Consider the following 72,089-nt stretch of genomic DNA (forward strand, 5'->3'; position numbering starts at 1 on the left):
CTTTTTTTTTTTTAATTGTATTTTATTTTATTTGAGAACATACAGTACAAAGGGGCTACAATTACATGGGCAGGATAATGCATACATTTCTTACCAAGCATTGCAGCCTCCTCCTTTGTTTACCCTTCACTTCCCTTCCCCGCCTCCCCCCTCCCCCTACCCAATTTTACCCCCCTCCCCCCACCCAATTATACCCCCCTCCCCCCCCACACTGACATTGTAAAGCTGGTTTTGACATGACATTTTGTACTTCTCATTGTTGCAACAGGTCCACCTGAATCCTTAAACGACTTGTTTGTCCCCATCTACTCCACATGTTATACTGACATCAAATATAGTGAAAACGGGGGTTACACTGTGGGGGAGGGACATACAAAGCAACAAAGAAATAATCTTATAAATGCATTAGAAATACATGCATGAAAGAAACGAAAACATTAAAATACATATTTAAGGGTTCATTTTCCTAACATCACATTATCTGACCTTTTCCGCTTGACTCATACCTATACTAGATATTGCAAATAAGGGAAACCATGGGACCTATGCTTCTTTGGGCCTGGCTTACTTCACTTAATATAATTTTTTCCAAACCTTTCCATTTCCTAACAAATGGGGAAATATCATTCTTTCTGATGGAGGCATAGAATTCCATTGTGTATATATACCACATTTTCTTGATCCATTCATCTACTGAGGGGCATCTGGGTTGGTTCCATATCTTAGCTATGGTAAATAATGCTGCAATAAACATAGTTGTGCTGGTAGCTTTAGTGTGGTCTTGTTTGTAAACATTTGGGTAAATGCCCAAAAGTGGGATTGCTGGATCATAGGGGAGATCTATGTGAAGTCTTTTGAGGAACCTCCATACTGCTTTCCAAAGTGGTTGAACAAGTTTACATTCCCACCAACAATGAAGTAAGGTTCCTTTCTGTCCACATCCCCTCCAGCATCTGTTGTTATTAGAGTTCTTGATTTTTGCTGTTCTAACTGGAGTGAGGTGATATCTCAATGTTGTTTTGATTTGCATTTCTTTTATGGCTAGGGATGTTGACATTTCTTCATGTGTCTATTGGCCATCCTTCTTTCTTCTTCAGAGAAGCTTCAATTTAAGTCTTTCGCCCACTTATTTATTGGGCAGTTGTTTCTTTGAGGATTTGTTGTTGGGTGGTTTAATTTTTTGAGTTCCAAGTATATTTTAGATATGAGACCCTTGTCCTTTGTATGGCTAGTAAAGATCTTCTCCCAATCGGTGGGTTTTCTATTGATCTTGCCAGCTATGTCATTTGCCCTGCAGAAGCTCTGCAATCTTATGCAATCCCATTTGTCCAACCTTTCTTTGATTTGTTGTGCTTCCGGGTCTCTATTCAGAAAATTTCGACCTGAGCCAAGGAGACCTAGGGTTTCTCCTATTCCATCCTGTAATGTTTTCAGAGTGTCTGCTTTGAGTTCAAGGTCTTTGATCCATTTGGAGTTGATTCTGGTGCAGGGTGATATATAAGGATCTAGCTTTAGTTTTCTACATGTAGTTAACCAATTTTGCCAGCACCATTTACTGAAGAGGCTGTCTTTCTTCCATTCTATTGTTTTAGCTTCCTTATCGAAGATTAGGTGGCTATAGGTCTGTAGGTTCATTTCTGGGTTTTCAATTCTATTCCATTGGTCCTGAGGTCTGTTCTTATGCCAATACCAAGCTGTTTTGATTACTATGGCTTTATAGTAGAGTTTGAAATTTGGTATTGATATTCCTCCAGCAGTGTTCTTTCCGTTGAGGAGCGTTTTTGCTATTCGGGGTCTTTTATTGTTCCATATGAATTTTTGGATTGCCTCCTCTATTTCCTTGAAGAATGAGGGTGGAATTTTGATAGGTATCGCGTTGAATTTGTAGAGACCCTTGGGAAGTATTGCCATTTTCACGATGTTAATCTTGCCAATCCAGGAGCATGGGAGGTTTTGCCATTTTTTAAGTTCTGTGTTGATTTCCTTTTTCAAGATTTTAAAGTTTTCATCATAGAGGTCCTTCACTTCTTTGGTTAAGTTAATTCCTAGGTATTTTATTTTTTGTGGGGCTATTACAAATGGAGTTGCTTTCCTAATTTCAGCCACACTTTTCTCATTGTTGGCATATAGAAAAGCCATTGATTTTTGGGGGTTAATTTTATAACCTGCTACTTTGCCAAAGTTTTGAATCAGCTTGAGTAATTTGGGAGTGGAGTCTATGGGATTCTTTAAATACAAGATCATGTCATCTGCAAAGAGGGAGAGTTTTATTTCTTCTTTCCCTATTTGGATCCCCTTTATGTCTGCATCTTGTCTTATTGCTGTAGCTAGGCATTCTAATACTAGATTGAAGAGAAGTGGAGAGAGTGGGCATCCTTGTCTTGTTCCTGAGTTAAGAGGAAATGGCTTTAGTTTTTCACCATTGAGTATAATGCTGGCTGTAGGTTTGTCATATACAGCCTTTATTATATTGAGAAATGTTCCATGGATTCCTAATTTTTCCAGAACCTTCATCATAAAGGGGTGTTGGATCTTGTCAAATGCTTTTTCTGCATCTATTGAGATAACCATGTGGTTCTTATTCTTGCTCCTGTTGATGTGATGAATAATATTAATTGATTTGCGTATATTGAACCAGCTTTGCATCCCTGAAATGAATCCTGTTTGATCATGATGTATGATTTTTTGTATAAATTGTTGAAGTCGATTGGCCAAAATTTTGTTGAGAAGTTTTGCATCAATGTTCATCAAAGAAATGGGTCTATAGTTCTCTTTCTTTGATGAGTCCCTGCCTGGTTTTGGGATGAGGGTTATGATGGCTTCATAGAATGTGTTCGGTAGTGAGCTTTCTCTTTCAATTTCATTGAAGAGTTGGAGGAGTATTGGTGTGAGCTCTGCTTTGAAGGCCTTGTAAAATTCCGCTGTAAAACCATCTGGTCCTGGACTTTTCTTAGCTGGGAGGTCTCTTATTGCTGTTTCTATTTCAATGCTTGATATGGGCCTGTTAAGCTGGTTTAACTCATCTTGGTTTAGTTTTGGCATGTCAATATTTGCTAGGAAAAGGTCCATTTCTGTCAAGTTCTCAAACTTATTAGCATAAAGTTTTGAGAAGTATTCCCTTATAATGTTCTGAATCTTGGTTGTTTCCGTGGTGATGTTTCCATTCTCATCTCTGAGTTTATTAATTTGGGTGTGTTCTCTCCTTTTTCTGATAAGGTTTGCTAAGGGTCTGTCAATTTTGTTAAGTTTTTCGAAGAACCAACTGTTTGTTTTGTTGATTCTTTCTATAGTTTTTTTGGATTCTAATTCATTTAATTCTGATTTAATTTTGATTATTTCTTTCCATCTACTGGATTGGGGTTTATCTTGCTGCTCTTTTTCAAGGAGGTTTAGATGTGTCATTAAATTATTAATTTCCGATCTCTCCAATTTGTTGATGTAGGAGCTCAGAGCTATAAACTTGCCTCTGAGTACTGCCTTTGCTGTGTCCCAGAGGAGCTGGTAATTTGTGTGTTCATTTTTGTTGAATAGCATGAACATTTGAATTTCCTTTCTAATCTCTTCCATGACCCACTCATGATTCAGCAGTGTGTTGTTCAGCCTCCATGTGATACCGGACTTTCTTTGGTGGCTTTTGGTGTTGAGTTCTAATTTTATTCCCTTGTGGTCAGAGAGAATGCAAGGTATAACTTCAATGTTTCTGAATTTAGACAAGTTTGCTTTGTGGCCTAAAATGTGGTCTATTTTAGAAAACGTTCCATGTGCTGCTGAGAAGAACGTGTATTCTGATGCTGCTGGGTGAAATGTTCGGTAAATGTCTGTTAAGTCTAGTTGATCTATGCAGCTGTTTAGATCTGCGGTTTCTCTGTTGAGTTTTTGCCGAGTTGATCTATCTAGTGGGGAGAGTGGTGTGTTAAAATCCCCAACGATTAATGTCTTTGGATCTATCTGGGATTTGAGGGAAAGTAGTGTTTCTTTGATAAATTTGGGTGCTCCATTGTTTGGCGAATACATATTTAGAATTGTAATATCCTCCTGAAGGAGAGATCCTTTAATTAGTATGTAGCGACCTTCTTTATCTCTTCTCACGAATTTTAATTTGAAGTCTATTTTATCTGATATTAGGATTGCAACTCCCGCCTGTTTATGAGGGCCGTTTGCTTGGTAGATTTTGTTCCAGCCTTTAACCTTGAAAATATGTTTGTTTTTACGGGCAAGATGTGACTCCTGCAGGCAGCAGATAGAAGGGTCTTGTTTTTTAATCCAACTAGACAGTCTATGTCGCTTAATTGGAGAGTTCAGTCCGTTAACATTAAGAGATAGGACTGAGAGGTATTTGGGAGTTCCTGCCATGTTATCCACCTTCTTGGGGGCTGTGAAAACTGGGTTCTTCCTAAGGTTCTTGGATTCTCAGTTTGGGTGCAGTTTCTTGGCCTTTGTTGCGTTCTTGTTGGTTTTCTATGTGTAGGACATCTTTAAGAATCTTTTGCAGGGCTGGTTTGGTGGAGATGTATTGTTTCAATTTTTCTTTGCTATGGAAGGTTTTTATTTGGCCTTCAGTTATGAAGGAGAGTTTAGCTGGGTACAGTATTCTTGGTTGATAGTTGTTTGTTTTTAGGGCATGGCATACATCATTCCAGGCTCTTCTTGCTTTGATTGTCTCTGGTGAGAAATCTGAGGTAATTCTAATTGGTTTCCCTTTATAGGTGATTAACCTTTTCTCCTTGACAGCTTTAAGGATCTTTTCCTTGGTCTGGGTTGATCCTGTGTGGATTATAATGTGACGGTGGGATGTCCTATTCTGGTCTGGTCTATTTGGGGTTCTAAAAGCTTCTTGTATCTGAATAGGCCTATCTTTTTGTATGTTTGGGAAGTTCTCTGCTAGGATCCTGTTAAACAAATTTCCTAGACCATTAACTTCTGTTTCTAGGTGCTCCTCTACACCCATTATCCTTAGATTGGGCCTTCTGATGGTGTCTTCCAGGTGTTGGATAGACCTATCATATTTCTTGGACTTGTCTTGGATGGTTGTATGTTCTTTCTCTATAATATCTAGGCTGTCTTCAATCCCTGAAATTCGATCTTCTGCATGGTCTAACCTGCTGTCAAGACTCTCTACTTTGTTTTTTATCTCTTTTGCTTCTAATTGGTCAGCTTTGATGGCTTCAAGTTCTTTGTTGAAGCTCTGTTTTAGGTCTTGTATGAATTTCTTTACTTCCTTAATTTGGTGTTCAGTGTTTGTTCTCAAATCACTTAGTTGATTGGTTATGGTTTCTTTGGACTCCCATTCCTTCTGTTGGGTTCCATTCAGCCTTCCCTTTGTGGTCTCCCTGACTTCCTTCAGCTCTTTGTTAATGGATTCCATGAATGTCTTTAGTGATCTTTGTGTATTCTCTACCTGGTCTCTTAATTCGTGAATTACTCTTTGATTAGTTTCCTCCCTTCTGTGGGATTCCTGCAGTTCTCTTTGAGTGTTCTCTGCCTGCTCACGCCATTCCTCCCTTTCTCTTTGAGTATTCTCAAGTTGTTCACGCAAATCCTGTATCAGTTTTTGAGAGGCTTCCTCACGCTTATGATGTTCCTGTATAAACTTCTGGGATGCCTCCTCTCTCTCCCTATCACGCTCATACAGAGTCCTTTGTACATTGTCAAACTTCTCATTTATCATGTTTGCTATTAGTGTTTGTAGAGCTATTTGGGAACTCTCCTCTGGATTATTCTTTATCTGTTCTAATCCCTGATTATCAAGGTTGGGAATTGAGATACCCGAATTTGCCATTTTTCTTGTGTTTTTCCGGCTTACTCGGCCCATTTGAGATACAGATTGCAACAGTTTTGTGCTAGAACACTATCTTAAGGCAACCATCAACCAAAGTTTGCATTTGTACAGTCAATAGTCTACAGATACAATCTAGTTCAACAGATACATCTATTCAACATCAAACGACTATATGTTAAAGGACTTCGAACCGCAGAAAAGAATTTGGAAAACCAGAAATTATTAGGATTAGGGAGAGATGTGGGTAAAAAATAGGAATAGATTGGTGTGGGGAGGCACAGGGAGAGTTAACTATGTCCTAATCACAGTGTAGGAAATGGGTTGGGTAGGATGCAAGTAGAGAGAGAGAGAAAAAGAAGAGACGGAAAGGGGAATAAAGAGAGACCAGAAAAAGAATAGAAACGTAAAAATTAATGTTATTATAGAGGTTAAAAGACCGTCTATTTAGAGAGGAATGTGAATATGTTCAGAGAAGGGGAGGGACATAGAGGAGATGTGGAAAGCTTTAAGGATGGGAAAGGGAGAAGAAAAGATCAGAAGTTCAGTAGAGCTAGATAAAAAACAAAAAGATAATTAAGAATGAAAGAAAAAGAGAAAGAAGACAAGAAAAGAAAGGAAAACTCTCATTCACGTATTCCTAAAATAAAAATTATAAGATGAGAAAAAAAATTACTGGAAAACAATTATTTTTTCAGAAGAGGCAAAAATTAAAGATTAATAAAAGTTTTAGAAGGGAAAAAAATTTATATATATATATATATATATATATATATAAGGTAACAAAAAACAAAAAACAAGCAAAAAAAAGAAAAGAAGAAGAAGAAAAAAAAAAAAAAAAGAAAAAAAGTCTTTTGATTTTTTTTTTTTTGGGGGGGAGGAGTGGGAAGAATCCTGTATCTCCCTTTTGTCTGCAACCAGTCTCTTGTTGTAGTCTCTGGTCAGCTTGAGGTCCTGTGGCTTGATTGGTTTCTTAAGTCGGTTGGTTGGAAGAGGCAGAAAAATGCTCTGCTTTACCCAAGATTTTGAGATCCCCCTCCCAGGTTAGTTTTCTGGGAGGGTGGTCTGCTTTGAGAGTCACAAAAGAGGGGGATGTGGTTATGAGGCTAGGTTCTGGGTAGGGTTGAGGCCTTTCAACAAACAGTAGCTTTTCCCTGGGGCTATTTTGTGATAGAGCTCACAGCGCCCAGCCTGGAGCCATTCTCAGGGTTTCTGTTTTTCAAATGATTGTGGTGGCTGCTAGAGGGAGGGGCAGCCTCTGGCTCTGGTTACCCAGTGACGCTAGGCACTCCGATGGCTGGAGCCTGAGCTGGGTGACTTTTCCCTGGATGGAGCTGAGTCTGGCAGGTCACTTCGCCGTTAAGTTCTTGTGACCTGCTAAATGACTCATTTTATTCCAAGGCCTGAGCTGGAGCTAGCAGCAACTCCGAGCTTTGTCGGTATCCAAGATGGAGATCACCGGTGCTGGGGGGGGAGGGGTGGCCTTCCCTCCTCTGCTCCCTGAGGAGTGAGGATGTCGGGCTTGTACTCACGCCGAGTCTTGGATCCTGGGTCGTCTCTGGTCTGCAAACAGCAGGATGAAGATTTCCGCTCCTTGTCGGTTCTTGTTGGTGTTGAGTAGAATCCGCTCGTCCGCTGCGTCTGGCTCCTTCGTCCCCGACTCTCTGTGTCTCAGATATGACTCCCGCGGCGGTGGTCGCCGCCGCGACCCCGCCGCCGGAGCGGCAGCTGGTGCGTTTCCTTGGCTTCCCCTCTCTTGTCTAACTCTCTGTCCTGTGATGGCACACTTGGTGTGGTTCTCTGGCTTAGGACTGTTCACTGGAACTCTAAACCTACTTTCTATGCGAGAGCTTGTTCAGATTCCAGCTTCTCCTCCGCCATCTTCCCGGAACCTATATAACATTCTTTTAAATATCCAGGAAAAAGTAATCCTATATGAAGTTTTTTTTAATGTAATAGTAATAATATCTTGTTAGACCTGTAATATTGTAAATAACAAAATTTCAAGAACCTTTTGCTATTAAGTCAGTTAATTACTGAATGCCTGTAACAGATACTTCTGAAGATATTTACACAGAGACAGGGATATACAAGATTTAACAAATGCACATTAAATATAGAGCTCAAAAATAAAAATCAGCCTTAAAACATGTTTTCGTATCTTTCCCCACATTCTCCCTAAAAGACAACAATATAAAGAATGTCTGAGGGAGCCTTCTTAGCTCCAATTTTCTTGGGCTTCCTAGGTTTAGAATTCTCAAATCACAGAGACATGCTGAAATGGGAGTAGTTTTTTTTTTTTTTTTTTTTTTTTTTGGTGCACTCTGCACTTCAGACTGCTTTTTTTTTTTATTGTGAAAATACCATACAGAGGGGTTACAATTACATGGGCTAGGTAATGAGTACATTTCTTATCAAGCATTGTTGCCTCCTCCTTTGTTTCTCCTTCCAAATCCCTTCCCATCTCCCTCCCTCCCCCCCCTGCCAAAAAAAGTTGTAAAGTTTGTTTCTTTGACATAACGACTTGTACATCTCATTGTTGCAATGGGTCCACCTGATTTAAATTATTTGTTTTTGCCATTCCCCTCCACAAAGTATATCAACATCAAATACAGTGTAAGCAGGGGTTATACCGTGGGGGAAGAACATACAAAGCAAAGAAATGATCTTATGAATATGTTAGAAACAATTGTTAAGAAAAAACATTTAAATACTTATCTTGGGGTTCATTTCACCTCTTGTTCACCCCTTTTCTTAACTCTGTACTAGAGATTTTCCTCAGAGATGACTCCATCTTCAGCATTTCATTCTTACCCAGCTGGACAAATGAAGTTGCAGATTAAGACTCTTAGTCACAAAGAATTTAAGAGTCTGAATCTGAAGCAATTCTCTCACACACAGACACTGCAAACACACAACTACTAAAGCAGTATTCATAGTTTCATTTTTTTCTACCAAGGCCAATGCATTAGGTTGCTTGCTTCTCAGGGTGCCTGTTTGGACCCCTTCCTGATATTGCGAATTAATTTTACATCTCAGGTCCATTGCCAGCTACAAAGCATGGCAGGTTTAGCCCATGCACGAGACTGCCTCAACAGGATGGCAGGGTGTCTCTCCTCTTGAGGGGCTCCTAGGATCCCTCATGAATGGCATGGAAGATTTGTGTTGGAAATACCTGGGGAAATTAAGGTATCTGAGAACACCAACTCAGAATGCCTTTTGCAGGAGTAAACTTTGCCTTGCTGTCTGCTGCATGTCCAAGTTGAATAAGCACACTGGATGGGCAGCTCACCACTGGCTCCCCGAATTTGAACTTTGGGATCATCTTTCATGATAGCTCTAACTTTTGACCCCTTGCAAACTAGTCAAAAGCTTTAATAATCATCCCCCAGAACACCTGGCCATGTTAAATGAAAAATAACCAACTTTTACCCAGCTGGTGTTCTACCACTAGAGCCATGACTCCAACCCCTAGCACTTCTCTCCAATAGCATCGGTAAGGTTGTGACTACCTTTACAAGGGCAGTGCTTATATCAGTCAAGCACTTCAAGACTTAACTTCTACAATTCTCCCATCTTATTTTACTTTTTCTTCCTACCTAATGTGCTGACTTTCCTATTCAGCAGTATCCAAAAGGTATTTTGATTAAAGAGTGTTTGGTTAAGGCAGTTTTTCAGTCACTGAACAAAACCTCTTATACAAGAGATAAAGAACCCATCCACACATTACTCTGAAAACAATTACTAAAGAGGTAAATATTGACACCATGACTCATTTTTAAAATGCTTGTTCCATCATCAAGCTAGTAAAGGGATCTGCCACCACACACAGACACACAAACCTTTTTTTTTTTAATGGACTCTAGGGTGGTCCTGGGTTTGATCTCATTTCTTTTTTTGCTCAAGGCTACCACTTTAGACACTACTCCAGTAGTTTATCTTTTTGCTGGTTCGGTGGAAAGTTTCATCTTACCTGCCTCGGTTGACTTTAAACACAGATCCTCAAACTCAGCCACTTAAGCATCTAGGATTATTCTCAGCTTCATCTAAGTTTTTGGTAACTTGTTTGCCAGTATTCAATCCTTGTAAGTCTTTCTATAGCATTGACCTTCAACCACCACACAGATTCCCTTTCAAGTATTATACTTAGAGCTAATTTCTCCCATTCAATCCTACCAGTGGCTCCTAGATTTTTCCCCGCTTGGTGGCATTTCCAATTAACAAACCCTGCTGATAAATAAAAGCACATATTGGAATAATCGATTGTGGAGATCAACAGAATAAAACTAATTTGAACTGCTATTTCTGGTTTCTAGCTTTAAGCTCTTTGGGAAAATTTAAGGGGCTCCTAAATAGCATATTTGTAAATACGATTCTTGAATGACTTAGTATGAAGTCTCTCTTTACCTAATTTAAGGTGTTTGAGAATGGTCATGTGTGGGTTGGCCAATTGAACCAAAGAACAGATTCTACTCCAGTTGGCCAGTAATATCTTCAACAGTGGTCTTCTGCAATACCACCAGATATTTTGCCTGGCTATGATTAATGCTCATTGCTCATCTCAAAGGGTTGGCCTTCACTACATCCAGGTAAGTTGCCCTGAAATGTCAAATTTTCCCCAGGTATAGTTGGCCTTGGAAGAATAGAGCTGGTCAGTTTCAGGGGTTTTTGAAATAGACTCTTGCTTTTGAGATGAGCAACAGGGTGTTCCAAGTTGTCTTACTGACCTATCATGCATTTCATGCCCATGGGGTCTGAGATCCAGGACAGCACAAATAGGACCACTTGTGTGGCCTCTCTGCCACACAGTCATAGCAGTACTTAGAATGTGGACAGAATCACCACAGTATTTACCTTGCTTATCCAGTCTCAATTTCAGTCCTGGTAGACTCAAAATTGGAAGTCATACACAGAGTGTCTACTTCAAGACTGAAGTTGCAACCATACCATAGGATTAACTAGAGGGTAGATTGAGGCCCTGGAGCCAAGCATGGTCACCATAAGGTCATTAAGACTGGAGTTCCCCATGCAGGATGTTTTCACAAGTCAATACCTGACAAACATTAGACACTTATTTGGGCATTATGAAACTGAATCAATTTGATCAGAAGCCCCCTCCTTACTAGAAGGCAAGCTCTCTCCCAACTAGATGGGAAACCTGCTTTCCTGCTAAACAGAAACCCCCAAGACTCCCTCCCTCCTGGTAGGAAACCCCTTTAGCTTTTTTTTTTTTTTTTGGTAAGTTTTGGGGCTGAACTATGGGCCTGGTGCTGTCCTTCAGCTCAAGGCTAGTGCTCTACCACTTGAGCCACAGCACCACTTCTGGTTTTCTGAGTGGTTTATTGGCAATAAGAGTCTCATGGACTTTTCCTGCCCAGCTTGGCTTTGAACCGTGATCCTCAGATCTTAGCCTCCTGAGTAGCTAGTATTACAGGTGTGAGCACCAACACCTGGTTTTTAATATTTTCTTTTTTTTTCGGTCATGAGGCATGAACTCTGGACCTGGGCATTGTCACTCAGCTCGTCAGCTCAAGACTAGCGCTCTACCACTTGAGCCACAGCGCCACTTCTGGCTTTTTCTGCTTATATGGTGCTGAGGAATCGAACCCAGGTTCTCATGCATGCAAGGCAAGCACTCTACCACTGGGCCAACTTCCTAGCCCTTTATCTGAGTTTTTAGTTAACTTACTTGCCAATGTTCATTTCTTCTAAGGCCTTTGTGCAGCTTTGGCCTCCAATCAACACAAACTCTTCCCTTTTCAGATAACATTTCTTTTTTTTTTTTTTCCTTTTTTTTAAAATTTATTTTATTTTATTTGAGAACATACTGTACAGAGGGGTTACAATTACATGGGCAGGATAATGCATACATTTCTTACCAAGCATTGCAGCCTCCTTCTTTGTTTACCCTTCACCTCCCTTCCCAGCCTCCCTCCCCCACCCAATCATACCCCCCTCCCCCACACACCGACATTGTAAAGCTTGCTTTGACATGACATTTTGTACTTCTCATTGTTGCAACAGGTCCACCTGAATCCTTAAACGACTTGTTTGTCCCCATCTCCTCCACATGTTGTACTGACATCAAATAAAGTGAAAGCGGGGTTACACTGTGGGGGAGGGACATACAAAGCAACAAAGAAATAATCTTATAAATGCGTTAGAAACACATGCATGAAAGAAACGAAAACATTAAAATACATATTTAAGGGTTCGTTTTCCTAACATCACATTATCTGACCTTTTCCGCTTGACTCATACCTATACTAGATATTGCAAATAAGGGAAACCATGGGACCTATGTTTCTTTGGACAGATAACATTTCTAGAACAAATTTTCCCACGCCATCCTACTAGAGCATTTAGTTTATGGGTTAAAAAAAAATCTTTTTACAAACCTTTTTTTTTTTTTTGCCAGTACTGGGCACTGTCCCTGAGCTTCTTTTGCTGAAGGCTAGCACCCTACCAGTTGAGCCACAGTGCCACTTCCAGCCTCTTCTGTGTATGTGGTGCTGAGGAATAAAACCCAGGGCTTCATGAATGCTAGTTAAACACTTTACCAGCCCCCAAATTACATTTTTATTTATAATAATCATAAGAATAAAACTGATTCATAAGCTGCTATTTGGTTTCTGGCTTTGAACGTTTTGGAAACTCTTGGGGAATCCTGAATAGTACCCATGTAAATATGAGATATGAGTGACCCTCTAGGGAAGGGGTCTCTCATTACCTAGTATAAAATGTCTGAGAATGGACAGGTGGGTGAAATGCTAGGGTGAAAGGGATGGCCAATTGAACCAAAGCATAGGTTCTTCTCTAGTAGGCCAGAAGGTCTCCAACACTGGTCCTCCACAATACCATCAGATATTTCCCCTGGCTATGGTTAGTGCTTACTGCTCATCTTCATAGGATCTGCCTTCACTCATCCTGATAAGTTTCCCAGAAATGCCAATTGTCCCCCCAACCTAGAGAGGCAAGAGGTATAGTTGGTCTTGGGAAGATGGGGTTTTTGTCTTAGATCCTTACTCTTGCGAACAGCAACAGCAGGGTCTTACAAGTTTCCCCAGGCTGTGTTTGACCGATAGATCATGCACTCCATGCCCTTGGGTGTCAGAGGTTCATCACAGTGGGAAGTGGACCACTTGTTTTTTTTGGCCTCTGTGCCACACAATCTTAACAGTAATGGTGGACAGAATATTAAATCCATTTCACCCATGCATTTTGTTGTTGTTGTTGGTTGTGGGACTTAACTCTGGGCCTCTGTGCTGTTCCTGAGTTCTTTAGCTCAAGGCAAATGCTCTACCACTTGATCCACAGCACCACTTCGTTTTCTGGTGGTTAATTGGAGACAAGGGTCTCAAGAGCTTTCCTGCCTGAGCTGGCTTTGAACCCCAACCTTCAGAGCCTGAGCAGCTAGGATTACAGGTGTAAGCCATTGGCACCCGGCTTTTAACCTAAATTTTAAGTCTACCCTGAAAGTCTGCTTCTGAAACATTTTCCAATGCCATACATCTGTGGATCAGCTAGAGGATCGAGCCAGGCCTCAGAGTCAAAATGGGTCAGCTAAAGGAGTTTATTGAGTAGGACTTTTTGAGTTCTCCCTTCTAGATATAGGATTTAACACACACATGCAAGCACAGATACATTAACTTTTTGTTTGGAGAAGTGCACATCATAGAGCTCAAAAATGAAACTCATTTATAGTGTTCTCAGATCTTTTTCAACATTCTCCTAGTGGATTATCAGGAGCAGGTCTATGGATCCATTTTTCTTGGGTTCCTTTAGGTCTACAATTCTTATTCCCCATTTTAGCAGGTCTCTTGTGATTTCAGTTTTTGGTGCACTTAATCCTCCCTATTGTAAGTTTCTTGTGCAACCATTTCATATTCAACACTCCCCTTACTGGGGATTTGTAAAAATGTCTTCCTCCAGCTCCCACATTTTTTTCTTGGGCCAGAGAATGAAAATGCAGGTCAAGACTCAAATTCTCTTTCTGCCTAAGACACACTCAGCCCATGAAAATTCCCAATGAACAAGGTAATATGTTCTAGTCCAATTTTTCTTCTCATGGTCAATGCATGAGGTTACTTTTTATTGGGGTGCTTCCTTGGGCCCCTTCCTGACATTGCTGATAAACTTTCCATCTTGGGTTCATCATTAACCACAAGGGATGGTGTTTAACCCAAGCGTGAGCTACCTCAACAAGGTAGGATGTGTCTCCTCCTGAAGGGTTCCCAGGATCCCCTTGAGTAACAAGGACCCTGGATAAGTCCCCAAATTATTGGGAATACTCCCATAGTGTACCCCAATATCCAAAGAAAGGCCATCGACTTGAAAGAACTTTGCATGGCAAAGTTTAGTTCTGTCAAAGGGCATGTTACTGACAGGAAGCCAATTAAGCAAGCACTCTGAGTAGGAATCTACCCAGGTTTTACCCTTAATGAGTTACTACTTGTCTTGATCAGAAGTTGTGTTCACAGTCTTGCTCAGTTGTCTATTTTGAAAGCTCAGCTGGCTATTTTCAAAGGGGTTAACAGTTTCAGAGCAACCAACTAAACCAGGACAACCAGGCCAGAAATTTTTAGAAAAATCTTACTCAGCTTGTGCTCTATGAGTTAATCCATGCTGCAAGTCTCTAGAACAATTCTAGTAACAGGATATACTTTAATTAAAATAGCTTTTTGTAAGATGATGGCCACTCTTGGTTGCTTTACTTCAAGCAATCACTTTGAGACAAAAAGATTCTAACTCCTACAGGGTCCATTCCCAGACAGAATTTTTTGTCAGCAGCTCCCTCTTTGGAATGGAGGCTTATGAGCTTCGAGGTGAAAACAGCTTATTCACATACTGCCTTGGTTCCCTTAGGCAAATTCACCTCAGCGGGTGGTTATGAAACCAACAGCTGTGTGTGGCTGCTTCATATAAAGAACCTGCCTTGATCTTCTGCTCCTATGACTACTAGAAAGAGGAGCCATGTAGCTGTGGACTTGAGCACACATAGTGAGCACAGAGCAAAGAGCACAGAGTGGGCTGCAGCATTTTCAGAGCTATAGATGAATCAGTCAGATCCTAGCTGCTTGGCTGACCACAGGGCACACTTTTGGTGCCACATTTCTGAGGCAGAGCATTTCCAAGCTGCCAAGACACTATGGTAGGAAGAGGCCTGAAGGAGAATTCCTGGTGAGAAGGAAAAGGTGAAAATTTGGATTTAGGTTTTAGAAAATGCAAGCCACTTTCTGAATTGCTTGGGGCAGCTAGCAGATCAACATATTTTCTAGTCCTCTAAGGAAGAGCATGAGAACACTTCCCACATCTTACAGTCAACCCTGCCTGCCTGGCAGTCTTCTATTCCCTCTTAAGGGAGTTAAGCAGCTTTTAAGAAGTCCTACAGGGTGCTCATTACATTCTTCTGGGTTTAAAAAAATGGTAACACATTCTTATTGAAACAATGTAGCACTAGATTCTTGTTGGAAGGATTTCACTTGTGGCTCTGCTACTTACAAGGCTTAATCTTAGTCAAAATAACTTGTCTGAGCCTAAATTTTTATTCTGTATAATGGAGAGCCTTATAGCAATGATGAACTTTGTGAATAGTTTACTACGTGCTACAGAGGGGCATTTGTTTTCTTTGAACTCTCACCTTTTATCTATCTGTAAGATTGGTCTTCATTATTGTACTTCAAGAAAAATTTAATACCCAGTAGTTTAAAGAGAATTTTTACCCTCATTGAATCTACAAAGGGATCAGTGGAGATTCTGCCTCAGACAAGCCCCATGAATAAGATAGGATAAAGAAAGTAATGAGGGCAAAGCAAGAGATATTGTCATTAATCCTTGCCTGTAGAGCAAAGGAGAGGTAGAGTGTGGTAGCCAACCAGTGAAAGAGAGCAGAGTGGATCTAGGTATTGAAAGCAGTTTTATTTTTAAAGCCAGCTTTAATTTAAATACACAGGTGTTATATAGATTGTCTTTGGTTTAAAAAAATAATAAAAATTATTCAGCAAATTGCTGAGAGATTCTATTAGATTAAGTTCTTAATTCTTGGACTGAGTAATTCACAAAATTAAGATCTTCGAGGTTCCTTGAGTATGAGACCATTTGGAGAAATCAAGAGTCAGCGGATCTGATCTATCTGGTAAGAAAGCATATCCTCTGGCTTTAGACCAACTTCTCTCTCAGAACAAGGGGAAGAAAATAAACAACATTCTACAGAACTTAACACCTTAAAGATACTAGATTGCTGCATTATTTTTTCATTGTTAGATTCATACAGGAAAATAAAAGCTGAGAACTCCTGGGCCCTTTGCTAGCCTAGAACTGGGTGCTTGTTGTTTTTGTTTTTTTCCTAATTCTTTAGAGATTCTAGTGAGAAGAATTGAGAAAATGCAGACATTAGCCTGGTTAGGATTCATCTTCAACCACAGAACCTCATTTAGTGAATTTTACACTGCCCACTTCCAATCACAGACCTGCACACCGCACCTGGAGACCGCGGGCTGAGGTCCGGGGTCGGCCTGAAGCACCCGCGGGGGCCCTGCGCCAGAGCTTGGGACGCCTGGCGGGAGCCATGGCCCTGCCGCCATGAGTCCCATGAGTCCGCATCGTGCCCCAGCGACCGCCATCTGAGCCCCGAGGACCCTGGCTCCGTGCGCTGCACCCGTCCGCTAGCAGCCCATTCATTCAGCGGCGCTTGGTCTCTGCCGCTCTCCTCAGATGTGTCCAAGGTGGAGGGGATTGTTCCGGAACAATGCAATGCTGAAACTTGCATTCCCATGCCTAAGGTTTGTGGGCGCCATGCAAAGGGCATCCGTCAGGAAGGGAGGACGCGGGTCACCGGCCTGGGCGTCGGGGGAGCCCTTTCTGGCCACCCTTCCACAGGTCCGAGCGGTTGGGTGGCTATGGGTGCGGCCAGGACCCCGCCACCGCTGCCCGGCATCCCACCGCGAGAGGTGCCCAGCCTGGCGCTGGGTCGCTGAGGAGGGGCATCTGGCCCGGCGCCTGCGACGCTGCCCCGCCCTCCCTCTGGCCACTGCCCGCAGGCCTGGCCCCTCCAGCGTCACCTGGGCGGCCCATGGACACTGCCGCCATGGCCCAGTCCCCTGCACGCCCTCCCCAAGGCCTGAAGGCCAAGGCTTCCCTCCCCCCAACATCTTCAAAGGGTACTGTTGTCTATGTCTCGGGTATGTTTTCTTTAAGAATTTTTCTGCTCTCGAATTCTTTTTTTAAAAAAAGTTTTTTCTTGTGAAAATACCTTACAGAGGGGTTAAATGACATGAGCATTGTCTCCTCCTTTGTTTTTCCCCTACCATCTCTGCCTTCCCATCTCCAAGACTACACTTCCCCATCCCCACCTCACCTCCCCACACTTCACCCCCCACTTCATCCTCCACCTCCCCATTTCACCCCCCTTCAAAAGTTGTAAAGTTTGTTTTTCGAATTAGCGTCTTGTACATCTCATCTCACTGTATCCCTATTTAAACAATTTCTCTTTTTCCCTTCCTCTCCCCAAATTATATCAACATCAAAAACAGTGAAAACAGGGGTTATACCCTGGGGGAAGGACAAAAGAAAAAAAATCACCTAATAAATATATTAGAAAAAAAGGTTTTAAAGCAGGTTTTTGTTTTCTTGATTTCTTTCACCCCTTCCCATTTCCCCCTTAAAGCATGTTCTTTTGATTTTTTTTTCATTCCTTCCCATCTCCCCCCTAACGCAGCTTTTCTTCACAGCAAAAAGAGCAGTGAAAGAGACCCCTCAGCAAAAGGAGAAGCCAAAAGCTGATCCAAAGAAGCCCACATCCCTGAGGTATATGTACAGCCCTTTGACTCTGCCCTGTAGGGCGTGTTCCTTTATTGATTGGTCAAGGGGCGGGCTTGTGCTGCATGGCATCTCGTGATTGGTTTCCCAGTCTCGGATCATGAGTAGTAAGTTTCCTTATTGGATGCCCCATCTCAGAGCAAAAGTGGGGAAAACACTTTTGATTGGATGGGAGGTAGAAGGACACTCCCCAGACCATAGTCAGAAACAGGCAATGCATTAGCACCTGAAGTCTGATGGGAACAAGGTGTGTATTTTTGCTGAGTCATTCATTCCCGCCATGTTGGACCCAATTCCAACCATCACCCATTATCCATAATTACCCAGCTGAAGTGGTTTAACTCCCTCTGAGTGCCACATCTACACTTGTTACTCACAGTGCGCTGGTCTCCCATGAAATACTAAGCTGACAGAGAGATTGAAAGTCTAAATCTCTGTTTTGAAGCAGCAAAGCCCTCTGACTTAAACTTGCACACTTACCTTGAATGCCACTTGATTTCTACTTACAGAAGGCAGATTCAGTTCTGCTTTGAGCCAGCATGGTAAAATCTAGGGCAGAGAAATAACTGGACTATATTTCTAAAGTCAGGTGGAGTAGGAGCCACAATTCCCAAGTGCTTGTATTGTCTTCATAGTCCTGTATTTTGTTGTGGGAAGTAATTTCTCCTGAAGGTACATTCTGAGCTGAATTCAGGCTGAAGATCGTATTTGTGCATCTGTAAGCATATACTTAGGAATCTAACCTGCAGAAGAAGCAAGTTCTTAGTAGCAGAACAATGTGTTCAATATATAACTGGTAATGTTATTTTGGTGAATAAATGAAAGAAAAATCATAAAAGGACCAATAACTGACTTGTTGAGTGATAACCCTTTGTACAACTACTTAAAGGATAATATGTAAATACATATATATATTAAAAATCAATACTATGTATTTTCTGTGAGTGCATATCCACAGTGTAGATATCTTAAGGAAAGCACAACTCAAATGTATCATAACAATGCAACTAGTAATGGTTTAGTCTCTTATCTGTCCAAACCCCAGAGGAAGACAGTAAAGGTATGAAGATTCCAAGAAGATGGAGGCAGACCCCAACGTGAGGATATAGCCCTCACTGTCTTGGCCCAAGTTGATGGCTAAAATGCCAGTAATCACTTCCAAGTTCCAGGAAGTGAGGTGAAGGAACAGAAAGAAGGAAATAAAGAAATACAAAACATGTGCGGACTGTCCTTTAAGACAATATTCTAGAAGCTATCAGGTAACATTTTTCTCTGTATTGTTATCTAAATATTATCACTATTTGGAAATGGTATCATTATTTTACTTAGCCTGGAGTTCAGTTAAATGCACAGGTGTCTCTTTTGATTCAGAAAGGAAGGGTGGATATTATGGTAGCCACCTGAGATGTTTTGCTATGTATATGAAGGGCTATAGCCCTCACCTGTAATGTTTTACTGTTTTGTAAGGAGAATAGATCCTGCATTTTGTGTGCAACTAGAAACTACTTGGAAGCTTAAGAAAAAGAGGAAACATATCTCAGATGCTACAAATGCTATTATATTTTATAATGTGTATGATAATATCCAAATTACAGCAAATTGACTATGTATTTTGAACAAAAGGGCTGATATCCCTGAACCTTCTCCCATTACATTAAAAAACAGCTGCACACACTTAAGTGAGACATAGTATTGAACCCAGATTTATTGCTTACTGGCAATTTAAATTGTTTTCCAAATCTGTGGTTGTTTTTTTCTCTTTTTTTTTCAGTAATTGTGGTCAAATGCAAACTCAAAATTTATCATCTTTTTTACACTTTGTATTAGCATTATCTAGTTATATAAATGGATTTCATTTTGATATATCCACATAGGCATACAATGTACCTTGATTATATTTACCCCTTCATCATTCTCCTTCTTCTCCTCTCCCAGGTTTTCTTATCTTAGTCATTTTAAGAATACAACATAGTAGTAGTAAGTATATTTACAATATTGTACAAGTTCAATGTCCACACTCTTTTCATCCTCCAAGATTAAAATTCTATAGTCATTAAAATAATTTTCCACTCTCCTCTGCTTCAAGGTCTCCATCAAGAATGTTTTTGCTTCCTGTCACTGTCAATTTGACTGTTCTATGTAACTGATATAAGTAGAATATGCAATATTTGTTCTTTTTATGACTGGCTTTGAGGAGCCTGAGGCCTGAGTGACTCCAACTTGAGGTAGCTGTCATCTTCTGAAGTATGAGTTATGTAGCTGACCATGAGCCTGGCCTAGGAATGAACAGAAGCAATTCTTGGTCACTAGGAACATAAACAATTCTTGACAAAATCCTCAGGCAGGCAGGTGCTGGAGGGCATGGTGACCATCCACCCCCTGCAGTCAGGCCACAGGTGGTGTTTGTTTAAGAAAGGAACCCTGCAGTTTAGCATGCACCTCCTTGAGACTCCCTGTGGTGCAAGCCAACCAGTTTAAAGTACTTCAGCCCTCTGATTTAACCAACAACCTGTTTCTGCTTTGTAGTGTGCCAATCATACTATAAAATTGTATTGTGATTTTCCAGTGACGTGTAATAATTTGTTGTAAGATGCTATGATGTATACAAAGTCCCTGCTTTCCCTAAAAAAGTGTATAAAAAGTACTATAACCCTGGGCTGGGGTCTCTTAGCATCACCAGTTACCTGGTATGCAGAGGACCAAGCTTGAGCTTGCAATAAATACTCCTTTGCTTTTACATTGGTGACAGTCTCTAATGGTCTTTTAGGTAAGAATTTCCAAATTCGATTTTACAGCTTATTTCATTTAGCAGTGTCCCTAAGATTCATCCATAATATAGCATCTGTCACAACATAATTCTTTTTAAGTTGAAGTAATATACCACTGTATGTAAAAACCACATTTATTTTATCTATTCATTTGTTGATGGCCATTTGGATTGCCTCCATGTTTTAGTATTGTACAAAGATTTCCTCAAGACCTTGCTTTTAGATCTTTAGAGTATATGCCCAGAAGTGGAATCATTGTATTATATGACAATTCTCTTTTCTTTCTTTCTTTTTTTTTGTCATGGGCTTGAACTCAGGGCCAGCTCACTGTCTCTGAACTTTTCCTCAAGGCTAGTGTTCAACTACTTTAAACCACAGGTCCACTTCCTGTTTTCTACCCAGGCTAGCTTTGAACTTCTATCCTTGGATTTCAGCTTCCTGTCCTGAGTGATTAGGATTATGGGCATGAATAATCCTGTTTTTAATTGGTTGAAAAGATGCCATACTGTTTCCCCTAGAAAGGTTCCAATTTTACCACACTTTTGTCAGTATTGTTACTTTGTTTTTTGTAGTTATCCTAATTCATATGAAGTGGTCATATTCTTCATTGTTTTGACTTACACTGTCCTGGTGATTAGTAATGTTAAACACCTTCTTCATGTGCTTGTTGACACTTTAATTGTCTTCTCTGGAGAAACATCTGAGTTCTTTGCACATTGTAAAATCAGATTGTTTGTTGTTGTTAGGATGATGTTCTTTGTATATTCTTGATGTGAACCACTCATCAAATATATGCTTGCAATGACTTTATCCCATTCTGTGTTGCTTATTTGGACACTGATGTTTTATAGGAAATGTCCTCATTACCTTGCTCATGTAACTGTAACCCCTACTTACAGTATTCTTACAATTAAAAATGTATTTTAAAAAAAGATGAAAATTGAGAGCTTGGTAATGTAGAAGCACACCAAAACTCTAGGTATATATTTTTCTTCATATGAGTATTTTGAATTGTATGAAGCTAGAAATTTAACCTACTTGCAAGTCAATAACATTTTCATGGATGCTAGATGATTTGTGATACTCTTGGGTCAGAGACAAAAGGGACTTAATTTTTACAGCAATAGTGAAAGTTAGTGGTGTGTGTGTGGTGTGTGGTGTGTGTGTGTGTGTGTGTGTGTGTGTGTGTGTGTGTGTGTTATTTATATATTTGAAGTAAATCTCCCAGCCCTCAGTGCTACTGAGTGAGGTAAAGATAGCCAGGTGAAACCTATACAAACAATAGATTCTGAGTTTGAGCAACTTCGATCTATATAATGAGCAATAGGCATGCCAGAACTTTACTCTGGATGATGACAATAGCTGAGAAATAGCTTGTAAAAATATCTTTGTAAATATACTATAGAATAAAGAGCAGCTAGTGTTCACTTAGATATATGTTAATACTTGAGACTGCTGTGGAATTGTTCTTTTTCTTTTGTTTCTGGAAGGTTCCTAGCTACCTAGACCAATACATATTTCTCTTAATAAATACATAGCTCTCCTTAAAAATGAGGCATGAAAATTTGTTGAGATTATTCTTTTCCTAGCCCTAAGCCTTAAGATGAAATAGGGACTTAAATCCAATCTAGAGTGCAAATTCAACAAAAGAAATAGATGGTGTTCATATTTTACACATCTAGAAACTTTTAGAGCCATTTTGTAATGCAGGTATGGAAGAAATTAAGGAAAAAATAGGTCCACAAATACATTTTATGAAGGTATTCTATGTATTTTAACAGTAATAAAGGATTACATTTCTGTTTTTTAGTGAGTGAATATTTACAGAGTACAGAAAACCAGTTTATTCCAGAGCCTATCATGGAATACAATGTAGCAAATTTTCTATATATTGCTTGTATATTTATAGAATTCATCTGTGTGATTTCTCTACTATTTTGATAAACAGAGCACCTGTTTTATATTTTGAAATACATTTTTCTACCTACAGCATTCTAGACACTTTGCTGTCTACTAAACATAGAAAAGATTCATGCACAACCCTCACCTTCAAGGAGCAGTTCTCAGTATCCCAAGTAGCTTGTGTTTACCCCCACCCCTTTCCTCCCAGCTGTCAATCTAGGTGAGTGATGACTGAATTTTATAAGACAGCAAAACTCAGATAATTCACAGACATGCAGTTATTATACAATGGAACCTTCTTCACTTGGATTATTTATATGTGTGTGTGTGTGTGTGTGTGTGTGTGTGTGTGTGTGTGTGTGTGTGTGTGTGTGTGTGTGTGTGTGTGTGTGTGTGTGTGTATGTGTGTATGATCGTGAGGCTTGAACTCTGGTGTTGGGCACTGTCACTGAACTCTTCAGCTCAAGGCGAGCACTCTACACTTGAGCCACAGGACTACTTCTGGTTTTCTAGTGGTTTATTGGAAATAAGAGTCTCACTGACTTTCCTGCCTGGGCTGGCTTTGAACCATGATCCTCAGATCTCAGCCTCCTGAGTAACTAAGATTACAGGTGTTAGCCACCTGCACCCGGCTTGGATTATATTTTATCACTTTTTTTTGGAGAACTTAAGCTTCCTTATTTGGAAACTGAGCTGTCCAGCGCACAGTGAGTAGATGAATCTCATTATTTAAAATTTCATTTAACTTACTAAAATTGGAAGAATTAATTTCTCAGACACTATTCACATTTGAGATTCAGTAGCCGCATGTAGCCAATGGCTAGTCTGTTAGACAATACATATATAGAATATTTCCATTATCACAGATTTTCCGTTATAACTGTTTTAGAGTGTGTTTCTGCTTGTTAAGGGATGCCTATGTTTATAAACTACATATGCTCAATAGCGGTACTCAGAATAAATATCAGACCAGAAAGGCTAGACACCATAAAGTTAAAATATAGGCCTATTCATTTGTGAAGAGGAAGAGGATCAAACCATCAATGTCAACAGATCAACCCTCTCAATTTTAGGACTGAATAAGTGAAAATTTCAGCAGTTCTTTGCAGATTTGCTTCTGTGATTGAAATTGGCTGTGATATTCTCAATGGTGATTTTTTTGTAAAGTATAATTCTGTAATTATCACATTAGCTCACAGAAGAATTAGGGTTTGTGCTTTGTAAATGTCATTTGGTATTTACATGTGACATTTCAACTTCTCCTGGTATCAATACACCACAAACATCTTTATATTGTTTCTGAGTTGCTTCTTTCATTAATTTTGATTCTTCTTATAGGAGGCATTTAAAAAATAGTGGAGGGGCTGGGAAGGTGGCTCAGTGGTAGAGTGCTTGCCTTGCATGCCTGAGGCCCTGGGTTCGATACCTCTGCACCACATAAGCACAAAAGAAAAAAGCTGAAAGTGGCGCTGTGGCTCAGGTGGTAGAGCGCTAGCCTTGAGCTGAAGTGCTGAGGGACAGCGCCCAGGCCCAAAGTTCAGGCCCCACAACCAGAGCCCTTGCAAAAAAAAAACAAAATTAAAAAATTAGTGGAAAAGTTAAGACTTTCTTCTGTTTTATAATCCCATTAGTACTCAGTACCTTAATGAAGAATGAGAATCCAAGAATTATGTGAAGAAATTTTATTTCCAATCACGTGTTCCCTTTCATTTATTACTGGAGCAAAGAGAACTGGCTCCCCAGAATCTCACCTTCAGAATTGAAGAAGGAGGTGGGAATAAGGCAAGGAAAGAGAGACATAGTAATTTGCACTGAAGTTGCTGTGCTGTCACAATGAACACATGTTCTCATGCAATCTTTTTGAATCCCACAGTTAACATTTTTTGTGTTTTATTAGTATGACAAGGATGACTGACTTTCCCAGACTGAGAGTTGGAAATGTGTGGGACACATTCCTTTATCTGTGGAATCTTCCTCAAAATTGTGTATCATTCACTTTGGTTCTCAGTGCCTTTTCCATCCTTGTCACAGGTATGTATTTTTACAAATGGAGAAGTTGGTTCATCATTTGCCTTTAAATGATCAAATTATGTGGATTTGGGGGATTGTGTGATTTGCTGTAGAAGGAAGATTAGGAGTAGGACCCTTTGGTTCCTGTTGACATTTCTTTGTGGAATTCTTATTTGGCCTCTTACTCATGGACTTGTATAAATAATTCTCCCCAAATTCCAGTCCAGTAGAGTGGGGCAATGCATTAGAACTTTAAAACATGCCTATAATTCTTTTAAAATATAGTTTTAAATAGAATAAGTAAAAGCTTTTGGGTTTCTTTTTTAGTTTTTTAATTTTAATTTTATTGTCAAGGTGATGTACAGAGGGGTTACAGTTACATAAGTAAGGTAGTGATTACTTTCTTTTCTTGTCTAACTTGTTACTCCCTCCCTCATTTTTCTTCCTCTTTCCCTTCCTCTCTCACTGCCCCCCAAGTTAACAGATCATTTCCAACATATTGTCACTTTTGATTTTCTTTAAGTAAATGTTTATGTTGATCCCATTTTGGACTTCCACAAGATGAACATTGGAACACCACGGTTAGACCTTTCTGCCATGCATATATGCATATACATAATTTCCTACAACTTCAGGGTCATATATTTGATTATTCATTTGTTTATTGCCAAAATTGGAGCTTGAATTCAGGGCCCGGGCATTGTTCTCAGCTTTTTTTTTTTCTCAAGGCTAGCCACAGCTCCACTTCTGATATTTTGGTGGTTAAATGGATTTTCCTGTGGGGGCTGGCTTTGAACCATGATCCTCAAATCTCACCCTTATGAGTAGGTAGGATTACAGGTGTGAGCCTACTTTATACCTTGACTTTTCATAGCATTATATCATGCATATATTTTCTATCTAATAACAGCCTAAGAAATTGCACTGTTCTAAGAACATCACTTATAATGATTACATGGGAATCCAGTGCTTATAAATACCATAGTTTATTGAACTGTCTCTACACTGAAAATCTTTGTTGTCTCCAAAATATTAAATGCATCATTAAAGTTGTTTTGAATTTTTCATTCTAGTATTTATTTTTTATAAATAGATAAGTATTTGCTAGTTTTTAGAAAGACAAAATACAAACTTTCTTCTTACATAATAATCCATCTTAACTTGGCTCATCTAAAAAAGTAAGTTACTCCTCCCTGTGAAATTATTCTTTTTCAATATGCAGTTCCAGTTTTGTACAATTTTATACACCTTACCCACTATAATGCCTTTTTCTAAAATCCCTCTTGCTATCATCCAGTTTTTGTAAAAACCTTTTCCAAGTTATTTCATTAATAGGAAGGCATAATTAACTAATACCAACTTAATGTCATTATTTCCATTGGTATTTACATTTTAGCCTGGATCAAAACTTGATTCTAACAAGATTATACTTTAATGGAAGAATCAGAGCATCAATCAGGAGGTTGAGAATACCCTCATGAACAAATTGTATCATGCATTGCTTATTTTTAAGATTTGAAGGCTAAATATAACCCAGCTCATATAACCCTGGTTCCAGTGCCCTGTATCTTGTATATACATTTTTCTAATTTGGGGAGGGGCAGAGAATTAAAAAAATGCTGAAACAAGGATTCAGGTTGACCCATTGTAACAATGGAATGTACAAGACACTATGTTGAAAGGAACTTCACAACTTCGGGAGTAGGGGGAAGGAGGAGTTGGGGAAGTAGGGAGGGAAGGGAATGTAGAGGGAAAACAAAGGAGGGGTAACAATGCTCAATAGGAAATGTACTCATTACCTTACTCATGTACCTGTAACAACTCTATACAGTATCTTTACAATAAATAATATTTTTTAAAAGATTACTATCTCATACTTCCACAATTAACTTTCTATATACCTTAAATACTTCAAATGGCTCAAAATAGGAAACGAAAAAGAAAGCAACTTTCAATATAGATTGTCCATTGTTGTAAAACCGAGATGCCAAATGCAGTGCCCAGCACACAGGAACCCAGAGTACAGTCATTAACCTCTAGAATGCTGAGTTGTCTTCTTTGGCTGGAAATCTCTTAATTTTATTATAGACTTTATACAGAAATGTCCTGAAACAATATTCATGGAGAATAAACAGTTCTACAAAATCACGATACTTTCACCAAGTCAAAAAGAGGAAAACAAGACAAGAAAAATTCTATTCCTGGTTACATAAAAAATAGGATTGAACAATAGTCTACCAATAGTCTGAAGAAGATAACAATCATTTAAGTGAGTTGTTATTATAAATGTAATTATAGAGTGATATGCATGGTAAAATAAAACCTGATAATGAGCCATGAACTCTGCTTGGGATGTCAGGAAAATCCTTCTTGCATAGTGTCTTGATACATGGGAAGGGAGAAAAAAGATGAAAAGCTTATGAAGTTTAGTAGTCTCCAAATATTATGACCAAGGAATGCAAAGTATCAGGAACAGGTAGCAGTGAATCAAATTGGAGAGATGGAAATGGCCATGTAGCTTAGTGTTGTTGCACTTGCTTAATATGCACAAGGCCCTGGGTTCAATCCCCAGCACTAAAAAGGAAGAAAGAAAGAGACAAAGAAAGATTTGCGAAGTGGTCCTAGCACCATCATAGAAGTTTTATTATCTAGCCCAGGATTTCATACTGTTAATTACACATTATTACTGCATGCGAGAGATAAAAGTACAGTTGCCCAAGTCTCAGCCATTTGTATGTAAGTGGGTACAGATATTTCAACTTCAGCTGATATGACTTGGCAGCAGCCAGGATAGAGATATCATGGTAGCGCATATGAATGTAGAATATGGAAAAAAGTTCGTGAGATTTTTATTTCTGCAGGAAAATGAATGCACATGGTATGACAGCCTAAGTATGGATATAGTTTAGTCTGCATTTAAATGTACAAATATACCAATTTTGCAAACTTGGGTAAATTACCTACCTCTCTTTAAGCCTTAATTTCCTATTTTGGACATGGGAGCCAATGAGACTATAGTGAGAGAGTGTTAATAAAGTGTTTTCTGGCTATGCATGTTAAAATATATTATAACTACCTTTAGTTGACTTGTTTATATAGTGTAAATTTGCACCAGGTGCTGAAGAGCAAAGCAAATGAGGATCAACTGTCCTGTCTTAGGTATCTTGGGTAACTTGATGTCATTCCTTACATTTCAAAATTTTTGAAGTCAGAGTTGGACAAGAAGGCAGTTTTAAAACTGTTCTCTATGGAGCCTTAACATTTTTCAACATCACAGGGACTCTGGAAAGATGGAAGAATAAAAGATAGAGAAACCACAACAGTCCTTTTCAGCTGGCTTACTGTCATCCTTTTGACCTATGATGACAACGTACCAGACACTGCATTCGTTATAAACACTAAATTTATTTCTACATTCTGGAGCCTGGAGGTCCAAGATTGCAATGCCAGCATAGTCAAGATTGTTTTTCTGAGTGATGTTCTGTATTAAAGATCAGGAGTGAAATCTATTTGGTTTTGTTTATTGAAATCCCATTCATGAAAGGCTTGCCTCCATGACTTAATTACCATCCACATACTCACAAAGGCCCACTTCTATAACATTACATTTTAGATAGGATTTCAACATGTGAAATTGGATGAAGGGTGTAAATAAATGCATTGTACTTATACATTCATTTCCCTGCCCACCACCTCCCCCCACAAGATTGTGGATCTAAAAACAGTAATATCCAGACATTGAATGATCTTAAAGCTGACCTCTGGGCCACTCTATGATTTTCAAGTATTATATTGATCTGGCTTATTCAATTCTCTGCCTTCACTACAAGATAATATAGAGAATACATAAGATAATTACACTAAGTGAGTAGCTATCTAGAGAATTATTTTATATTATTGACTGTTAATTTTTTTGGTAGGTACTTGGGTTTGAATTCTGAGCCTTGCATTTGCCAGGCAGGCATCTTACCGCTTGAATCATGCCACATCCAGCATACTTTGGTTGTTTTTGAGATAGAGTCATGCATTTGTTTATTCCTAGGCTACCTGGATAGTGAACTTCCTAGTTGGATGTCCAACACAGGTAGGATGACAAGCCACACATTGGCACACCCAGCTTTAATTAATTGAGATGGGGGTCTCTTGTATGTTTTCCAGCTTGACCTTGAACTCCCACTATCCACATGTCCACTTTCAGAGTAGCTAGAATTATACGTATAAACCACCTCATTTGGTTTCTATTATTTATGTTTTTGAAAAGTCTAAAAGCTATGAGAAAATCCCCTAGAGTTTACTAACCATATCCAGATTCTAGGTGATATACTCATGTTTATTCTGTTACAAACTGTATTTTTCATTCTGTTTGATATAGAGATATGGCACATCAAGAATGAAAATATTATTAATGTCAATTCAAACAGCTGTGACTATCTGATTTCTATGTGTGGATTTATGTTTTCTGGAAAAAACATCCTGAGTACATAGGCCAAAAATTTGATAGTCCTAACAAGCAAAAATTTGCTTCCAGCCGGGGGCTGGTGGCTCACGCCTGTAATCCTAGCTACTCAGGAGGCTGAGATCTGAGGATCGCGGTTCAAAGCCAGCCCGGGCAGGAGAGATTGTGAGACTCCTATCTCCAATAAACCACCAGAAAACCGGAAGTGGCGCTGTAGCTCAAGTGGTAGAGCGCTCAACTTGAGCTGAAGAGCTGAGGGACAGCACCCAGGCCCAGAGTTCAAGCCCCACGACCGACAAAAAAAAAAAAAAAAAAAAAAAAAATTTGCTTCCAGTATGATCAGCAGATTGCAAATAGGGGTTCCATGTCTGTAGAGGAGACAGGTCACAGGGGAATTCCCTGCTTGTGACCCTAAAATAATTATGTACTGTTCAAAGTAGCAGAATGGTAAACATTTGTCAAAAATATTCTATGGGAACTTTCTTTTTTTCCCTTTTTTTTTGGGGGGGGGTGCCAATCGTGGGGACTGAACTCTGGGCCAGGGTGCTGTCCCTCAGCTCTTCAGCTCAAGGCTAGCACTCTACCATTTGGGCCACAGCTCCACTTCCGGCTTTTTTCTTTTTGTTTATGTGGTGCTGATGAATCGAACTGAGGGCCTCATGCATGCAAGGCAAGCGCTCTACCACTGAGCCACCTTCCCAGCCCGTGTATAGAATCTTGTATATACATTTTTATAATTTGGGGAAGGGAAAGGGAATAACAAAATGCTGAAACAAGGATACTGGATGACCCATTGCAACGATGATACCCACAAGATTCTATATTGGAAATGAACTATACTACTTTGAGGCGGAGGTGAACCAGGTAGGGAAGGGAAGGAATAGTGGGAGAACAACAAAGGAGGGAGTAACAATGCTTGACAAGAAAGGTACTCATCACCTTACTCATGTACATGTAACCATTTGTACAGCATCTTTGCAATAAAGTAAAATTAAAAATTAACGAAAAATAAAAAAATAGAATCCTCTTTTTAAAACATGTAATGTTAGAATAGTACCACTAGATGGTAGCGAAATCCCACAATATATATGAAAAGACCTATCTGGCTTAGTAAACTATGGAAACCACAGAGTTAGTGTTTTGTCATCAACAAAGAGTCTCCAGGCTTGGGTATTTGACTAGGTCCAGGGACACTCAGAAGGAGCTGTCAGCAGGCTGAATTGTGGGGTAAAGTCTTCTGTTTTTGGAATTTAGAGACTGGAAGCTTGGCTTTGCCTCTATTTCCTGCCTCATTATCAACAAAGACCATCTTTCAAGGATTGATTCATGTCCCCTGAGATATGTATCCTTGGAGAAGTCTGTAACAGTGAGTGAGGTGATGTGAGGTCCCTGAAACTGTAGCAAGTCCTGTAGTGCTAGTGTCTTGAGGAGATGTGGCACTGGATGGCTCTGTCTCTGTCTCTGTCACAGGCATCAAAGTCCTTGTGAGGACATTACAAGAAAGTGAGTAGTCAGGAAGAGATCTAAAACAGATGACACTCTAGACTTCCCTGCTTCCAGAATGTTGATTTTAAAACTATTCCATGAATTTGTCTACCAGCGCAAGATATCTGTATTCTCCATGGCAGTGCAGGGAAACTAAGTCACCAAACCAGCTCTCCCTGAGCAGGATCAGCCTTAGGAATTGACATGTAGTTTGGACATGTAGTTGCAGACTTGCTTCTCTTCTTCCTGCTGCTGCAACCATGGTGAGGAAGCAGGACTCAGGCTCCATTCTCAGTGAGCTTGAATTCAAGAATGTTGCCTAGCAGTTGAAGGTTTAAGGCTGCTTAGTTTTTGGATCAGAATCAGAAAAACATCAACTAAATTGGATGCATTACTGGTATGGTTTGTAGGTATACATGTATTTTTTTCTTATGTAAGGCACTGAGAAGAACTTATTTATCCTAACATTCTTTTCTCTACATGGCCCTCAGCTCAGACTTTATAATGCCTCTCCTGATTTGTAAATGACATACCTACATACTCTGGGGAATCAGGGTTGTGCCATTACTTTGGATTCACAAAGCAAAGAGAAGGCTATCTAGGTAAAACAAAGCACAATATGTATGTATACTTTGTGCATTTCATTGTAGAGATGCTTCATCTCCTTAGTTACACTTATATATACTCTTTTTGAGGAAATACTTTTATAATTTCAGTTTTCCCCATTTAGTATGATGGTGACAATAGTTTTGCCATGTATCTTTATTGGGCTGAGGTAATTTTTTTCTATCCATAGTCACTTGAGAGATTTTTAACAATCACTTTTCTCTAATCCATGGCAATATTTAAGCTTACTATCTTTTTATATTTTCTGCTGCTTCTCTGCGTCCAACTTGCCAAGAACAATGACCACTACTGAGCCTCTACAACTGCACACACCTGAGAAGAACAGACCATCACCTGGTATGCAGTTGAGGGCAAATGGCCAGCAAGACTGATCAGCAACTTCACAATGTTCCAATCCTGAGAATGAAACTCTTCCATGCCCAGTTGTGTGTTATGGGACTGTGGTTCCTGAAGCTATATATTGTCCTGTTTTGAGAGGTATTAATTCATATCCCGGTGTTCTACAAGGCTTATGTATGTACAAGAGGCCATTGCAAATAGCTCATGCCTGAAAACCCACCTACACAGAAGGCTGAGATCTGCTGATCCCAGTTCAAAGGCAGCCGGGGAAAGGAAAGTACAAGAGACTCTTTCCTCCTGTTAATCAACAAAAGGGCAGAAATGGAGATGTGACTCAGGTGGAAGAGTGCTGACCTTGAGTACTATGGCTCAGGACATAGATCAGACCCTGAGTCAAAGTCCAAGGATACACACACACGCACGCACACACACACACACACACACACACACACAAAGTATAAAAATGCACAAAAATTTAGTCATATATGAGTCTTCTTATGGTTGCACATTCTTAGTTGGGGGGGGGTGGTGAAATCAAAGCATAAGATTTCAGTATTTCTTTTGAGCTGTATCATTTGTAATTCATATACAGAATTGAAGTTAGAACCTATTGGGAATTTACCTGTGTTAGTCATCTCCCCTTCCATGTAACTGGCATTTAATTTCAGTTTGGAACTTTCTTCTAGTAATGGTATCTCAAAGTGTATGCTCATTCTCTTTGCATAAGCAAGCACCAAAAGAATAAAAGAAATACTTTACAAATAACGTATTTATAAGATTATTCTTTGGTGCTTTGTATGTCCCTCACTCATGGTATAACCCCTGGTTTCACTGTATTTGATGTTGGTATAATTTGGGAGGGAAAGGGAAAAAAAAACAAATCATTTAAATAGGGATACAAGTGGACCCATTTTAACAATGAGATGTACAAGTCGTTATGTAGAAAACAAACTTTACAACTTTGGAGGAGGCAGAGGGAGGAGGATGGGGTGGTGGAATGTGGGGGAGGATGGGAAGGGATGGGAAGGGGAAACAAAGGAGGAGGCTACAATGCTTGATAAGAAATGTACTCATTATCTTGGCCATGTAATTGTAACCCCTCTGTACAGTATTTTCACAATAAAAAAAGAGAGAGAGAAAGAAACTGCTTAAATAGGGATTTTACAGGTGGACCCATTGCAATAATGAGATGTACAAAACATTATGTTGAAAAAATGAAATTTACAACTTTGGTGTTGGGGTATGGGGGTAAAGGAGGATGGGGAAAGGGGGGGGGGGAGATGGGAAGGGAAAACAAAGGAAGAGGCAACAATGCTTGATAAGAAATGTATGGTTTTTTCCCAATAATAAACTTATTTTAAAAATAATATATACCACATATATGGTCTATATATGCACATCAGAGGGAAACCAGGAGGGGGACAGAGAGACAGAGGCAAACAGGGGACGACATACAACAGTGGGACCTATCAGCTGCATGGGACATTGATCATAATAAACTAAGCAACACAATGGCAGCAATGTGAGGGAGGGAATGAGCAGGAAAGAGGGAACAGCTGACACTAAGCAAAAGGAAAGAAATGTATATATAACCCCATGTGGAAGAAATAACTGTACTGTCAAAGCCCATAGAATTAACAAACTTTATAATCGACAATAAAGACAATTTGCCCCACAAAGGCTGGAATGTGTTTGTGACTATAAGTATCACTTACTTTGTGACTATAACAATCCTGTGAAATTTGTGAAATTTATGTAATCACTTAATCACAATAAAAATTGCTATAATAAATTTTAATAGAAGAAACTTTTTGTGTAACCCATAAGAAAATGTCACAAACAGTGGCCAATAGCAACAGATATGTATGTTCTTCACGCTCTAGATGGGGTAAGTGGAATATGACTCCCTCTGTACAACTCTGAACCAGCATTCAGTTTCTTAGTAGATTCTGATGAAGCCTAAGAGAAGACTTAACCTTGAGAGTTTGTTATACTGAGACATGAACACAGCTCTTGCTGGGTCCTGCTATGAGGTGTGGAGTCCTGGCTGCGGCTGCCCACATGGAATGCAGGCAGGACAAGGAGGGTCTAATACAGAGTTAATAACTTTTCCAGGAGAAGATTCTGTAGGAAGAGTAAAAATAGATGTTGTAATAGTCTGACTACCTAACTGAATGTTACTGGTTTTCTTGTTCATACTGTCTTATAGAAGAGAGAGAGAAATATTCAGAAAGCTGCTGTTAGTCTGAAGAGTTATGCTGAAGGAGTGTCTTCCCATATTTAATGATTGTGAAAATGACTGTGTAAAATTGAGTGTTCTCCGCCTTTTTTCTCTTTCATTTAGAAATGTTATTAATTAAGGAGAATTTTTTTCCTCTGGTTTATTTTGTTTTGACATAAGTGATCATAAGGAACTTAATTTATTAGACCCTCTATGAAGAACCTTATTTGTTTTTTTTTTATCACTTATAGGGATTGAACTCTGGACCTGGGCATTGATCCTGAGCTCTTTTGGCCAAGGAAAACACTCTACCACTTTCAGCCACAGCACCACTTCCAATTTCTGAATGATTAATTGAAGATAAGAGTCACAAGGGGAAATTTCAGCCTGGACTGGCTTTGAACCATGTCCTCAGAACTCAGCCTCAAGTGTAGCTAGGATTACAGACATAAGCCACCAGAGTCTGTCTTATGAAGAACATCTCTAACAGTTGTTGATAACTTGCTAATCAAAAGTTAACTTTGTTTCAGTGATGTCAGATTAACTTGATTAGGTATTTGATTTCCTTACCTAGATGAGACCACTGTAGTATTAGATAGAAGTCCTGAGAAACAATGGCAAATAAAGTCTGTGCACAGTATCTTTCTCTAGAATAACGAGAAGTGGGCCAATCCAACTAACCCTTCACCAAGACTCCCCTGGACACACATTTCAATGGAATTGGGCCTCTAGTGTTTCAGGTTGCAGGGTCAAGTACACCACATCCTCCCTGCAGATCCAGGCATCAGGGGAGAGGAGTCCTTCTACCCACTGCTGGAGCCAGCCTGGTATTTGTGGGTCTTTTCTTCAAACACAGAAGAAATTTAAGTCACTTTCTTCACAAGAGAGATGCCTTTGTCCACCACTTTGTTCTTCTCACACTGCTGCACCCTCCTGCTGATTTGCATAGTGCTCCCCAAGGAGGACTGTCCAGCCCTAGTTTGACATAAAGGCTCATCTTGACCTTAATTTTACTGATCAAATCTCCTGGATTCCCAGCTAAAATGAGACCCAGAACGGGTCTCCTAATGCTCTGGATCACTGGTAAGGGCAGAGGGACATGAGGATGGAAAAGGGGGTTGAGGGTAAGCCCTCAGGGCCACTGGTTCTTGTTTATATTCTGTTCATGGGTTAGATGCACAGAACTTGTCCTCTACAATGAGGCAGGTGAAGTTAATTATATGAGAGTGATGAACATTCTAGATGGAACCAGGTCCTGAGCTTTGGTGACAACTATGACAACTGTGCAGTGGGTACCATACATGAGATCTAGAACCTCATTTATGCTTTTTAATATTTGTATATGTTTTGAAATATTGAATGGTTTTACGATAGAAGGGAAACCAGGAAAAGGATTGGGAATTAATATATAACCACAGAAAAATTATATACCACATATAACCTTGGACTTTTAATTTACTTTAATTTCAGGATCCAATGGTGATATTGTAATGACTCAGACTCCACTCTCCCTGGCTGTCACCCTGGGAGAGATGGTCTCCCTCTCCTGCAGGTCAAGTCAGAGCCTCATAGATAGTGATGGAGATAGCCTTCTGTATTGGTTCCTTCAGAAGCCTGGCCAGTCTCCACAGCGATTGATCTATTGGGCTACCAACCGAGAATCTGGGGTCCCAGACAGATTCAGTGGCAGTGGATCAGGCACAGATTTCACACTGCAAATCAGCAGGGTGGAGGCTGAGGATATTGGGGTTTATTACTGATACAAAGTATACGTTTTCCTCCCACAGTGATACAGTCCTTAACAAAAATATCTCTGTAGGGCTTGGCCCAGCTGTCCTATTTCAAAGCTTGTCTAGAGAGCAGCAGAGCAAATTCTCTGAACTGCAGCAGTAATCTGAGTTTGGAGGACTTGACAGAAGATGTCATACCAGAGAGCTTGTCCAAGTGGGATCTTGGATTACTTCAGCTTCCAGGGACTCCCAGAACCAGAATTTATAATGTTACTGCAAAAGTCAATTTATCTCTTATTACTAAATGTGAAAGTCAAAGACAAAAATCATCTACCAGCAGCATGCCATTTCTATAGTTTGGAGAGAATTACAGAGTCAAATCCCATGCAGAATGACTCAAGAATCAGTAGTAGCTAGGAATTGAAGAATGAGTCACAAAGCTAGGCTTAAAAGTGAGATGGATTTTTGAAATAGGAATGTTACTGAATATCATCAAATAAATAGAATATGTTGGTTAAATACAAATAAAATTAATTATATGTCTCAGATATTAAAAGCTTTTTGCTTAATCAACTCATGATTCTGAAAGTCCCATAATTATCATTTTTTAATTGTGAAAATACCATACATAGGGGTTACAATTACTTGAGCAAGGTAATGAGTACATTTCTTATATAGCATTGTTGCCTCCTCCTTTGTTTCTCCTTACCATCCCTGTCCTCCCATCTCCCCATCCCCACAACTGTTGTAAAGTTTATTTTTCGAAATAACGTCTTGTACATCTCATTGTTGCAATTGGTCCACCCATATCCATATTTAAACAATTTTTTTCCTTCCCCTCCCCAAACCATTCCAACATCAAATACAGTGAAAACAGAGGTCTCCTTGGCACAAGCTCATTTTTTTTTTAACAAAGCTACAAATTGAAGTGTGACACTGCATAAGGCTCCTATGTTCCATGTCTGTTTCCTCTGGTCTTCCTCTTATGGAGGCCTTTTCTCACCTGACTCTTAGAGGTTAGAAGATTATGTTCTTCCCTTCCAAAAATCTACCAGTAACTGGCAAACACACCCCACAAAGAGCAAAGGCTTCCCCTGAGACATGAGTATGTATTGGATTTTCTCTCAGAATATGCATAGACCACTCAGACATCCAAAGTAGACCCCTGCTATTTCCTTCAGCACAAGCATCATCTTAGGAAAGGACTATCCTTACCAGTTTCTCTATTACATTTAAGTTCTCCTAATCCCTCTGTCACTGATAGATCTAAAATATCTCTACTTCCCCTGGTGGTAAAACATGAAATAGCCTGACAGCCACAGCTGTGCTGGGAGAAGTTCTATACTTACTGAGTCCCAAACAGACAGAAAACATTTATAAAATTATCCACTGACTATATCATGAGCTTTACTAGGGAAGCATTTGAATTTCTCAAAGAACCACAAACCACACAGAGAGTTGTTTTTAGTGCCAGGGGCAGACAATACTATTGAACAAATGCTATTTCTGGCAATGCGCCCTCTCTGCTCCTGCCAACACTCCATGAAGCAAGGCGATGTCAGATGAGACAGGGCTTATCCATGTTTGTCCTGATTGACCTGAAACTCTCCATATTCCTTCCTGTGTCTCCCTGAGTGATTAGGATTACACATAGGCAGTGTCTGTGGTAGAAACAGTCCTTTCATCTCAAATAGGTTATATGTGTATTTCACAGAATGTCACTCTCTATCAATGTTACACCTTACATCTGCAATAAGACTACTTTTAAACAGAACTTTGAAGGCATTTTATGAAAACGAATAAACACAAAACATTCTGCCCTTGTTTACATGGCAGCTAGCCTGTGAGACATCAGTGACACAGTGACCCTGAGATCCCTGTGTGCAGACCAGCTTCTTACTCTATGCACACAACAGATCTTTTGTTAAAATAAGTTTTTTATTGTGAAAATACTGTACAGAGGGTTTACAATCATATGAGCAAGGTAATGAGTACATTTCTTATCAAGCATTGTTGCCACCTCCTTTGTTTTTCCCCTACCATCCCTGCCCTTACATCTCCTCAACTACATTTCCCTCTCTCCTCCCTCACCCCACACCTAAATTATAAAGTTCATTTTTTGACATGGTGTCATGTACATCTCATGGGTTAACCTGTATCCCAATTTGAACAATTTGTTTTTATCCTTTTGCTCCCCAAATTATACCAACATCAAATACAGTCAAAACAGGGGTTATACCATGGGGAGGGTCATACAAAGCTACAAGAAAATTACACGATACCTGTTAAATACTTTAGAAACCATTGCAAGGAAGAAAAAAAAACACCTGAGTCCCTGTCGTGGGGTTCATTTCCCTGACCTTTTCTGCTTGTCTCAGATATATACTAGTTATTGCAAATAAGGGAACCCATGGTAATTATGTTTCTTTGGGCCTGGCTTACTTAACTTAATTTATATTTTTCTAAGTCTTTCCATTTACTAAAAAATGGGGCAATAACATTCTTTCTGGTGGAGGCATAAAATTCCATTTTGTATATATACCACATTTTCTTGATCCATTCAACTCCTGAGGGGCATCTGGGTTGGTTCTCTATCTTAGGTAGGGTAATTAATGCTGTATTAAAAACATGTGCTGGTAGATTTAGTATCATCTACACAAGAGATCTTTATGTTTATGATTTCTACCTGAGACCCAGGGCATAACGTTCTTATTAAACAAATTGTTTTTTTTAAATTAAATTAAAATTTTTTATTGTGAAAATACTGTACAGAGGGGTTACAATAACATGGGCAAGATAATGAGTACATTTCTTATCAAGCATTTTAGCCTCCTCCTTTGCTTCCACTTCCCATCCCTCCCCACATCCCCCCACCCTTATTACACAAATTGTGAAGTGGTTGATCTCCACTCTCATATCCACTCTTCTTTCCTCCTGAAACACAGCCATTCCTAAAATGTCTTGGTCTCAAACCCAGGTGTGGGGACGTTGTGTGCACCAGGAGTGGATGTTTATCAAAAGACAGGTCCACCTTCAAAGTTCCTCTAATTAAATGCAGGTAAATAGAAGTTTTTTTTTTTTTTTTTACAGTTTCATCATAGCTTCCTTTGGCTTCAGAAGTATCATATTTCAGGCCTGAGATACATCACAACTGGGGTTGAAGTTTGTGAATCTCTCAAATCCAGATCCACATGCAGTTCATTTAGTGAAGGATGATGAGGAGAACTCTGACTTTGGCAGGGATTTTCCCTGTGTGTGAGCTTCTGACTTTGAGGAGCAGTGTTATTTTGTGTGCCTGAAGCAGCTGCTTGGACTCACAATGATGAGAGGTTGATTCACTGTCATGGCAATGCCCTGCTAGTGGCTCCCCAGATGTGACATCCTGCACTAGGGTGGACAGTGTCTCCACATGCTGGTCCTGATGTGGGAGCCTTCCTCACTGTGCTCTGACTTCACTGTCTGTGGCAGTTTTTCCTTTCTTCCCATTCTAAGGATGTGTTCTCCATTCCTTGTGGCTTCATTGCCTTGCTCACCCTTTACTGTGTTTCCTTTCATCAAATCTGAACCTGCTGTGACCACAAGTTCTAGCCTAGTTACTAAAAAATGTTATTCTGAATTGGAAGAGACGATAGCATAAGAACATGAAGGTTTATGAAGCAGAAAAGACTGAAGTAGATGTGAGTTCTTGGTTTAGGGAATATCTTATCTTTAAGGGGGGTCTTTTTGGGATATTGATAGGAGACAGGAATGTTACCTGAGAGATTTGGAGACTGCTAGCTCAGAAATTCATGAAGATCACCAAGCTACACATTTAGCCATGTCTTGTAAATCTTTCCAACCCTGCTGACTTTCCTGTGCCCTGAGCACAGCCCACTGCCCTGAGAACTTCTTCAGAGGCTGCTCACACCCTATGCAGGAGAAGGTTCCACTCAACAAACAGCCTGGACATGAAGGCCCCTGCTCAGCTCCTGGGGCTCCTGATGCTCTGGCACCCAGGTAAGGAAGAATAATGTGGAGATTACTCTTCTCATATTAACAGAGCAGCTTGAGGCTTCGTGGAAGTATTTGGATAATATCATTAATTCAATGACTAATTGTTTTAATGTTTCCAATGTCAGGTGCTCATTGTGATGTCCCGTTGACCCAGTTGCCATCCCTGTCTACATCTCTGGGAGAGAGAAGCACCATCACTTGCAAAGTCAGTCAGATCATTAGCAATTATTTACATTCTTACCAGCAGAGAGCAAGGAAAGCTCCAAAGCTCCTGATCTATTTTGCACCTACTTGGCAATCTGGGGTCCCATGGAGGTTCAATGGAAGTGGATCTGGCACAGAGTTCACTCTCAGCATCAGCAGCCTGCAGCCTGAAGATTTTGCCACTTACTACTGTTAGCAGGGTAATTAGTTACCTACCCCTGTGACACCAGTCATAACAAAAACCTCCCAGGGAAGCAGAAGTGAGAGCCTGGACTGCCCCAGATGCTTACCCTGGTGCTTCCAACTGCTGACAGAACATCTCAGATGCAGCCCCCATTTTTTAGGTCACTGGAAAGCATTGGGAGATAGGTTCTGGAGTCAATTGCATACCTTAACTGTCTGTCCTCCTGCTCATTCCAAGCAGCACACACCTGACACTGCCTCTTCTGTGACTTACAAAGAGCACTGCTCTGTACTCATGTATGGTCTAGTCTGTCCTAAAATTCTGCAGTCAGTCAATAACGAAGCCATTCTATATATGTCAGGACAGGATTTAAAGGCAAGGAAAAATACATTGTGAAAAGCATTTTGAAAACTACTTTATTTTTAAAGAAAAATAGTCGTTAAAAATTTTTAATTGAATTTTGGATTTCCATGGAATAATTTTATTTGAAGTACAATATGATGTTTGGGGATGCTAAATAATGTAATAAACAAATGAGTTGAGTACCTTCAACATTTATCAACTTCCTGTCAGGGAATTTTATTTCCAGCAAATGTATTTTTTAAAATAATTTCAACTCTCATGTCAAAATATACAACATTTTAATCTAGTTCTCAGAAAAATTGATTTGATACTGAGTATCATATAATTGTTTTAAACTTTCGAAAGTAGAGTGGAAAAATAAGTTTTTAAATAACTTCAGGAAATATCAAGAAAAAATTAACTAATACTTTGTATCAGGTTTTGGAAGTTTTAACATGTTTTTTTTTTCTGGTGCTTGATCTTAGAAGTGTTATTCAGAGAGCAGATAACAAAAGCACCCTTGGCTTCTGGCCTAGTTCACATAAATCCAAACTGAAGCATGGAAATAAATATATGTGAATAAATAAAATACATTTAAGACACTTGTGGAGTCATGCACTAGGTACAGTTACATAGTGACCCATATTATATCTATATTTATCAGAGTAATCAGAAGTGACTTCCATATATCCTACAGACATACTGAGAGTCATAAGTTCACATTTAGTAATTAACATGCATTCTTACACATGGAAATGTATATGGAAGGGAGGAGCTGGATTGGGAGGGATGGTTCAGAATGATGAAAGGCTGATAGGTAAAGAAGAATTGCATTTATAGCCTCATGTTTAATGGAAATCATTTTATACAACTCCTTATAGATATTAAAAATAGAATTTAGGACATGAGAGGCATATGTATCGAGTTCTCACTAGTCCACACTCTCACCTCTGTCCAAGTTCCTTGCATATTGTGGATCGATAGGATTGAGTCCCTTCCACCTTCCAATCTTATATGTGATTAGAAGATGTCCCATCTCATTCAGAATATAAACAGGAAAGCAGAGAGGGAGAGCAGTGCTGGGAAATGTATTTCCTGAAGAGACTGTGGTGATGGGAGCCCACAGCTGATGACCCAGTGAAGTCACCTCCCAACTCTCAGAATATGTCCACTAGGGCATTGCCCAATACCAGATACACACATGACTCTTCCTATTAGCAACTTGTAACTATAGCAAGACTTTCAGGAAGTCTCCGGTCATGGAAAATGAGATATTTTCATGAAATATGTAAGTGACCATTCTCAAATAGAAATATTTCTTGACAAAAAGGAAGCAAACACAACTAAACATGTATGTACTATTATTTTCTTTCCTACTCAGAAGGTGTCCAGAATTCAGGATCATCAATAGCATCGCCCAGAGCATGTTACCAATACAATATTACAAATCCACTTCACATCTACTGAATGTGAATCTGCATTTCAGCAAGTTAACAAGTAATCTCAGTAAGGATTAAGAAGTTGTATTTAGAAGAAGAAAAGTATCACAGGTAGAGAGATGCTTTTTACTCCTCAATTAGAGTATTATGAGCACTTCTATTTAAACCAAATTTCCCTCTTTCTCTATATATCTCTCTCTCTCACACACACACACGTGTGTGTATACACACAAACATTACACACTATTGTCAGTCCTTTTCTTTAACAAAGTAGCTGACCTAAACTCTGAATAAAGACGAGTTTGTTTAAGTCATAGTTTTAGATGCAGAATGTCCCTGATGCTGTGTCTTCATCTGTCTTTACTCTGAAGACTCTCTTGCATGTGGTACAATATGTTGTCTTAATAAAGAGAGAACCAGTTTTAATTTGAGTTGGCCAAGCCTATGGTTTTGTTCAATTGATAACAGGTGACTATTATGAGAACTGCCTCACTGCATGAGAGTATCTTTAACCCTCTGATGAGCAGTGGGTATAATCTCCAATCCCATAATATAATCACTTCCCACAAGTCCCTCTTCCATTGGCCAGGTTCATCCATTGGGGCAGCAGTACAAACATCCTTCCCTCAGGTGAAGTAGAGACTAAAATCTCTGAGACAAATAAACAGAGACTGGTTAAATTAGATTGGGACTGGAGATATTTGTAGATTTTAGGTTAATTTAACATAATCAAAATTATATATATATATATATATATATATATATATATATATATATATATATATATATAATTTCAAGTAGTTACACAAAATGGTCTCACCTCAGTATGTCAATTGATAAGTACACCATATTTTGATCCTTTTACCCTTCCTGTACTCTCCAGAGGAAACTTTAAGAAATCCTTTGATTAATTTGCTGTACAAATACATTGTGGAAGAATGACAAGATATATAGTGAATTTAAAAAACTGTTACACTGAATTCATACTTTCAAGTGTAATCATTTTTCTCATTACGTTAAAAGACCATTAGGGTACTTACAACCTGCAAGAGAAAATTTTATCATCCTTGTCAATTCTATACCCTCTATCTTAATATGAAAATGCTGGCAAACAGAGATGCTAGCATCCCTAAGAGATAAACTGGTAACTATGGTATGCCTCTTCATCTAGCTCAACTCTGTGCTTTTATTGGTGAACTGATGTGAGAACCAGTGCTGCTGATGCTTGACACTGTGTCTTTCTCTAGACTAGATGAGGGAGGAATGGAGGACCCACGCACAATGTCCATTCCTTTCCTAGAGTCTCTCCTGGACATAAAGCTGCATATCATTGGGCCTCTGATGCTGTTTTAGGGTGGTGAGGGGATGTGCATCCTGTTTTTCCCTCAATTCCAGATATTATCAGTGGAGTCCTTCTTTCCATGCTAAAGGCATCATGGATTTTATTGGTTGTCACCAAATATAGAACAGATCTGCTGCTACTTTGCTCAGAAGAGCAGGCCTTACTTCCCTGTGACTCTTCTCACACTGTTGCCCCAACCTGGCTATTTGCATATTGCTCCCTAAGGAGGACCTTCCTTTCTAAGTCTGAGATAAAGGCTCAGATCAGAACTTGCCTTGACCTGTCAAAACTCCTCATTTCAGTCCTAAAAATGAAGTCCTTGTTTCAGCTCCTGTGGCTGTTACTGCTCTGGATCCCTGGTAACAGCAAAGGGGGATGAGAAATGAGAGTGGGGTGGCAGGGTGAGATCTGAGATTCCAGTTGTGCCCTATCCATGTGTTAGATGTGCAGGTCTTGTTAATCATGATGGAGTAAGTGAGATTTAGCTCTGCAGAGGGAGTGAAAACCTGTGTTTGGTGAGAATAATGTATTATGCCTAGAGCCCTATTTATGCTTAAAATTATCTCTATTTTTTTCACTTTAATGAGCATGGAAGTTAGGGAGATGCCTTTTCCTTCTTAATTAAATCATTTAAGAGCATTTCTACTCAAGTACCCCATTTCTCTCTCTCCCCCTCACACACAATCTGTATTAGTTCATTCGTAAAACAAGTTTCTTTTCATAAGCTCTGAATAAAGAGTTTTGTTTAACTCACAATTTTAGATGCAAAATGTTTTTATATTATAAGCCAAACCATGTAATATTAATAATAGGTAATACATCAAAATAAAAATAAAAAGCATGTCTCTGTACATTTGTGTATAACCTTGCACTTCTATCTTTTTCTAATTTCAGGATCAAGTGGAGATGTTGTGCTGACCCAGACTCCACTCCCCCTGCCTGTCACCCTAGGAGAGCCGGCCTCCATCTCTTGCAGGTCTATTCAGAACTTTCTATATAGCAATGGAAACACATATTTGAAATGGTTCCTGCAGAAGCAAGGGCAGTCTCCACAACTCCTGATCTATGAGGTTTCCAACTGAGAATCTGGGATCTCAGAAAGATTCAGTGGCAGTGGGTCAGGCACAGATTGCACATTGAAATGTAGCAGTGTGGAAACTGAGGATGATGGGGTGTATTACTGCTTTCAAGCTACACATAATCCTCCCACAGTGATACATCCCTGAACTAGAACCTCTCCTCTGGCTGGGTGAGCAGCCCTCATGTGTTGCTGGTCTGGGAATCAGCAGAGAAGATTGTCTGAATGAGCTGAGGAGAAAGATATTGTGATCAATATGACTGGGTGGACATGAAGAGCATATGATAATGGGATGACTTGCAAACTACAAAGAGCAGGAGAAAATCATGAAAGGATAAAGACCAGGAGACTTTAGGTAAACAATGAGGTATCTATTGAAAAAAAATATGTGTCTCTTAAGTAGTACTATAGAAAATGAGAGATATAAGCATCAAGTATCTTCTATGATTTTATTCCCTTCATAAGGAAACTTATAAAACTTCCATCATGCACATGGTTTTGGCCCATACATACAGTCTATGTTATATTTTCTGTTCAGAAGCTGGAAGCCCAGTTGTACTTTGTCTAGCATCTTCTCTGTTTGTTCCCAAACTCTGCATAAATATCAAGGCCTTCACAGAGTTCTCTCACTGGTTCCTCATTGAATCAAGCTTGGGCTGATACAGTACTGGACTCTGCACACTGGTCTCTGGCCTTGTGTGTTCTGGGGATCTGGCTTTACTTGAGAGAGTAGAGTACGATGAAGTCATGTAATAGTGTTCAGAGGTCACAGAAATCTGATACGGAGCCCTTGTATCTGTCTTGTATTCTGTCTTGTATCTGTGTCTAGATTCTATTGACAGTTTTATGGGTCTGAAGTGCTGTATATCTTTTAGTGTCTCTAAGACAGAAAATCTCCATCACTTGATGGACAGAAACAATTTTGGAAGTGTCTGAATTTTTCTCACATGCTATGTCAACCTGGATGCAATACATCCTCCAGCTGGGTTCAGAGCTGTGGGATAGACCATTGATTTTCAAGTACCAGCATGGTTGTTCTAGTAATAAGGCTTGTGATCATGATCCCGAACTGGGCTGTCAGCCCATCAATGTAACTGTAAGAGGATCAGACACATGCATCCATGGGACCAGGCAGAAGCAGGCAAGCACAGGAGAAAGAATATTATAAGGTTTATTAGAGAAGCCGTATTTCCCCCAAGTGGTAGCACATGGCCTCCATCAGCATCCAGATAGCAAGAGGGTGTCAGGGATAGGAAGTGAGGTAAATGGGAATTCAGGTGGTGCCACGCCGACTCCAGTGGAGTCTGCTTAGCATGGGAAACCATCTATCAGACCTAAGATAGGGGCTTCAGAGACCTATCTCTGAGTTTTGGGACTTCACCAAAGTCTACCTCAGAGAATGGGGCTTTACAGAAACCTATCCAAGTTTTGGGACTTCACTGAAGTCTACCTCGGAGAATAGGGCTTCTAAGAGGCCTACTCCTGGAAAAAGGCTGGCAAACCCCTGGGAAAGATGTGTTTCTGTCTTTCTTTCCCTCATAAGAGTGTCTGTTAATCCTTTACTGCTTCTACTGCTTTGTGTACTTGCTCATTGTCAACGTTCCTTTATTCAAAGCTCTTTCTTAAGAGTGTTGACGACTCCAATATCTGATGAGTGTCTTAAAAAATATGACGGACTCACCAGAGTTAAGTGCTAACCTGAAACCCCTCTTCTGGAGGCTAGGAGACAAGTTATAAGTAAATATAAAAGTATTGGGGGTTTCACAAAGTCACTTCAGCAGAAGGAATTGTTTGTAAGGGATTTACAAGAAGCTGTAGGCTCAGCTAGAACAGAAAGAATGTATGGCAATTGCTGAGATAATTATTTAGGAGAAAGAATTTCCTGCTATTTACTAAGAGAATTGCTAGGTCTCCTTAAAGTTTACTATTAAAGAAGAGACAGGAAAGATCTTATGGGAAAGTTAAGGCCTCTATAAAAATAGGTAATGGTTAATTGGTGACAAACATCGAAACCCAAACCCATTGTATTCCTTAGAGATAAGCCGAAGACAAATGCCTATCAGGTGCCCAGCTGGTGACCACCCAAGAAAGAAGCCATGCAGCAAGATTGTGTAACCTTTTGCCCTTTCTCATGAAGACTTCTGTTATAAAAGGTTGCTATCCTCTGCATTAAATCGCACTCAGCACTCAGCATCCACTCTTAATGTGTGTGAGTTGTCTGTTTGCCATCTCCCCATCCTATTCCAGGTTCCTCCCCTAGGTATCCTCCGTCGTCCCGACAGAACCTGGTCCGCTGAAAGGTGGGTCTGGGCAGAGAGAGGGAGGAGAGAAAGTATGGAGAGAACTCTAGGATGGGAGGGGGGCCCAGTTCTGGGTGGAGCTAAGGAACAAAGGTGAGCATAACACTAACAGTAACTACACAGAAGTATATTAAAACTTAATTTTTCATCCTTTAGGGACCATAGGTACATTCCCAATTTTGATGAGGGAGGTGCTGAGTAAATTTGATTTCCTTTTCAATTGAGATACATTTCTTTCCTTTGTTAAAAAAAAAAAAAAAAAAAAAAAAGCTCTGCAGTATCTCTGTGAGAAAAAGAAGTGAGATTGCAATATGGTGTCAGAATGCAAATGTAAATTGGGGGAGAAACAGCCCCTGTGTCCACAAAGCAGACAAATCCTCATGTCACCAACATAGGAATATAGTCAACACAAGCATTGCTGCAAGCCACGAGGCCAGGCCTCTGGTTCCTGTAGGCAGGGCTGTGAGCCTCCTGTGGCTAGAGTGACAGGAGTAGCTGTCTTCTTTGTAGTTTATAGCCTGAAAGTTGAGCCACAGATATGAGGGACCCTCCAGAAGCTCTATCAGAGGTGGCATTACTGAGACTGCTAGGAGTTTGTTGCTTGAGGATTCCTAATAGTTTGTAATTCAGTATTCCATCATGTAACATTTTCTGATTCCCAATAGTTTGTAATTCAGTATTCCAGAATGTAACATTTTCTGCTTCTTAGACTTAATATTTGAAACCAAAATAATAACTTGTTCACCAGATAGTATCAATAAAGTTTATTTGTTGTTGCTAATTATCATATTTTCACACTAGATTTGTTAGAGGAGGCCAATATGAACAACCTTCCAGGCCTTCACACTGAAATCAAACAAGAACAGGGGAGACACTAATTCCTCCACTTGCACAGTCACATGGTACAAATGGAGGAAAAAGGATAATTTTCCTTCTGTGAATCAGTTTTTTGTTCTTCAGCGAAATTCATGTTTTCTACTTATTCATGTTGTTCAGTGTTGTGTTGAAAACTAGCTGAGACCTGGTTTGTCTGGGTGTAGTTTTGTCCTCTGTGTTTACTTCACATTATTGGATTTGTGTTTATTCACCCCTTGATGGGTTAACAATAGGGTGGTGGTATGGGAAGTGTTAAGAGCATGGAGTGGGGCTCAGTTGGAGGAAATACATCACTTGTGGGCATGTCCTTGGGGCTAATCTTGCACTTACCACTTCCTATGGTTTGTTTTGTTTTGTTTTTGTTTTTTTTTCCTTTGGATTCTAATGTACCTTGAGTTGAGTAGCCTCTGCTAGATGGTCCCACAACCTGATCTTGGGCCTCACCTCAGGCCAAGGAAGTCAATGATTGTGATTTGAAATCTTTGAAACTATGAGCCCAAGTTAGCACTTCCTTCCCTTACTTTGTTCTTGTCATGTACTTGGTTTTACACATGTTCTGGGGAAAAGAGTCCACCATTCTTGTAAAGACAGACTCATGTAAAAAGATGAAATTTTGGGGGAAGTTAATAGCTGACCAGCAAGGGACTCAGCACAGACTCTGGAGCTGAAACTGCCACCCCGAATGGCCCTCAAGCTAGGGATTTTAAAGACAATACTCATATGGTCAAGCCTGTCAACATGCAGGTGGCCAACAGGATTGTAGTACACACACAAAGATTGCATATTTATGTCAGTGGCCAATGGGGTTACAGTCTGTCTCATTGTTGGGTCTTCGTCCGTCCCACGAAAGACGGACAGTGTCCGAGGAAAGGTAAATGCGGTGCTCGCCCGATCCCCAGCCTCCCTCAGCCCGGGAGACAACCAGACACAGTGGAGAGCCAAATCAAGTAGGAAGAAAACTCGTTTATTAACAGAGAGCAGCCCTTTTTAAAGCCAAAAAGGGCAGGTGGCATGGCAGGAGGGGAAGAGGAAACTACACTGTCAAGGTCACACCCTATCATGCACCTAAGCTTCCACGGGCTGATTATGCACTGAACATAAGGGAAATTGGGCTCTGCCCACTCTACTCTCTCTCAGTGCCATCTTTGCTGCCCATGTGCTCTGCATCTCATAGTATCTGTTTGAACTAACTTATCATTCTGGTTTGAACTGGGATGCAAATTGGGTCGTCTCCACACAAAGCAGGTGGATATTCTCATTCATGGGGACAGAGAGTAGGCTGCTCCTTTCTGGCAGAGCAAAGGTGGCTGGGCTGTTTTACTGTTGATAACCAAACAGGGCTGCAGATCCTGTCTGGGTTATTGATAATCAAACAGGGCTACACATCAAACAACCTGATCACAACAATCCAAAGGTGCTTTCCAAACAATTTCCACATTTCCTGGGGTCTCAACAAACAGCATATTTACTGACCCTGGGGGCTTTTGAGAAACCAGTATTTTGATTCTCAATGGTGGGCAAGAACTCTTGGTATATTAAAAGTGGGGTTAGTTTTGACTCACCCCAACAACACACACAAAATTTATGAAAACAAACATACCTACTGCATAGCAATCTGTACTTTAAGCAGGTAATAAGGATCCATACGAGGTTTGAGAAATTAGGCTTTAGGGTAAATCTATTTTTGCTAAGGAGATCTTTACTTGGCAAAATTATTTAGACACATATCAATATTCATCAATTTTGTAATCTCAGGCCTCAAAATAATAATTATGTTTAGAAATCTGAGGATATGTCAAGATTAAATAGTATTCAAAATATTGCCTAAAATCCACACAAGTGAGAGAAGTAAAGAAGTGGATTTAAGTTGAGGTTATACTGGCCAATTGTTATCAGGAAGCTATCTTAAAAGAAATCTAGGCATTTAGATAATCTATAATCTTGGTTACTAAGGCTGTACAGATAGGTGGAACATGGCCTGTCTGAATCTCCAAAACAAAACTAAAATGAAAAAGTTTAGGATTGCTGGGTCATAGGGGAGCTCTATGTGGAGTATTTTGAGGAACCTCCACGCTGCTTTCCAATGTGGTTGAAGAAGTTTACACTCCCACCAACAATGCACTACAGTTCCCTTCTGTCCACATCCCCTCCAGCATCTGTTGTTATTAGAGTTCTTCATTATAGCCATTCTAACTGGGGTGAGGTGGTATCTCAATGTTGTTTTGATTTGCATTTCTTTTATGGCTATAGAGGTTGAGCATTTATTCATGTGTCTATTGGCCATCCTTCTTTCTTCTTCAGAGAAGTTTCTCTTTGAGTCTTTACCCCACTTGTTTATTGGGCAGTTGTTTCTTTGAAGATTTGTTAATGGGGGATTTAATTTGTTGAGTTCAAGGTATATTTTAGATATGAGACCCTTGTCCATTTTATGGCTAGTGAAAATCTTCTCCCAATCCGTGGGCTTTCCATTGATCTTGCTAGCTATGTCCTTTGCCATGCAGAAGCTCTGCAATTTCATGCAATCCCATTTGTCTAACCTTTCTTTGATTTGTTGTGTTTCTGGGTCTCTATTAAGAAAATTTCACCCTTTGCCAAGGAGACCTAGGGTTTCTCCTATTCCATCCTGTAATGTTTTCAGAGTGTCTACTTTGACTCTGAGGTCTTTGATCCATTTGGAGTTGATTCTGGAGCAGGATGATATATAAGGATCTAGCTTTATTTTTCTACAACTAGTTAACCAATTTGGCCAGCACCATTTATTGAAGAGGCAGTCTTTCTTCCATTCTATTTTTTTAGCTCCCTTATCGAAGATTAGATAGCTATAGGTCTGTAAGTTCATTTCTGGGTTTTCAGTTCTATTCCATTGGTCCTGAGGTCTGTTCTTGTGCTAGTACCAAGCTGTTTTGATTACTATGGCTTTATATTGGAGTTTGAAATTTGGTATTGACATTCCTCCAGCACTATTCTTTCTGTTGAGGATCGTTTTTGCTATTCGGGGTCTTTTATTGTTCCATATGAATTTTTGGATTGCCTCTTCTATTTCCTTGAAGAATGAGGTTGGAATTTTGATAGGTATCGCTTTGAATTTGTAGATAGCCTTGGGAAGTATTGCCATTTTCATGATGTTGATCTTTCCAATCCAGGAGCATGGGAGTTTTTGCCACTTTCTAAGTTCTGTTTTGATTTCCTTTTTCAAGTTTTTAAAGTTTTCATCATAGAGGTCCTTCACTTCTTTGGTTAAGTTAATTCCTAGGTATTTTATTTTTTGTGGAGCTATTACAAATGGAGTTTTCCTAATTTCAGCCACACTTTTCTCATTGTTGGCATACAGAAAAGCCATTGAGTTTTGAGGGTGAATTTTATACCCTGCTACTTTGCCATAGCTTTGAATCAGCTTGAGTAATTTGGGAGTGGAGTGTATGGGATTCTTTAAATACAAGATCATGTCATCTGCAAAGAGAGAGAGTTTTATTTCTTCTTTCCCTATTTGGATCCCCTTTATGTCTGCATCTTGTCTTATTGCTGTAGCTAGGCATTCTAATACTAAAAGAAGAGAAGTAGAGAGAGTGGACATCCTTGTCTTTTTCCTGAGTTAAGCGGAAATGCCTTCAGTTTTTCACCATTAAGTATAATGTTTGCTATAGGTTTGTCATATACAGCCTTTATTGTATTGAGAAATGTACAATGGATTCCTAATTTTTCCAAAACCTTCATCATAAAGGGGTGTTGAATTTTGTCAAATGCTTTTTCTGCATCTATTGAAATAACTATGTGGTTCTTATCCTTGCTCCTGTTGATGTGATGAATAATATTAATTGATTTGCATATATTGAACCAGCTTTGCATCCCTGAAATGAATCCTGTTTGATCGTGGTGTATGATTTTTTGGATGAATTGTGGAAGTCGATTGGCCAAAATTTTGTTGAGAAGTTTTGCATTAATGTTCAGCAAAAAAATGGGTCTATAGTACTTTTTTTGATGAGTCCCTGCCTGATTTTGGGATGACAGTTATGATGGCTTCATAGAATGTGTTTGGTACTAAACTTTCTCTTTCAATTTCATTGAAGTGTTGGAGTAGTATTGGTGTGAGCTTTGCTTTGAGGGCCTTGTAGAATTCTGCTGTAAAAACATCTGGTCTTGGATTTTCCTTAGCTGGGAGGTCTCTTATTGCTGTTTCTGTTTCATTGCTTGATATGGGCCTGTTAAGATGGTTTAAGTCATCTTGGTTTAGTTTTGGCATGTCAACATTTGCTAGGAAAAGGTCCATTCTGCCAAGTTCTCAAACTATTTAGCATAAAGTTTTGAGAAGTATTCCCTTATAATGTTCTGAATCTTGGTTGTTTCTGTGGTGATGTTTCCATTCTCATCTCTAAGTTTATTTATTTGGGTGTGTTCTCATCTTTTTCTGATAAGATTTGCTAAAGGTCTGTCAATTTTGTTAATTTTTTCGAAGAATCAACTCTTTGTTTTGTTGATTCTTCCTATAGTTTTTTTTATTCTAATTCAATTAATTCTGATTTAATTTTAATTATTTCTTTCCGTCTACTGGATTGGGGTTTATCTTGCTGCTCTTTTTCAATGAGGTTCAGATGTCTCATTAAATTTTTGGTTTCAGATCTCTCCAATTTGTTGATGTAAGAACTCAGAGCTATAAACTTGCCCCTGAGTACTGCCTTTGCTCTGTCCCAGAGGAGCTGGCAATTTGTGTGCTCATTGTTTTTGAATATCATGAACATTTGAATTTCCTTTCTAATCTCTTCCATGACCCACTCATGATTCAGCAGTGTGCTGGTCAGCCTCCATATGTTACAGGACTTTCTGTGGTGGCTTTTGGTGTTGAGTTCTAATTTTATTCCCTTGTGGCCTGAGAGAATGCAAGGTATAACTTCAATGTTTCTGAATTTGGACAAGTTTGTTTTGTGGCCTAAAATGTGGTCTATTTTAGAAAATGTTCCATGTGCTGCTGAGAAAAACGTGTATTCTGATGTTGCTGGGTGAAATATTCAGTAGATGTCTGTTAAATCTAGTTGATCTATGCAGTTGTTTAGATCTGTGGTTTCTCTGTTGAGTTTTTGCCGAGTTGATCTATCTAGTGGGGAGAGTGGTGTGTTAAAATCCCCAACAATTAATGTCTTTGGATCTATGTGGGATTTGAGGGAAAGTAGTGTTTCTTGGATAAATTTGGGTGCTCTGTTGTTTGGCGAATAGATATTTAGAATTGTAATATCCTCCTGAAGGAGATATCCCTTACTTAGTATGTAGCAACCTTCTTTACCTCTTCTCATGAATTTTAATTTGAAGTCTAATTTTATCTGATATTAGGATTGCAACTCCCACCTGTTTATGGGGGCCATTTGCTTGGTAGATTTTGTTCCAGCCTTTAACATTGAAAATGTGTTTGTTTTTATGGGCAAGATGTGATTCCTGAAGGCCGCAGATAGACGGATGTTGCTTTTTAATGCAACTAGACAGTCTATGTTGCTTAATTGGTGAGTTAAGTCCGTTAATGTTAAGAGATATGACTGAGAGGTATTTGGGAGGTCCTGCCATTTGATCCACCTTCTTTGGGGCTGCAGCTACTGGGTTCTTCCTATGGTTCTTGGATTCTCCCGTTCATGCCCTTCCTGTAGTTCCCTTTGAGTGTTCTTAGCCTCCTCACACCATTCCTGCCTTTCTCTTTGAGTGATCTCAAGCTGCTCATGCAATTCATGTATTGTTTTTGAGTAGCTTCCTCACACTTATGATACTCCTGTATTAACCTTTGGTTTGCCTCCTCTCTCTCCCTATCATGCTCATACAGAGTCCTTTGTCGCTTTTCAATCTTTTCATTTACCACGTTTGCCAGCCTTGTTTGTAGAGCTATTTGGGATCTCTCCTCTGTATTATTCATTATCTGTTCTGTCCCCTGATTATCATGAGTGGGAGATCAGATACCAGGACTTGCCATTTTTCTTGTGTTTTTTCGGCTTACTCTGCCCATTCAGGATGAAAGTAACACCAGTGTTATGCAGGCACACTATCTTAAGGCAAGCATCAAAGTCTGTAGTTGCAGTCAAAAGTCTGCAGATACTATCTATTTCAACAGATATATCTATTCAATATCAAACAACTATATATTAATGGGCTACGAACCGCAAAGAAGAATTTGGCAAACTAGAAATTATTAGGTTTAGGGAGTAAAAATAGGAATAGAGGGACTTGCGAAGGCAGATGGAGAGTTAACTGAGTCCTAATCTCAAAGCAGGAAATAGGTTGGATAGAATGAAAGTAGAGAAAGAGAAAAAAAGAGGAATGAGAAAGAGAAAAAAAGAAAAAAAATAGAAAAGCAAAAATTAAAAAATAAAAAGTGCAATGCTTAAAAATTATGCAAATTGAAAACGAAGTATTCAGAGAAGAACATGGATATAATGAGAGAAGGAGAGGTATATAAAGGAGACGTGAAAAACTTAAAAATAAAAATACTTGAAATATTATATATGTATATAGGAGGTAGTACTGCTATTAAGGAATTTAAGTCTAAGAGGTTTTGAATTGAGTAATAAATATCTGGATTAAGTGTGTACACAATGGGGGATAAGGTCTTATAATCGACTACAGGTATATCTGAGGATGTGCAAAACAGCAATTAAGTCACACAAAGAAGAACGAAAGAGAAGAAAAGGTGAAAAGAATGAGAAAGAAAGAAAAAAAAGATCAAAAGTTCAGTAGAGCTAAACAAAAAACCAAAAAAAATTTAAAATTAAGAAAAATGCATACACTCATATACCCCTAAAATAAAAATTATAAGAGGAAGAAAAAAAAGTTACTAGAAAACATTTTTTTAAAAAAGGTAATCATTAAAAATTAAAAATAAGTTTTAGAAAAAAAAATTATACAAGGTACCAAAAAAAAATTTTCTTTGATTTTTTTTTTGGGAGGGGTGGGAAGATCCTGTATCTCCCTTATGTCCTTAACCAGCCTCTTATTGGAGTCTCTAGTCTGCTTGTGGTGTTTGATTTTCCTGTGGCTTGGTTGATTTCTTATGTAAGTTTGTTTGAGCAGGGAAAATAATGCTCTGCTTTACCCAGGATTTTGTGATCCTCCTCCTAGGCTAGTTCAATGGGAGGGAGGTCTGCTTTGACTATCACAAAAGATGGAAATGTCTGTTTCCTCAAGTTTGGAGATGCTGTGACTAGGCTAGGTTCTGGGTAGAGTTAAGGTCTTTCGGCAAACAGTAGCTTTTCCCAGGGGGCTAGCTTGTGAGAAACTCACAGAGCCCAGCCTGGAGCCATTCTCAGGATTTATGTTTATGGAATTTCAATTGATTGTCCAGGCTGCTAAAGGGAGGGGCAGCCTCTGGCTCTGTTTACCCAGTGAAGAAAGCCACTCCTGGAGCTCGTGGCCCATTTTTCTCCAGGTGGAACTGAGTCTGGCAGGTCAGGTTAGGTTCTTGTGACATGCTAAATGACTCTAGTTTCCTTCCAAGGCCTGAATTGGAGCTAGCAGTTCAGCCCGGCTTGGGCCTTTGTCAGTATCAAAGATGGAGATCTCCTATAGTGGGGGGGAGGGGAGGAGTGGCCTTCCCTCCTCTGCTCCCTGAGAAGGAGTGAGGACGGCAGGTCTACTCATGTCGAGTCTTGGTTCCTGGGTCGTCTCTGGTCTGCGAACTGCAGGATGAAGATGTCTGCTCTTTGTCGGTTCTTGCTGGTGTTGAGTAGAATCTACTCGATGGCCACATCTGGCTCCTTCCTCCCGGACTCTCTGTGTTGCAGGTATGGCGGCTAAGGCTGCCACTGATGCAGCAGCAGCCACAGCTGCTGTCAAGTGCTCAGGTCCCTCTCTGGCCTAACTCTCTGTACTCTGATGGCACACTTGGTGTGATTCTCTGGCTTAGGACTGTTCACTGGAACACTAAAACTGCTTTCTATGCAAGAGCTTGTTTAGCCTCCAGCTTCTCCTCAGCCATCTTCCAGCTGACTCCTCTCAGTTCCTCTTTCTCTGCATCCCCTCCAGCATTTGCTGTTGGCAGACTTGAGAATGTTGGCCATTCTGATTGGGGAAAGGTGGTATCTCAGGGTTGTCTTTATTTGCATTTCCTTTACAACCAAGGATGGTGAACATTTCCTCATGTGTTTCTTTGCCATTTTTAATCTCTTCTTCTGAGAAGTCTCTCTTTACTTCCCTTGCCCATTTAGAAATTGGGTTATTAGGTTTGGGAAGGATTAGTTTCTTGAGTCCCCTGTATATACTGGATATTAACCCAATGTCTAATATATTTCTGGCAAATATTTTTTCCCAGTTAGTTGCTTGTCTTTCTAGCTTGGTTGCTATAACTTTAGATGTGCAGAAACTTTTCAGTTTAAGGTAGTCCCATTTGTCCAGTGTCTGTCCAATTTGTTGTGACCCTGGGACTCTGTTCAGGAAGTTCCTGCCTGTGCCTATAAATTCAAGAGTCTCTCCTACTCTGTCCTGCAGTAGTTTCAGAGATTCAGGTTTGTTGTTAAGGTCTTTAATCCATTTTGAGTTGATGTTGGTGCATGGTGATAGGCTGGGGTCCACTTTTAGTTTTCTGCATGTAGCTTCCCAGTTTTCCCAGCACCAGTAGTCGAGGAAGCTGTTTCTTTCACTGTATGTCTTTGGTTACTTTGTCAAATAGGAGCTGACTGTAGATGTGTGGTTTTATTTCTGGATCTTGTATTCTATTCCATTTTTCTTCAGGTCTGTTTTTGTGCCAGTACCATGCTGTCTTTGTTAGTATGGCCCTATAGTAGAGTTTGAAGTCTGGTATAGAGATCCCTCCAATCTTGACTTTTTTGCCTAGAATTGTTTTGAACATTCTAAGTCTTTTGCTGTTCCATATGAATTTTTGGAGAGTTTTCTGTATTTCAGAAATGTACATAATTGGGTTTCTAATAGGAATTGCATTGAATTTGTGTATCAATTTTGGCATTATATCCATTTTCATTATGTTAATTCTGCTATCTAAGAGCATGGAAGATCTTTCCATTTCTTTTTTTTTCAGGCAGGAGAATAAGTTTATTTACCTAACTGCTGCCCCCCCATCCCATACATGGTGGAGAAGCATGCCTGAAAAGGAGGGGGGCTTGACCCACCTCTGGGCCAGGACTTATCTAGGCCAGGGACAGGCAGAGGTGTGGCCAGGTAGGGGGAAATGTATGCCACACTGGATCTGGATGTGACCTCAGAGCCTGGGACCCTCCTAAGGTCAGATGGGAAGCATGTGACCAGAAGTGGTCCAGGATGTGTCCTAGCAGGAGGAGGTGACTGCTTCCAGGTCTGCCAGTTACCTAGGTAACAGATACTGGGCAGAAACTTTGAAGAGGGAGGGAGTTGTCCCTGTTCAGATCTTACATTCCAGCCTTTCATAATTATGAAAAAGGGCAAAGATTCTCTCTGGCTACTTCCTGCTGGCAAGGGGCATTGGCAGTAGGGGTATAAGGATAAAATGCGGTCCCCTCTGGGAGAAGGCAGCAGGCAACAGCTGTCATTTGGTAGGTGTGATTCCTTAGATGAAGTCTGGAGGAGGCAAATTTCTTGGATGAAGTCTTCAGGATCTCATGAGGGTGACAGGTGCAATGAAGAGGTAGTCAGGATGGTCTAGGCCAGAGTGAGTCCTGTCTTCCAGGCTGGAAGAGATGAACTGGATCTGGACTGAAGGTAGACTGGCTGCCACTGAACTACAATTCCAAACTGAACAATTTCTCCCATGATGGCAAGATGGTGCATCCACCACATGGTCAATGCTAGGAGAGCAGAGTAGAAAAGTGGTGTGGATGTGGATGTGAAGGCCAGCCATGGTGTTGGTGAAAAGTCTTGCGTGGTGTCTCCAGGCAGTTTGGTTCACAGAAAAGGGGTGGTTAGGAAATTCTAACATTTCCAACTATAAAACCCCATCCCAGTCACGGCACCATACCTAAGACATACTAAATAGGTAGGTTTCATTAGGAAGCTGATGAAGAGTACACCACAAGCATTCAGGCAGAAGTTCATTTCCTGAATTGCTGCCCAGCCATACATGGTGGAAAGGCATGGCTGTAAAGGAAGTGTGTGGGGGGGGGCGGTCTTTCCATTTCTTAGTGTCCTCTATAATTTCTTTCTTTAAGTTTTTATAGTTTTCATTAAATACTTCTTTTACATCTTTGGTTAGGTTAAATCCTAAATATTTTTGGGGGAGTGTTATTGGGAATAGAATTGCTTCTTTATTTCCTTCTCTGCTTGTACATTGTCGGTGTACAGGAAGGCAACGGATTTTTGTGGGTTGTTTTTGTATTCTGCTACTTTGCTGAAGTGGTTTATAATTTCTAAGAGTTTGGGGATGGAGTTTTTGTGATTATGAAATTAGATTATCATCTCATCTGCAAAAAGGGATAGGATAACTTCTTCCTTCCCTATGCGGATCCCTTTAATGTCTTTTTCTTACCTTATTGCCCAGGCTAAGGGTTCCAGGACTATACTGAAGAGGAGTGGAGACAGTGGGCATCCTTGCATTGTTCCTGATTTTAGGAGAATTGGTTTATTTTTTCCCCATTAAGTATAATATTCAACCAACAGTTTTTTAAACCAAAAAAACTTTTTAACGAAACTAGGCAGAAAAAAGAGTTCTTCAATTTTTTTTGAGGGGGGGGAAATCTTGTCCCCTGTGTCTGTAACCAGTCTCTTGGTGGCGTCTTTGTTTTGCTTGTGGTGTTTGGTTTTCCTGTGGTTTGGTTAGTTTCTTAAATCAGCTTGTTTCAACAGGCAAAATGTAGCTCTGCCTTACCTGGGTCTTTACGACAATCCTCTCAGGCTGGTTCAGTAGGAGTGTGATCTACTTTGACTATCACAAAAGAGGGATTTAGCTGTTTTTTCCAGCTTAGATTTGCTGTGTGGGAGCTAGGTTGTAGGCAGTGCTGTGTAAAGTCAGCAATCAGTAGCTTTCTCCCGGATGGACTATCTCCTGAGAGAGTCAAGCAGGCCAGCCTGGAGCTATTCTCAGGATTTACATATAACAAGTTTCTAACTGTTTTACTTTTACCCTCCAGCAGCTGGAGTTGCTGCCTATGCTGCATGGGTAGGTTAGCCTTTGGGTCTGTTTACCCACTTAGGACAGTCTGCCCTGCCCAGGTGGAGCTCCCTCTGCTTGGGAAGGACAACTTTCCCCAGGGGTGGAGCTGAGCCCCACAGGTTAGTTTCCTATGACCTGTTGAATGGCTCCTTTTTCTAAGGCCTGAGTTAGATGTTAGCTGTTCTGGCCTGGTCTTTCTCAATATAAAAGATGGAGTTCTTCTCCAGGGATGAGGGATGAGCTACCATTCCACTGCTGCTCTATGAGAAAGAGTGAGGATATCTTGAGAGTACTAGCACCTTTCCCTTGGTTTCTGGGCCACCTACGGTATGTGACTATCTATGGTCAGCAGGATGCAGATTTTCACTCTTTGTCAGTTCTTGCTTGTGGTGATAGAATCTGCTTTTACACGGCCTCTGGTGCCTTTGTCTTGGACTCCTTCTGTAGATGTGGTGGCCATGATAGCAGCTGCTGCTGCCACCGCCACAGACCCTAGAGTTTTTGAATCTGTCTCTGGAACCAAGCTGACTGAAATTTTCCTCTCTGGCCAAACTCTTTGTACTATGATGGCATACTTGGTGTGACTCTAGCCTTAGATTTGCCACTGGAACAGTAAAACTGGTTTCTACCTGAGAGCTTATTTAGCCCCCATGCTCTCCTCTGCCATCTTCCTCTAGACTCTCTTCTTTTACATCTTAACCTGCAGCAACTTTTTCAAAAGTTAATGCAAAGAATGGAAATAATAATAGAGAGAACATCTGAAGAGACAATTCTAAAAATGATAAAATACGACAACTTCTACAAAGCAGCATGATTTTATCATTTAACATATATTCCATATATTGCAAGAAATGTCCTTGAAGGTAAACTTCTCGACCCTAGGAAAAATATTGGCAACAAATAAAATGCATGTACATAAGTTGTGACTGAAGAATCATCTCACTTTCACTCTCTCTTTCTCTCTGATCATACACACACACACCTGTACACACACACATGCACATATACACACATACATAGACACACACACACACACACAATGGATTTTTTTTCCACTGTAAAAGAAGGATGCTTTCTGTGAACGGATGATACAAGTATATATATTGTTAATAAATTGAAGAATTATTTGGAATAACTTTCATATAAAGAAGAAAAACGATTTGATATTCTAATATAAGCGGGAAAAAAACCTAAACTACAATCATACAGGAAGTGAGTGAGATACCCAGTACCTGTGAAACCCAGCAATGTGGCAGAAGGCTTAGAAATGTGATTTTTCCTGGAGCATGACTTCCTTCATTTTGTTAATTCTCACTTGGTGTGCAATATCAACCTTACACATATAAAAAAGGAATAGCTTATGAGAAAAATAAAGGAAGGTGAAATTATGAATCTTTAAGAGGAAAAGGAAAATGTGAAAGTCTGAGAGAATCCACTCTCCTGAATGATTAGTTAGCCATACAGTCAGGTCAGTAGATAATGTATTAAAAATAATATACAAATATAATTCTTGAATATCCAGGTGAACATAATTTGATATATTGAAGTTTAGAATTTTATTTCTCAAGTAATGAATTAAAATCATAAATTAAAGAAGCACCAATCATACAAATTTCATCTACAAGACCCCAGCTCTATGTTACCAGAAATGCGATTGAGGAAAAAGAGCTGAGACATTAAATAGTACATCATAAGTACACTGAAGAATTCCTAAAACATTTTGTATTCTTTCCTTTTTAGGAACCAGGAAGCAAAATAGTATGTCAAGCATCATTGTCATCTTCATACATAGTGCTCATCTCATGACAAAAGAAAGGGTTTTCTTTTTATTCAAATAAGCTCATGAAAGTCCAGATTTAGGAAATCAATGGTTTAGAGAAGATAACAGGGCATCTCCTTCTTCTATGACCATCAAGCAGGTGTTTCCCAGTTCCCAGGAAATTAACAATTGAAGAAGGTGAGATCCAACTGGAACTGAGAATTTGAAGACAAGTTTTCTCTTTGACTATCATTTATTTCTGCCCAATATGTCCCAACAGTGACCAGGGAAGACATTAGCCAGAAAAAGAGATACTGCCTGTTAAAGCTTTAAAGCTTTTGTCTCTGTGAAAACTTTAGTTTCTGTGAAATCAAATGGTTTATTGAGTCATGACACATAACAAAAGAAAAACATCATGTCCTAGGAGAAGTTCCTATATCCAACAGTGAAAATACTGAATAGAAGTAGGACCATTTTTCTCTGGATCTAAACACCAAGAGCATTTTTGTCAGCCTTCAAGAAAAGTTCTTGCAATAATTCTATATTAGCTAGAAATGAGACAAGTTAGATTGTACATACTGCGATCAAGTGTGGCTGTTTGTAAACAATGTATTTGGTGTTTAGGGATTGATTGGGGTTAGCAGTCTATAAATTCATTGTTACTAAAGATTTTAATTTATGTGTGAGTGGCTACTCAGGTTTTAGTATTTCAATTAACTTTCAGAAAGCTTTTGTCAAACTTTCATTCTTTGGGCCTTTAACTTTTAAGTGATTAACTTCCCTTATCTCTCCCTTCCCCTTCTTCCAGCTTTCAAAATTTAGGATGATTGTTTTTATCATGCCTCATAAAAAAAGAATAAAAAAAAGTATAGCACAATAAAGACTAACTGAATCTCTAGAGACCCAAGTCCAGTGACATTGAAGTCTCTCCAGTGAAACCTAGGGAGCATTGGCATCGAGGATTTCCAGGAATGGTGGTGGAGTTCCAGTTCAGAGTCACTAACATCTAACTGAAGACTACATCTCACTAACTCCTTCAGCCATAGTCCTAGATTATTCCGAATAAAAATATTCAAGAATACTATGTCTAGATAACTAATGACATCCATAGAAGATGATTGAAGAATTATATCCATCTAATCTATATTGTGTCCTTCCAATGCTGTTACAACGAGGAAGGAAGTTTTCAGTTTGCTTTGTCCCATTTAACCACAAGAAAGGACACATTTTCCCAAGGATTGCTCATGTGTTTGGAATGTTTGCTTATGTATCAAAATGATTTTGGTGGTTTACACTATCACCCATCTTTTTGTTGTTATTTCTTTCTCTCAAAAGAGTTTCTATGGTGTTGTGTTTCCAAAGTTTGGTCCCCTGAATTCACAAAGCTAATTCACAAAAAAAATGACAGCAGTATATTGAAGAAAAAGAAAATAAGGCTTATTATTTATCACATGTGAAATGCGAAGAATAGTGAAGATGTGAAATCAAAGCTCTATTATCCTACTAATCAGAGAAAAGGTCCCAGTTTTAAGAGGCTGCTCAAGGGGTCTGATCCAGGCTACATGAAAGATGTCCATCCCAAGACTAAATGGTCGCACAATTAGTTCTTATCTTTTGGTTTACTGTTGTCTCATCTCCTTAGTTCTGTGTTTCTTTAACAGAGATTTAATAACTTTCTGGGTTGGAGAGATGAGAGGTGACTGTCTGTTTGGGTTGAAAGTATGTTAAAGTTGTATTCTCCATCATGGGCATGTGAGAGAGAAAGGGGAAATAAATGCAAGTTTGAATTTTTAAACATACAAATTTGTCCAGTAATACAAACTGCCTAGGAAGAATACAGAGGAGGGAAAGGACAGGTAGAGGAGGAGTAAGGCAAAAATTTACATTGATTTAAAAATCAGTTTGGGAAATTCTAGAACCCAATGGAACAGTGCACTAAATAGATATGTTATGACTTGATTATGGCAGAAGAATCAATGAATATGTAACAATATAATTTTAGTAAAAAATCAATGAAAAATGAACAGACAATTCCTCAGAGAATTATAGGTTTATTTAATGATTACTATGGTAAGATTGTACATAAAAAACTATAAAGGAAAAGATAAAAATAAGCTAAAATATTTGAAAAATAACTCTTAAAATGAGATTTATTTTTGCATTAAAGAGTTCTACTGAATCACAATCAGGTAACCACAGATAAAAAGCTGTTATACAGGAGAAGAGAATCTTGAAAAAAATTATGCCTATTTGCACAGGAAAATTCAATAACATCCTGGATTAATTTTATCATTAACAATTGAGGTTAGCATATAGTAGAATGGCTTATGTGACAATCAATAGAAAAGAAAAGCCAACCAAGAATACTGTATTCATGACCCCATACCTTAAAATTGAAAGCAAAATAATAACATTGTTTTTCTAATGGCAAATGAAGAGAAATTGGTATGTGTAGACATACTCTGGCAGAACAAGAAGCCTTTCAGAACCAAAGGAAGTGATAGGAAGGGCGCGGAACCTATGAAGGGAAAAGACCTCAAAAGGATTTCAGAAACAAGAAGCTAAAACCACATAAAAGTTCTCTCTTCCACTTATGTGATGGTCAAGTCTAGGAAACAAACAAACTATAATGCCACATGTTGGGACTGTCTGTTATGGATTGGAGGAGGGGCCTTTGCGAAACTTGATACTGAATTCCATGGTTTGTCTGAATTGTAGATCTGTGCTAAACATTGTACATTTCTTATTTTTGCTCTATACATTACATGTAGTTTATACTAAGCAAAATAAAATGGCCAGACATAAATTTGTAAACAAATACCTGGAAAATAAATAAAAATGACTCAATATTTATGGAAATGCATCCTTATCAAGAAAACTGTAAAACATACCAGAAAGGGTTGAAGAATTAGGCAGCAGACAAGAGCAGGAGGAATCATGAAGGCATTCCCATTCTAGAGAACACACATTAGATTTCTCTTGCTTTACTTGGTCCCAGGTAATGTCATTTGCTCACAGGAGAGGCCCCACCCTCCCGGTGTCTGTTTCCATCTCACCTGACAGTTTGTCTCTCACCATTGTACCACCAGGACATTTGTATATTGCTCCTTAGGGAGGAGCTCCCTTGCAAGTACAACATAAAAGCTCAGCTCTAAGCTTGCTTGGACTGACCAGCATTGCTTACTCTCAAAATGAGGTGCCCTGTTCAGCTCCTGGGGATGCTTATGCTCTGGGTATCAGGTAAAAACACAGTAGAGCTGAGGAAAGAGATGGGGAGGGGCTGAGCTCTGCTCCCCATGTGTCTTATGTCCACTCCTGCATATTTGCCCTCTTGAATGGAAATATGTATCTTTGAGAGTGAGGAAGATTCCAGAAAGAGCAAAGCCCCATGAAGTTTTTACAAATTCTGCTGTGTGTGTGTGTGTGTGTGTGTGTGTGTGTGTGTGTGTTTGTGTGTGTGTGTGTGTGTGTGTGTGTTCATCATGTATTTAATGAACATTTTGTTGGATGAAACAAAAATTTAAAGAAAATATAGCCTGCAATAAGATAATTGTGAAAATGTCTCATGATACTGTAATTAACCCTGTCAACTTTTCTAATTATATTAAGATCCAGTGGAGATGCTATATTGACTGAGACTCCACTCTCTCTGCCTGTCACCCTGGGAGAGCCAGTCTCCATCTCCTGTATGTCGAGTCAGAGTCTCTTATATAGTGATGGAAACACCTATTTGTTCTGGTTCCTACAGAAGCCAGGCCAGTCTCCACAAGCCCTAATCTATTTGGTTTCCAACCAATATTCTGGGGTCCCAGACAGATTCAGTGGCAGTGGGTCAGGCACAGATTTCACATTGAAAATCAGCAGGGTGGAGGCTGAGGATGTTGGTGTTTATTACTGCTTTCAACGTACACATGTTTCTCCTGATACAGCCTGATACACACTGATACAGCCCTGAACAAAAACCACCCTGTCTGGTGTAGCAGAACTGTCACGTGTAGCCTTTTTTAGGAGTTGCACAACAGCTTTTCTGAGTGAATGTGAGAGCAAGGAGCTAGAGAAGTCAGGATACTAAGTCACTGTTGTGGTCTCTGAACCAAGCATTTCTGATACCCTTTAGGATATTGCAGCAAAAGCCATGGAATTGCACAGGCAGCCATATGGCTCCTTTGGCTGATGGGATGATAATGCATCATATCATTTAATAAATATGCATTCTGATTCCATTTTCTTGTCTATCATTTGTCCACTCAATTTGAACACTACAAATTTTATAGGTAATATTTAAAAACTAGTGCTTTTCAAAAAATTCTCATCTTTGCCTGTGGTGGTGGGATTTACTAGCTCAGTATTAACCTAAGCTATATTGTGACTTCCAGCCCTTAAGAGAACATGTGCACACAGCATGTCCAGTTGTGGGAGATGAGAGAGGGCTGCAGGATCAGTGCTGTCCCCAGCAGGTCATCAGAGTCCTCTGCAGTGAGCAGGTCACTGCTTGTGCTCAAGGGCACAGACTGTGTCCTAAGCTTCATCATGCCCAGGCTAAGAGTAAGGGAAGGACAGCCCAGTGACCGTCCATTATACTTAGATTTTTTCAGTTTCAGAATTTAAAATGATAAGTTATACAATTAAATATTAGTTTACCAATCAATTAATTAATACCTATTTTACTACTTATAAACAATAGACATATAGCTTTTGCATTCATGCATTTATGAAGTGTTCCTTGATGTTCTCCAGTCGATTGAAGACTCGGTTCTTAGGACTCTGCTGACTCTCCTTATTTTTCCAGTCCCTCAGAAGCAGTGAGAATGGCCCTTGAGCTTCCTTCCAACACAGTCCTGGCCCGGGAGCTTTTTCCAGGGCCAGGAGGCTTTTCTGGAGGTTGGTTTAAGAGCTTTGCGCCCGTTGGCCTTGGCTCTTCTTGGCTTGCCCAGGCCCTCGCTGCTTGCACACGCTGCTCTTGGTCTTGGCGAAGCCGCAGGTACAGCTCTCGCCAGGACTCACCCTCTGCTGGTTTTTCATCCTTGAATGCTTTGCAACAGCGGATTTGCCACAGCCTGTCTGTGCCGCTGTGCGCCACTGTACTCGGGTGAGTGTTCCCTTGAGGCTGGTGCGGAGAAGGGGTAGAAGCCTGGGAAATGGGTGCTAGGAGAATGCAGGGCAGCCTGGGAGTGGCTGGAGTGCTGTGTTGCAGGAGCCCCCGGACATCCTGGGGGCACCAGGGAGTGAGGGAGTCGCGCTTTGGTCCAGAGTACAGTGGCATCTTCAGGGACTTTCTGACAAAAGGCAAGGCCATCGCTTCCTCTCCCTCTCTCTGTCCCCCTTTGCCTTCTGCTCTGCTTCCCCCTTCCCTTTCATCTCCCTTCACCCCTTCCTTAACACCTCCTCCTTCCCCTTCCCTTTCTGCTTTTCCCACTTCCCAGGGCACAGAGGCTCCCGGCCTAGATGAAGAGAAGGAGGACATCCTTTTCAGGTCAGGCAGCCGACCCGAAAAGGCCTGAAGCTCAGGGAAATTAGAGGTTTCAGTGCTGAGCTGCACCATTGGCACCCTGACTGCTTCTGTGGAATTGGCGGGATTGGCTGGATTGGCGGCAAATGTTGGCGCCAGCTGTCCCGCCTGGTTTTCCTGGACCTTGCTTGCCCTTGGGACTGAGCTGTGCATGGAATCCGAGGGTCTTCTGGGGCCGCTGGAGCCATTCCTTTTCAGGCCTCCTTGAGCCAAGGCAGCAGCACGAATCCTTCCCTTGGTCCTCTGTCTCCTCGGCAGCAGCTGGGTCTGGTTGAGGGCATCCTCGAAAGATTGTGGAGGTGCCCGGAATTCATGCTGTTGCTGGGATTCGCTCTTGTGATTGCGCCCAAGGAGCTTCACTGCCTGCGTCTCTGGCTTGCCAGAGGTCTGCTTGACCTTAGAGGGCAGGGGGCCTGAACCCCTCTTCACCTCTTCAGAGGATCGGCACCCATCTTTTGGTCTGGCCCCAGCCTGTCCCTGGGGTTCCCAAGGGAGACCTTCTTTTGGGAGCCCTGGTGGATCCTGAGACTGCTGGACCGGACGGCATGCAATGCCAGGCATGTCCGGGATATCAGTAGGCCCAGAGTCCCGCGAGACTCCAGGGCTGTCCACAGCCCAACGATGAGACCTGCTGCTGCCCTCAGAGGACTCTGGATCCACTCGGGGACGCTTCTCCCTCCTGCTCCTGGGACAAGGGCTGGAAGACTGCTTGCCAGGTCCCTGGAACTCACACAGCTCCTCGGGCAGTGAGGGCTCTGGCCCAGAGTTGGGGCCCTCCCTCCCGGCTGCTGTTTCTTTTCCCAAAACCACACTTGACTCTTTCAACTTGCCATCTGCCACCCACCCTGACTCTGACAGCCCAAGAGCCTCCTTCCTGGGCTCTTGAGCGCCATCCTGTTCAGAGACCTGCTGTAGAATCGCCGAAAGAAGCGCTGGGTTGCAGCCTAGGAGAGCCAAGGTCTCCCAGCGTGTGTCCAGCTCCTTTGCCATACTGCCCACCAGCGGGTGCTTCCTAAAACCCTTCACCATGTCTCTGACACCTGTGGCGCCAAGAATTTCTTCCGTGATGGGCAAGACGGAGAGCAGACTCAAGGATTTGCGGAGCTCCTCCGAATGTGTGCTGGAGGCCAGGTGCTCTTGGAGCAGCCGCACCGCTCCCCCACCCACTCGGTGGTCTGCGTCCCCATGCCACCCCTGGCCACGTCTACAGAGACGCGGGAACCACACACCTGGACTCCTCCATCCAAGGGTTCACTTGCCCTGCTCTGAGAGGACACATCCACATTTGACATCTTCAACAGGTCCTCCTGCTCCCTCTCACCATCCTCCACCTCCCTCTGCCCCTCCCCCTGCTCAAGATCATACTTCCTGGGCTCTAGACCTCCATCCTGGTCAGGGACCTGGCCCAGAGCCTCTGATTTGTGGCTCAGAACAGCCAAGGTCTTCCAGTGTTTGTCCAGTTCCTTGGCCAAACCAGCCACTTGTGGGTGCTTCCTAAAACGCTTCACTACCCTTCTGACACCCGTGGTGGCAAGGATTTCTGCCGTGATGGGAATGACTGAGAGCAGCCTTAGGGAATTAAGAAGCTCGTCAGTGTCTGTGCTGGAGGTTAGGCACTCCTGGAGCTGCCGCACAACTCCGCACACAGACTCGGCATTCTGCATCCCGATGCCACCCCCGACCATGTCTACAGAGATGCTGGACCCACTCACCTGTGTTCCTGGATCCTGTGGGTCACTCGCCCTTCTCTGAGAGAAGTCATGCACATGTGAGGACTTCAATATGTCCTCTGACTCCTGCTCCCTTGTCTCCCTCCACTCCCCCTCTCCGAGATCATCCTTCCTGGGCTCTTGACCGCCATCGTGCTCAGGAACCTGGCTCAGAGCCTCTGATTCGCGCCTCAGCACAGGCAACGTCTTCCATTGCTTGGCCAGCTCCTTGGCCAAATTGCCCACCTGCTGATACTTCCTAAATCCCTTCACTGTCTCTCTCACACCGGTGGTGGCAAGGATTTCTGCCGTGATGGGCATGACTGACAGCAGCCTCAAGGATTTGTATAGCTCGTCGGCATCTGTGCTGGAGGCCAGGCGTTCCTGAATCTGCCTCACTGCTTTGCACTCCCACTGGGCTCCCTCCATCCTTCTGCCAACCCTGTCTATGTCTACAGAGATGCCCAGGACACTCACCTGGCTTCCTGAATGCCGTGGGTCACTCACCGTGCTCTGGGCACTTTTCTTCCGGTCGATCGCTGCGAGGCACGTAGGCTTCCTCCTGGTCCTCTCTGCAGCCGAGTCCAGAGTGACCCTGCCCACCAGCCGCCTGCCTTATATAAACTCTTACTGCTCCACCTCTTCCCACAGTTCCTCCTGTAAGCCCCTCCCTGTCTCACGCCTGTCACACCCTTACATCCTAGCAGGGGGTCTCCCATGATGCACCTTGCCTGACCTTCCACAAGTCCCCTCCCTACAACTCCCAAGGCCAAGTGTTGGCTCTGCCCTTCTTGTCTGGAACTCCTGTATCAAGACATCCCCCACTACTCCTCTGACCTGGGGACCAGGGGATGGTGCAACTGGCAACTTCCACTAACACTCCCTTTGTCTCCATCCTGTTTACAGGATCCTCTCTATCTGGCCCCACCTTTAAAGATAACCCATAATCCTAGACATAGTTTTGTAGTTGCTTCACAAACTCCAGGGCTATTTTAGCGGATTTGACCTCAGTGTCCTTCATCACCTGATGTGCATTGGCACTTCCGGGATTGAATACTTGCTGAGGGAATCGCTGATCCCGCCTGCACCAATCCAACTACAGGCAGTGGCCATTTGCCTGGTCAAGTTTAATAAATATAATAATGAATGAATAAATATGTATATATGTGTGTATGTGTGTATTTTAACCTATGTATATGTGCAAACATATATACATACATATATATACACAAACGTATATAGTTATATATAATGATTTATAGTTTATACATATATATACATATATATGCAAATCTGTACTGGCCAGTGTCTTTTCCCATTCTTTCCTTCCTCTTTTGTTGTTCCTTTTGAGGTTGTGGGCTGCTGGCTTGCTAAGGAACTGTTTTGTTTGCTTGCTTTGTTTCAGAGACAAGGTCACACTGGGAAGACCAAGTTGGACTGGTGCTTTGGGACCTGGTGATTCTGCTGCCTGTAGGCTGAGCACAGGTGTGGACCATCAACACTGAGCTCCTACCTCCTGTGGTTAGGGTGCGTTTTGATCTGAGCTTGTTACTTCTGTTATGGTAGGAAGCAGGTTGGGTAGATGGGAGAGAGTGCCTTGATCTCCTCCATCACCTGCTGTGTGTTGGCAGTTCCCAGGTTGGATAATTAGGGAATTGCTGCTCACGCTTGAAATAATCTAACTGAAGCCAGTGGGTATTGATCTTCTACAGATACATGTATATATAAGTATATTTTCCCTTGTGTATATACATATATATATATGCATACATACATATACATATATGTACAAACATGTATGCAGAAACCTATACAAATGTACATATATTGCATGTATATGTGTGTGTGTGTGTGTGCGTGTGTGTGTGTGTGTGTGTGTGTGTGTTTGTACAGTTGAATGTCTTTTCCTAGCCTTTCCTTCCTCTTTCTTGGTTCTTTGTAGGCTTGTGTGACTTCTGGCTTGGGGGGAACTATTTTATTTGCTTGCTGGGTTTCAGTGACAGGGTCCCACTGGGAAGACCAGGTTAAACTTGAGCTTTGGAACCCAGTAAGTTGGCCTCCTGTAGACTGTCCCACAGGTGTGGACCTTCAACACTGATCTCCTAACCCTCCCTGCTGTTAGGGTGTGTTCTGATCTTAGCTTCTTCCTTCTAGTTAGTAGGAAGCAGCTTGGGTAGATAGGAGAGAGTTCATCATCTTCTTTCATCACCTGAGGTGAGTTTTCATTTCTCAGATTGGATAATTGTTTAGGGAACTGCTGATCACTTCTGCACCAATCCAACTGAAGCCAGTGGCCATTTATCTTGTCCATATATATACACATATATATATATATATATGTATATGTGTGAGTATACATATATATCACTCTAAATGCAGATATATATATGTGTATATCTATTTATCTATCTATATCTCAAGCTTGAAATATGTTATCAAACAACATATATCAGGAAGGCTTTAGGATATTATTTTTAACTTTCTTGCTCTGAAATTACTCATTTTCCATCCTCCACATTTTTATTGTTAGAAAATTTCTTCAAAAATAATCATTCCCCATAGTTTATTTGTTCAAAATCCTTACTAACAAGAGAAATCATATTCCAAATTAACCACTTCTTCTATTTCATTGTCTCTCTTTCTCTCTTTTCTAGTCTCTTTTCTAGAGTATTTTCTTTATTTGGGGGGGCAATTTCTCATTTTGTTTCTTTTTTTTTTAATTGTGAAAATACCATACAGGGGGGTTACAATTACATGGGCAAGTTAATGAGTACATTTCTTATCAAGCATTGTTGCCTCCTCCTGGGAGTATTTTCTTGAGGTTACATATATGGGGCCACCATACTTGGCTTTCTGTAAGAGTTCTTATGTTTGCTGAAGAATGTAGTCAACATTATCAACAATTTAAGATCTAGAGGTCTCTCTGTCCTGAGAGTTTGAACATTAGTCTTGTCTTACTATTCATCCTAACTTGGTGTGTTCCTTAGGTTAATGTTTCAATGTTTATTGGATTCTTCCCAGATTCTAAAGGATGTCTGAAGGACAAAATCCTAACATGCTCTATCGCAACTTTTCTTCCAATAACTATGAACCCATCCTCTTACATACACAAAAATTCTTCAAACCTGCTTACCGACAAGGACAATTTGATTGCACCCAGAAGGTAAATAAGAGGATTTCAAGCAGCCCGTGGGAACATACCACTTAAGGGAATGGAGAAGGACTGCTGTCCTCCAGGTTTTCCCATCCAAAGGGTGCCAATCTCAATCAAGACAGAAAAAGAACACCTTCCTGCAGTCAGGAGAGAAAAGATTCACTCTCTGGCACACATTTCAGCTCTATAACACAAAGCTAATTTAAATATGTACCAAAAAGTCTCAGGGACTTCTGTATTTATCAGAACCCTTATTCTTTGTTGTCACATATAAGTTTAGTGTTTAATATAGGTCATCTTTACCAGTAAATAATAGCCAAAACATCCTTTCATAATAAATTAGAAAGGTATTTAAATATTTATTGATTATACTCTATAGACAAATGAGAACGTTGGATATAGATGTATTATTTACTGACAAATAATAAAATGAATATCACTTACTGACTACCTGGCCTAAGAAATAACATTCTCAGTAACATTGAAGTCTGGATTTCTCCCTTTAAGAAAGCTTGTTCAGAATAATAGTATTAGCATCTTTTTGGTTTTTCTTTAGGGTGACATAAATACAAATAACTGCATCTTGTAAGTTTATAAAAATGGGATTATACTTCCTAGTTTTTTCAGTGGTTTATTGAACATCAACATTATCTTTCTTAGATTCACATGTATTATTGCATATGGCTGTAGTTCATTTTTGTTATTTAGAGCATTCCGTTTCTGTGAATGCAGGACAGTTTATTTCTCCTGGGATAGACCCTGAGATGTTTCCAGTATCTTCTGTTTCTGGATGATGGCTATTGTTTCCCTCTTCTAGAGATGATGAGCAAGGTGTTTCAGGCATGTATAGCCAGGAGAGGAGGTGTTGTCTGGCAGCCCAAGTACAAAAGTCACACCTCCCAATTTACCCAGCAGCCCTGGTTTCTTCCAAGGTCCTCAAGCCAATTTTCAGTTCTCACCAGAACTCTAGGAAAATATCCATCACTTCACAGACTTGCCAACCCTGAATCTTGGCAGATTATGTATGTCTTCAAGTCCTCTGGGGTTTGAATTTCCTGATTACCAGTGAGATCATCTGTCTTTAAAATTTATTGAGCTTCATGTTTCCTTTGACCTTCACTTATACTTTTCTTTCAAATGCCCCACTGTGCCTTTGGGTGGACAGTTCTTTCCAAACTGGCTCATTAGAATTTTTTTTTATGCTCACATAATTAATCTTTTCTTTTCTTTATTATTATTATTTTTATTGTGAAAATACCATATAGAGGGGTTACAATTACATGGGTAAGGTAATGAGTACATTTCTTATCAAGCATTGTTGCCTCCTCCTTTGTTTCCCCTTCCTATTCCTTCCCATTTTTCTCCCCCACCCATTGTTGCAATGGGTCCACATGTATCCCTATTTAAATTGTTTGTTTTTTCCCTTCCCTTCCACAAATTATACTGACCTCAAATACAGTGAAAGCAGGGGTTATACTATGGGGGAGGGACATACAAAGCAACAAAGAAATAATCTTATAAATGTGTTGGAAACAATCGCATGAAAGAAAAAAAATTTGAATACACATCTTAGGGTTCATTTCCCTAACATGACCTTATCTGACCTTTTCTGCTTGACTCAGACATACACTAAATATTGCAAATAAGGGAAACCATGGGACCTATGTTTCTTTGGGCCTGGATTACTTCACTTAATATAATTTAGGAAAAGGAATCTTATCCTTTGCTATTCAGAACCTCCACCCTTTCAATCCCTTTGCTGATGCAATAAGGGTGATGACCTGCTTCCTGCTCTCCAAGGATTATATCTAAGTGTTTTTTTTTTCTTGCTTGCTTGCTATTGTTTCTAATGTATTTATAAAGTACCACGTGTTTGTTTTTTTGTTTTCGCTTTGTATGTCCCTCCTCCATGGTATAACCCCTGTTTGCACTATATGTGGTGTTGGTATAATTTGGGAAGCAGAAGGGGGAAAAACAAATTGTTTAAGTAGGGATACAGGTGGACACATTGCACAATGAGATGTA

At 40.3% G+C, this 72,089-nt stretch overlaps 1 gene segment (V, D, J or C); it reads left to right on the forward strand.

Annotated features, from left to right (window-relative positions):
- The first annotated feature begins 16,862 nt into the window (after positions 1 to 16,862).
- LOC138809163 (immunoglobulin kappa variable 2-28-like) lies at positions 16,863 to 35,161 on the forward strand. The segment is given in 2 exon segments: positions 16,863 to 16,956; positions 34,872 to 35,161. Coding segments are annotated over 2 exon segments (384 nt in total).
- The last annotated feature ends 36,928 nt before the right edge of the window (positions 35,162 to 72,089 follow it).

Source organism: Dipodomys merriami, unplaced genomic scaffold (genome assembly GCF_024711535.1).
Source record: "Dipodomys merriami isolate MVZ:Mamm:240054 unplaced genomic scaffold, mDipMer1.0.p SCAF_489, whole genome shotgun sequence".
In the NCBI taxonomy this organism is placed as follows: domain Eukaryota; kingdom Metazoa; phylum Chordata; class Mammalia; order Rodentia; family Heteromyidae; genus Dipodomys; species Dipodomys merriami.